The 72,089-nt window shown below is 43.7% G+C and overlaps 1 protein-coding gene across 1 annotated transcript; it reads right to left on the bottom strand.

Annotated features, from left to right (window-relative positions):
• Positions 1–36,813: 36,813 nt before the first annotated feature.
• Positions 36,814–54,429, bottom strand: RBM38 (RNA binding motif protein 38). The gene is made up of 4 exons (XM_075276880.1): positions 53,999–54,429; positions 51,035–51,158; positions 45,815–45,869; positions 36,814–38,194 (listed from the first exon to the last, which is right to left on the bottom strand). Exons 1-4 carry the CDS (start codon positions 54,164–54,166, stop codon positions 37,894–37,896), a joined length of 648 nt encoding a protein of 215 aa, XP_075132981.1. The 5' UTR covers positions 54,167–54,429; the 3' UTR covers positions 36,814–37,893.
• Between the last annotated feature and the right edge of the window lie 17,660 nt (positions 54,430–72,089).

Here is a 72,089-nt window from a genome sequence, read left to right as displayed (position 1 = left end):
CTTCGCACCGTTGGCTGGCGGAGGAAGACGAGGGGGTTGGAGTGGCATCTGATGTCCCTGTCCCACACGAGGCTAGAGGGTGCACTTCAGTGCATCCCATTGCTTCACCACAAATGGTGTGAAGGGGAGTGGAAAATGGAGGAAATGGAGAGTGACCCTTACAGTTGGGGCCAGCAAAGGCATGCCAAGTAACACACTGGCACACATGGCTGACTTCATCTTGGGTTGCTTTTCAACACATATTTCACATCATGAAGAACAAATAATACTGGATTTTTACAAGCCTCGAACCCCGGTCTAGGTCTAATGTCTGTTCCTTTCTTATATTAGGGGAGAGGGAAAAAAAATTACTTCAGTGATACGTTTAGCGTACATAGACTGACTATTAATGTGTATCCCACTTAGTGTTGTTAGGGTTACACACCGTCACAACCTGGCTAAAGCTTCTATAGCTGTTAATAAAGTCAACATAACTTTACAGTATCCAAAAAGACAGCTGGTACCGACAGAGAGCAAGACAAATGTCAACCAAAGCTGTGAGCTCTGAACACCCACAGTGACTTTGGCGTCATCATCATTATAAGGGAGCGGGTGGTAATAAATAACTTGGCAGTGCCTAAAACCCAAAAAGCTTATACAACTATATTTACATTAAGATACACAAATAACACTTTTCAGTAGCATGTCATGAGACAAGCTGATAAGCTCTTCCTTTGTGCAGTGCTATTTGAAAGTTAAACGCTGCCTTTATTTTAATTCTGGAGAAGGTGCAGACATTAGATTTAGAACATGTTGTCTTCATTGTCCAAATCCTCTATATAGGTAACGTGTTTTTCGGGCCGACCTGTCTGGGAACGAGCTGGTGCAGCACTGACAACCTGGGTGAATATGGCAAGAGCATGAGATGTAGGGTGAATGAATCCCCAAATTATTTGTGGAATTCCCAGTGAGACAATGGCACTATATACCAGTAGCAAAAATTGTGGGTGCACGTAACCCCCATATATTCTTTGAATTCCCAGTGAGACAATGGCACTATATACCAGTAGCAAAAATTGTGGGTGCACGTAACCCCCATATATTCTTTGAATTCCCAGTCAGAAACTGGCACTATATACCAGTAGCAAAAATTGTGGGTGCACATAACCCCAATATATTCTTTGAATTCCCAGTCAGAAACTGGCACTATATACCAGTAGCAAAAATTGTGGGTGCACGTAACCCCAATATATTCTTTGAATTCCCAGTGAGACAATGGCACTATATACCAGTAGCAAAAATTGTGGGTGCACGTAACCCCAATATATTCTTTGAATTCCCAGTCAGACAATGGCACTATATACCAGTAGCAAAAATTGTGGGTGCACGTAACCCCAATATATTCTTTGAATTCCCAGTCAGATAATGGCACTATATACCAGTAGCAAAAATTGTGGGTGCACGTATCCCCAATATATTCTTTGAATTCCCAGTGAGACAATGGCACTGTATAGCAGTAGCAAAAATTGTAGGTGCACGTAACCCCCATATATTCTTTGAATTCCCAGTGAGACAATGGCACTGTATAGCAGTAGCAAAAATTGTGGGTGCACGTAACCCCCATATATTCTTTGAATTCCCAGTCAGACAATGGCACTATATACCAGTAGCAAAAATTGTGGGTGCACGTAACCCCAATATATTCTTTGAATTCCCAGTCAGATAATGGCACTATATACCAGTAGCAAAAATTGTGGGTGCACGTATCCCCAATATATTCTTTGAATTCCCAGTGAGACAATGGCACTGTATAGCAGTAGCAAAAATTGTAGGTGCACGTAACCCCCATATATTCTTTGAATTCCCAGTGAGACAATGGCACTGTATAGCAGTAGCAAAAATTGTGGGTGCACGTAACCCCCATATATTCTTTGAATTCCCAGTCAGAAACTGGCACTATATACCAGTAGCAAAAATTGTGGGTGCACGTAACCCCAATATATTCTTTGAATTCCCAGTCAGACAATGGCACTATATACCAGTAGCAAAAATTGTGGGTGCACGTAACCCCAATATATTCTTTGAATTCCCAGTCAGACAATGGCACTATATACCAGTAGCAAAAATTGTGGGTGCACGTAACCCCAATATATTCTTTGAATTACCAGTCAGAAACTGGAACTATATACCAGTAGCAAAAATTGTGGGTGCACGTAACCCCCATATATTCTTTGAATTCCCAGTCAGACAATGGCACTATATACCAGTAGCAAAAATTGTGGGTGAACGTAACCCCAATATATTCTTTGAATTCCCAGTCAGACAATGGCACTATATACCAGTAGCAAAAATTGTGGGTGCACGTAACCCCAATATATTCTTTGAATTACCAGTCAGAAACTGGCACTATATGGCAGTAGCAAGAAATGAGGGTATTTGTAACCCCAATATATTCTTTGAATTCCCAGTCAGACAATGGCACTATATACCAGTAGCAAGAAATGAGGGTATTTATAACCCCAATATATTCTTTGAATTCCCAGTCAGACAATGGCACTATATACCAGTAGCAAAAATTGTGGGTGTATATAGCCCCAATTCTATTGCTAGGGGACTTGCAGGGTATTTCTGAGGTGAAGGTGGGGGGGCACACCGTTGGAACGGGGATTTGGGGTGTATATATGGGGTATACGGGAATACACTGTCAGTGTGTTCCATTCAGGATCCTGGGAAAGCTGGGTTGTGGCGATTGAGCCCGTCAGTGCCACGTTACACTGACAAGCTTCTCCCTGGAATTGAAGTTATATGTAAGCCCAATATATTCTTTGAATTCCCAGTGAGACAATGGCACTATATGGCAGTAGCAAAAATAGTGGGTGTATATAGCCCCAATTCTATTGCTAGGGGACTTGCAGGGTATTTCTGGGGTGAAGGTGGGGGGGCACACCGTTGGAACGGGTATCGGGGGTATATATCGGGTATACGGGAATACACTGTCAGTGTATTCCATTCAGGATCCTGGGAAAGCTGGGTTGCGGCGATTGAGCCCGTCAGTGCCACGTTACACTGACAAGCTTCTCCCTGGAATTTAGCTCTTATAAGAGCTGTTGGTTGTCTTCTCCTTCCTATCCTAGCCTGTCCCTGCCTACCCAGAATCTAAGCCCTAGCTAACTGGACGGAAACCTCCGTCCCCGGTGAATTGCAAGCTCAGAATGACGCGAACCTGGGCGTCGCTGTTCTTTTAAATTAGAGGTCACATGTTTTCGGCAGCCAATGGGTTTTGCCTACTTTTTTCAACATCACCGGTGTCGTAGTTCCTGTCCCACCTACCCTGCGCTGTTATTGGAGCAAAAAAGGCGCCAGGGAAGGTGGGAGGGGAATCGAGTAATGGCGCACTTTACCACGCGGTGTTCGATTCGATTCGAACATGCCGAACAGCCTAATATCCGATCGAACATGAGTTCGATAGAACACTGTTCGCTCATCTCTAATCATCAAGTGACAAGCCATAGTTCAGTACTGTGAACTGAGACCCTACAGACCTTACTAACCTGGTGGCCTTTTATCTTTGAGCTAAGGGCTGAATGGAGAAAATGCAAGCTGCTTAACCCTTCCATTGCTGTACAACTCAGCAACTGACACTATAGGGGGGTTACAGTCCGGAAGCCCGTGTTAAGAGGTGATCTGATGTGATCCTGTCTAGTACCTCTTTTGGTAGTGGATCCTCCTCTATGTAATAACTACAAGTCACCTCTTTCCCCTGAGGAACACTGGGCCTAAATTGGACCACAGGCTGCATACCCTCATGAAAGTCTATGCTTTCTAGCTTCCCCTCCCTCTTTACTGTACAAAAGAGAAGTATGGAGATAGCTGGAGTACCTCTACTAGGCCATTTCCTTGGAGAGCAGGCTGTATTCCCTCCAAGACAGCATTGGTTATGAACAACTCTGGGAACCCTGCTATGACATTGGTTCCGGTCTGCTCCCTTGACAGTGGTTCTGGTACCCTTTTCCTCCACAGTCTGAGTAGAGACACTCCTAAGGTTTACTCTCTGAGCCCTGCACACTGAGCCCCGTCTTTGCTTTGGGTCCTCTTAATGAGTACTGGCACCTCCCTATTCCCAACAATCAGAACCCTGGGGCCTTGAATTATAGGTTCAGAGACTCCATCCTGGCAGTCTCTCATGTTCTCTCCAGCACTAAACACTAGCTGGGAGATTTCCAGGCAATTTTTCACCTCTCCCTTAGCTTCCTTATTTTGAGATACCTCTGTTTCTGACACAGGGTTTACCGCACTCCTGTCACCCTGTCCTCCCTACCAGACACACTGTCTCCTTGGGCCTATGCCCATTATGTCATGTAATTGTGTGGGTGATGGTGATACATTGGGCACATACACAGGAATCATTTTCCCCAAATCATTTCCCAACAATACATCAAGAGGCAATGTATTGGAAACTCTGATTCCCCTTACCAGCATCCCAGTCCATAGGAACCTTGGCAACAGGTACTCCTGGATGGTATCCAGCCACCCCTGGCAAAGTTTTTGCACAAATAATGTTCTCAGAGTCTATCATCTCTGGCAGGACAAGAGAACAACTTACACCTGAGTCCCTTAATCCCTGAGTGACTTTATTGGCACCAGGGCCGCCATCGGGAATTTTGGGGCCCCATACAGCCTAAGTGTCTGCCCCCCCCCCCCCCCCGCCATTTTAAAACTACCTTATTTTGCATCATACCAATTATGTATTACATCTCCCTTTATTTAGCAGCATTACAAGGCTTAATCAGATTCTGTTTGCAGGTAAAATCTGCTACATGTGACAGCGCCTATAGAGAGCCAACACCATTTATAAGAGCCCTCCTAATAAATCCTCAGGGCTTTTTCACGTTGCGTTTTTGGCCTCCCTTGCCGGGATACGTTGGTAACCAGTCAGAATCAGCTGTCAACTTATCCCTGCACGAAGAACTGGCAGGGATAAGTGGGGAGCTGATTGTGACTGGTTACCAACGTATCCCGGTAAGGGAGGCCAAAAACGCAACGTGAATACTCCTTTAAAGTGAAAGTTCCACCCCCAAACAGGCTGCTATGCTAGTAGCATAGCCTACATCATTATTATTCTCCAGCTAAAAACTTATATATTATATATTATTGCCCCAGTTCCCTCTCCGCAGTGCCGCACACCCGATTTCCCAACAATCCTCCCCCCCCCGTCCACCCTCTAACATCTTTCCATTGACCCCTGTACCCATACCTCCCAACTATTGAAGAACCAAAAGAGGGACAAAATGTGCGGCCGTGGGAAATTTAGCCCCACCCACTGTTATGTTGACTCCGCCCACTCATTAATTTTTCATGTGCCCGCACACTGTGTAATCCTCCTACAGTTACCCGTAAATTATATGTCCCCCCTCCGTCTCTCCCCAGCTTCATATACACCCTTCATCTGCCCCCAGATTCATGTCCCCTCCATCTCTGCCCCCAGATTCATGTCCCTCCATCTCTGCCCACAGATTCATGTCCCCACATCTCTGCCCCCAGATTCATGTCCCTCCATCTCTGCCCCCAGATTCATGTCCCCCTATCTCTGCCCCCAGATTAATGTCCCCTCCATCTCTGCCCCCAGATTCATGTCCCCTCCATCTCTGCCCCCAGATTCATGTTCCCTCCATCTCTGCCCCCAGATCCATGTCCCCTCCATTTCTGCTCACAGATTCATGTCCCTCCATCTCTGCCCCCAGATTCATGTCCCCTCCATCTCTGCCCCCAGATTCATGTCCCTCCATCTCTGCCCCCAGATTCATGTCCTCTCCATCTCTGCCCCCAGATTCATGTCCCTCCATCTCTGCCCACAGATTCATGTCCCCACATCTCTGCCCCCAGATTCATGTCCCTCCATCTCTGCCCCCAGATTCATGTCCCCCTATCTCTGCCCCCAGATTAATGTCCCCTCCATCTCTGCCCCCAGATTCATGTCCCCTCCATCTCTGCCCCCAGATTCATGTTCCCTCCATCTCTGCCCCCAGATCCATGACCCCTCCATTTCTGCTCACAGATTCATGTCCCTCCATCTCTGCCCCCAGATTCATGTCCCCTCCATCTCTGCCCCCAGATTCATGTCCCTCCATCTCTGCCCCCAGATTCATGTCCTCTCCATCTCTGCCCCCAGATTCATGTCCCCTCCATCTCTGCCCCCAGATTCATGTCTCCACATCTCTGCCCCCCATCTCTGCCCCCAGATTCATGTCCCCTCCATCTCTGCCCCCAGATTCATGTCCCCTCCATCTCTGCCCCCAGATTCATGTCCCCTCCATCTCTGCCCCCAGATTCATGTCCCCTCCATCTCTGCCCCCAGATTCATGTCCCCTCCATCTCTGCCCCCAGATTCATGTCCCCTCCATCTCTGCCCCCAGATTCATGTCCCCTCCATCTCTGCCCCCAGATTCATGTCCCCTCCATCTGTGCCCCCAGATTCATGTCCCCTCCATCTCTGCCCCCAGATTCATGTCCCTCCATCTCTGCCCCAAGTGTCATGCCGTCCTCTCCATCTCTGCCCCCAGATTCATGTCCCTCCATCTCTGCCCCCAGTGTCATGCCGTCCTCTCCTTCATCTGCCCCCAGTTTCACGTTCCACATTACACTTACCTTCTCCTTCGTTCCCCCGCTGCTCTCTGCGCGCCTCTCTCTCTTACTGGCGCACAGTTGTAGACGCGATGTGACGTCATCACATCGCGTCTACACTGCCGGGTAGCCGGCGGCAGTGGCGAAGCGAGGAGCTGACATAGGTCAGCTCCTCGCTTCAGCCGCATATGTGTCAGCAAGAGAGGCCGCAGCAGCAAAGCGAGGAGCTGACACATATGCGGCTGAAGCGAGGAGCTGACCTGTGTCAGCTCCTCGCTTCGCCGCTGCGGCCGGCTACCCAGCAGTGTAGACGCGATGTCAGCGAGAGAGGCGGCAGCGGCGAAGCGAGGAGCTGACACAGGTCAGCTTCTCGCTTCAGCTGCATATGTGTCAGCGAGAGAGGCGCGCAGCATATGTGTCAGCTCCTTGCTTCAGCCGCGTATGTGTTCAACTCAGATCTGCGTCCTCTGGACGCAGATCTGAGTTGAAACAAACAGGACATACAATGACTGCTGCCGGCGCCAGGGGACCCGGGCCCCCCCATTTTTAAATTTGGCCGGGCCCCTGACGCCAGTAGCAGTAGTACTGGCCTATCAGCGGCCCTGATTGGCACCCTCACAGGATTCAGGAGGTGCTGCAAATTATTTCTTCTGTTAGAAAAGAACATCATTACTGGTGCCACTGTCACTCTCTATGGGCAAACAGACCTTACAGGCCCACCTTGTTACCCCCAAAGCATTTGCAAAAATACCCTTGAGATGGGGTTTCCCTCTACAGGATTGGTCTCACCTGGCTTGAAGACAGGAGGCTGTGGTGAATTCCTGCCTTACCTTATCTATTGTTTTAGGTTCCTGGTCACACACAAACTGACAGACATCCAGAGGACAAACATTGAGAAACTGGTATTTGATCATAAGATCTTCAAGGTAACCAAAAAGCTGCATAGCTGCTTGTGGGGTCCTGCTGTACATACTGAAACTTTTTGCAGTACACCTCTAGGGTGAGGTTGCACTTTTTAAATTGGGTTCTTCTTAATGGCACCAAGGTTCCCATCCAACTCAGGCAGCAGTTCAGCAAAAACTTCCGGGGCTTTTCCCTTTAATCCTGCAGTTAAATACTTTGCCTACTGCTCACAGGGAAAATGGTCTTTCTTGCAGGTTAAACACCGCAGTTTTTACACAATTTCTCCTGAATGCGTAAATACCCCATAGAAATAATTTGTAACAGAAAGTCAGTGGAATTTTCTGTTTAAAGCGCTGTGTAAGAACCGCGATGCATTCCCGCCGCGATTCTTCCTGCAGCGCTGTAGCACTGTGGATCGTTCCGTGGAGCCTTAGCCTAACACGGAAATGTTGGTCAAATGAAAAGTATGTCTAGTAAAGGCCCTCAATACTTGATTGGACTCTTTTTGCATGAATGACGGCATCAATGCAGCAATGTGGCATGGAGGCAATCAGCCTGTAGCACTGCAGAGGTGTTATGGAAACCCAGGTTGTATGATAGCAGCCTTCAGCTCGTCTGTATTGTTGGGTCTGGGGGCTCTCATCTTCCTCTTGACAGTATCCCAAGGTCAAGCGAATTTGCTGGCCAATCAAGCACAGTGGTACTGTGGTTATTAAACCAGGTCTTGGTACTTGTGGCAGTGTGGACAGGTGCCAAGTCTTGTTGGAAAATGAAAATTCCATGTCCAAAAAGCTTGTCGGCAGAGTGAAGCATTAAGTGCTCTAGAATTTCCTGGTAGACGGCTGCGCTGACTTTGGTCTTGATAAAACACAGTGGACCTACACCAGCAGATGACATGGCTCCCCAAACCATCACTGATTGTGGAAACATCACACTAGACCTCAAGCAGCTTGGATTGTGTATAGCAGCCTCTCCGCTCTTCCTCCAGACTCTAGGACCTTCCAGATGAAATACAAAATTTACTTTCATCTGAAAACACCTTTGACCACTGAGCGACAATCCAGAACTTTTTGATGATATTCTAAATTTTTGAGATGCACTAGTATATATGTAATTTTTAATTTTTTTTAAGCCGCTCACCATATGGAATGAATAACACTATTTTTGATAGTGGGGACTTATATATACATATACTGCAATGCGCAAAGTAATGTATTTTGATCACCGTGCTTTCACAAAAAATTTGAAATAAAAAGTGATCAAAAAGTGATAAAAAGTAAAAATTGGCCACAAATAAAGAGCCGTCACATATCTCAGCCATCAAAACAGTAAGAAAAAAAAAGTATAGGTATCAAAATATAACAATTCCAGGAAAATCATTCATTTTCTAAAAGTGATTTTTTATTTTGTGAAAGTGGTAAAACATAATAAAGCTAATTCTATCCTACTAATATTATAAATGTGAAAGTTTGTGTGTTTGGATGTTTGTTCCTCAATCATGCAAAAACAGCTGAACGGATTTGCATGAAATTTATTTGTCACATACATAGATAGGAACCCCGATTAAAACATAGGCTACTTTTTATGCCGGTAAATGACGTCAGTACACAACCGCAGTGAAGGAATTTAGGTTCAAACAACACTAAAGGACCTTGATGACATCACCACAGGTCCTTGAGCAATTCTAGGATAGGATCACGCTAGGCAGTGGGCGGAGCTACACACTATTTTGTGGGTGGACCTATATAGGATGAAGATGGACAGTGTGAAAGCTGAAGAAAATGGAGTCTCATGGAAGATCAAGAGACTACAGAACATGCAGGCTCTGTCTGGGAAAGAAGAGTATATCGGGTGTAGAGTTTCAGTGAGTAAGATGGGGAATGTGTTGTTCTGCCTCTGATGGGGGAGGGGGAGAACTGTGGCACATTTCAGCAACACCCGTTCAGCCCTTTGTAACACAGAAGCTGCTCAGACAGTCACATAAAAAAAAACCTGTAATCACAATTGCCAATGTAGCAGAGTTTAGGCAGCGCTGTAGCATACCTCTATAGGCTCTCCATATGCAAACATGTACATACAGCTGGTTATCCTATGCATATGCAGCAATGTATCAGAGCTGATACGTGAGAACAGGCTGATCGAACTGTGGCAAATTTCTGCAACATCCGTTTAGCTGTTTCCACCACAGAAGCTGCTCAGACACTGACATAAGAACACCCCTATAATCCAAATGGCCAGATGTAGCAGAGCTTAGGCAGCGCTGTAGCACAGCTCAGTACGCTCTCCATACACAGAGATGTACATACAACTGAGTATGCAGCCATGTAGCAGAGCCGAGACGCAGGAGCAGGCGGATCATCCACAACAACAATTGGCTAAATATAAGCAGCTCAGCGCCAACACCAACCCGCAGACGCGGGCAGATGCTAGTATAAATATAGTATAGCTGTAATTGTAATGATCCGGTGGACAAAGCTGCCATGTCATTTTTAATATAGAGTGAACACCATAAAAACAAAATGCAAAAAATTATGATAGAATTGTAATTTTTTTTTTCACATGGACCCCCAAAAAACATAAGATAATCCTTTAATAGTCCCACATTGGGGAAATTCATTAATAGTAAAATAATAATTATAATAGATAATCAAAACATTACATGTACCCAAAAATGAGGCCAAATGAAAGTACAACTTGTCACACAAAGAATAAGCCCTCACATAGATGTTGACAGAAAAATAAAAAGTTATGAATTTTTGAAGGCAAGGAGGGAAAATATGAGAAAAGTTGTCAAGCAATAATGTACCAATTACCTTGTGTCCTGTAATAGTAGAAGTACTGTGAGGGTGTGAACCTAGATGGCGCTGGAGAGAGACCTGGAAACAGGGTAGAAAAGGACCTTGACCACACCCATACCTTAGACCTGCAGAGAGCCGTGTGGTCCGTACACCAGTGGGAGACAGACAGGTGGTCTGAACCAAGAGGACTGGGTTCCAGGTTTAAACTTAGTGTGAGCCAGACTGCTAAGGAGAAACCTCAGCAAAGTATCTTGCCCTTAGTAGATTAGTCAGGGTACAAGAAGTGAGGTGTTGCCCTGTGTGTGGATTAAGCTGTTTGGGTTATATGTGTACAGGCACTTTATGTACCAGTCAAGTCACAAAAACGGGGGCTTGACTAGTACATTTCTTGCCTACATCACAAAAGGGGTTTCTCACACCCCAAAAGGTAGTAGCTTCAATCCCTTCCCATCATCGGCCGAATTAGTACCCCAGATACCGGGTCTGTCAAGCAGAGCAGATGCCATAGTTATCAGGTCTCCATTGTATTGCATACCCCTCTGAAGTCTAAAATTGCCCTGTACCTTTATCACTGCAAGACAACTCCCACGTGGCGAGTTCACAGGAGCTGTTCTGTTCTTATGACAGTCCTGGTCATTCATTAGCCTCCTGGCTGGAATATGGGAATGTAGCTGACAAAATCAAGTTGGCATGTATGCTTGACACTTCAGTGGCCATTTGTAGACTCCATTGATCAGCAATTGAGCAGGCTGGCTAGTGCCGCATGACATAGGCTGTACCCTTCACATCTTTCATAGCCTCCATTCTCTTCCTATGATTCTTGGTGGTGCTGAAAATCCTTCATCTCTGACTCTCTCTACTTCAAAATAGTCAATTTCTCTCTCCTTATGCCCCTGGCAAGGATCCTTCTTATGCTTGCTCCAATCTGGTGCAATGCAGTCCCGCATCCACATTGGACGCTTAGAATTTATGAGGTTCCCACAAAATAGGATGGGAGGGTCACATGGCAGCTTCCATACAGTATAATAGATTGGACTTTAAGGGTCTTCTCCAAGTGGTGGCTTTGTGGGGAGGTTTCAGTATATAGTGTTAGTACCCGCAGCCTTGAAGCTGTCATTTTGCATTATGTAAGCTCCTCAGACAAGTCTCTTCCTTCACTATTTTACAGAATTGTCTTAATCTCATACAAAACTCTACATGCAAAGCTTCCCCTATGTAAATGAGTGTGACAATAGTGCATCTGTTCCACTGTTGCAGCCTCGGCCTCATGTGTGGTCTTCATGGCAGGTGAGGGACAGCTGCTTATTTCTGCTGCACGTCTCCGTCTGCCCCACTGATCTCTGGGAGTTGTTCATACAGCCAGTACTTTGCATATCTATGCAAATAAGTAAGAGCTCTTCAGAGAATGTCTGGTCACATACTAATAGGGAAATATAGGACATCTTAATATTAAAGACAAAGGAAAATATACAGTCATGTATTATTGTATGTTAGGAGTCAGTCCAATATTTTATACAAATTACCATTAAAATTAATCATAGGCAGATATGAAATATTATACACGTAATAAAGAATCCACATCACATTCATCCTTAAAAAAAACTCAGTGTGAACATAACCTTACAGGAAAAGTAATAGTGGCGCCATCGATTGGACAGCCACAATGCCCCTATAATAGCCACAGTGACCACATAACAGTGACAACCACACAGCAGCCACAGTGCCCATAAAATACCAGTTATCATAACTTACCCACATAACAGTGCCAGAAGATATAAATTAGGAAATAGTTATTTATATGGTTTCCTAAATAGATGAACTGGAAAGTCCCAGCTTTTCCATCTGTGTCCCGACATTCATCCTGAGCCTCCTGGTTCATGGCTAGATCCATGAAGTCTATGTGACATTAAAATATGGCAGAACAGAACAAGCCTTATGTTTTGAGAGGGGACGGGGAGTAGCACTTCATGACAATTCAGACTGTATTGTATTTTGGTCATTCAGGGTCTACGAAAAGTTAGGTGACAATTTCTATCAGCTTTCAAAGGGCTTTCATTAGGAGAACAAAATTGCTACATTTCTATTTTTTTTCTCTGTTTTTATGTGCTTTGCTGCGTTTCTTAGTGCATTTTTTTTTTATTAATTCTTCTTGTTTGTGGCTGCTGCTGGGGGAAGATTATAACTTGTGACAACATGACCCTGGAGTTGCACCTATAGAATGCCTGGTGTCTTGAGATAAGAGACAGGACTGAGTCAGATAAAATGCCTCATCACCTTCCATGGTGCACACAGCTTCTCACTCAGCAACTTTCACTTTTTCCCTTCACTTGCACCAAACATGTTTATATTCCTTGACACACCCTTAGATGAACTGCTTAATATGGAGGACAAAATGACGGAGACCATTCTTATTAGCCATCACACAGGAGCAGACAAGCACAGGTTGGGGCTGAGAACATGTCAAGGGTTAAGTATATGGGCGGTGGACAATCACATGTTCAATCATGGGTGACAGTCATTGTTATCTGTGAATAACAGCTCATCTGCAAACTGTATGTCATCAGGCTATGAGTCCGGAGACTCCGTAATAACCAGGAGTAACAGATATGGATGCCCAGCAATTGGGGAACTACAATTACCAACACACACTAAAAGCTAGAAGTATATGGAGAGAAGAGGAACAGAGACAAGACACAGAGTATTTCAGGAGAGTGATAATATTGTGAAAGGAGTGGCACAGAGGATTTATTAAAACAATGTCCTCCAGAATCTTCAGAAGTTTACAGTTTAGATAATGTATTGTATGATTCAAATGATTTAGTAACAGGAGCAGCTTTTCACAGCAGAACAGAGTACTTCAGGGAAAAAAAGCATGGTGCTGTTAGGGGAAATTACTGACAGAGTAACGCTGGGTTCACACCTGCGTTTGGGGTCTCCGTTCTATGGTTTCCGTCTTCTGCATGCCAGAAGACGGAAACCATAGACCGGGTCCGGCCGTGCGCGGCGGTGAGCGTTTTAGGCTCTCCGCCGCGAAACCGGATTTTTTTATCCGGACACAGAGTACTGCATGTCCGACTCTGTGTCCGGATTATAAAACCCGGTTTCGCGGCGGAGAGCGCAAAACGCTCACTGCCGCGCACGGCTGGACAGCTTTCTCACCCATTCAAATGAATGGGTGAGAGAGACTCCTGCAGGTTTCCGTCTCCTGCCTGTGTTTTAGGCAGGAAACGGAAACCTAAGTACGGAGTGCCGGGCCGCAGATGTGAACGAGCCCTTAGATAGTGGAAGAAGAAGTGTCTCAGAGTAGCACAGAGTGGGCGACACTCAACTGTCTTCTTATGTTTTATGGGCTAAGGCTTTATGTATCCTTATGCAAAAATCACTAAATTTGCAAATCTAACTTGCCAATGTATTTTCTATCTCTGGGCATTAAAAACTGGTAAATTAAATATTCTGTTTGAGGTAAATGGCAAACGAAAAAGGAAGAACTGAGTCTAATAGTAATTCTTCTAAATAATGCTTGACATATGAAATAGACGGTGGATATTTCACTGGCTCCTTACAGAACACTATATAATAGACCCTGCGCTCTATTCCTGGTCAGTCATTCCTGCCTAGATTTATCTATCAGGCCTAAACCCAGAATCGATTGCCTATTAAGAAGATTATCTGTGCTCCATGCCTGAGCGCTTTTCATTTCAGAGAGAAAGAGAGAGAGTCTGTTATATTAACAAAAAGGAAAGCGGAGAATAGACTCTTGTGGAGCCAGTGTAGGGTGCGGGTCAGCCGGTGAAAACAGTGATCCCAACAATGGAGATATTGCTCAATCGCAGTTTGTATACACAAGTATCTTATCAGGTAGAAGCCTTTGTCAGGTTATATAAGTCACATACTGAAATAGCCCACAGCATGTCACTGAACTACCAGAAGACTCAGTGATGACATGGGGTCACCTCGGACGTCCTACGATGCCATCGTGAGTTCCAATGTTACGGTGGCATGCTATAGACTAGTCTATTTACTTGGTTTTATTTAGTTTTACAAACTATTTAAATAGTTAACAGTCCCTCTCACAGGAGGAGAATTAAATAAGGGGAATGAGTGATTTTTTTATTTTTTTTTTGGGGGGGGGGGGGTAGATGGGACACAGGACCGTCTATTCTGCATTCTACTTAATACTTTTAGGCGGAGGCCCACATTTCGGAAATGCCGCATTTTTTGTTGCAGAATGTGCTGCGGTTTTTTGAGCCAAAGTCAGGAGTGGCTTGAAAAGGAATGGAAAATATAAAGAAAGTACTTAAGACTTTTCCCTGTTAACCCCTTCCCGATATCCGCTGTACTAGTACGGCAGATGACTGGTGTTTAACTATGGCAGCCGCCCGGCCGCCATAGCCACTTGGTGTCTGCTCTTTCATACAGCAGACACCATGTGCTAATGCCCCCGGTCGATGCCCGCATCGATTGCGGGCATTAAACCTTCTGGCGCCTTGATCAAAGCTGACCAAGGCGCCATTTTTCTAGCAGCGTGTGGGTGCCGCCATTTTGCTGGCCCCTTGAGCAAGCTGCGTTGTGTTGTCCCGCAAACATTAAGACCTCATACAGCTCTGAGAGAGGAGGAATAAAAAAGTTGTGGGGTTTGGAAGGGGGGGGGGAGTCAAAAACGAAAAAAGAAATTCGAAAAATGTCATCGGTGGGAAGGGGTTAAATCAACTTCTGACTTTGCTTAAAAAACGGTTTCCATAGTGTGGGGCTTTAGCCTTAGTGTAGTGATGCTTCTGGTTCTTGTGTTTCCCATTTTTAATGCCAGCACTATTTAACCAGAGGTCCATGATATATGATGTTCATCGGCATCTACTGAGAATAACAAGAATAAGGAAATCCATAGTATACAACTGCTATCTTCTCTTGTATTCAGTCTACGCACAGTTGAAAACAAATTAAGGGAAAGTTAGAGAGAGGGGGATGAGGATGTGCAGACCAGTGGGGTCTTCAGACCCAGAGTATAATATACCTATTATATTCTGAAGTCAATGAATTATATGGAAATACATTGGTACCACTGGATTGCGCTATACAATACCATACAGTTGCAGACCACTAAAATAAGATAAATTAACTTTATTTTTTTTTCTCACACAGAGGCACAATGGTAACTGTCACTTTAAGTGATACAGACTGCTGAATGGTTGTTCACATGATTGGTGGGTAAAGTCTCTTGACCAGCTGAATGGTAGAACAATTGCAAAAATATGATCAGTCCCTTGCTGGTACCTAAAGGACTGCGTGCCACCCAACAAATCCTCTAGGAGGCTAGGTGGAAACCCAAAATGGCTGACTATTAATGCTCAGACCATCTGTGTCATTATGGGTTAAAGTGAGATGACCAGAAGCATATCTATGGGGGATGTAGTGGTAGCAGTGAAGTTGCACAACTTCACAATTTCAGAATGTAATTATCGTATTGGGGAAAGTTGAAAGTTGCATGCAGAAGACGGAAAGCTGTCAGACCGGGTCCGGCTGTGAGCTTTTTATGCTCTCCGCCGTGAAACCAGTCTTTTTTAAACTGGACAGAGTACTGCATGTCTGATTCTGTGTCCGGTTTAAAAAAAAACGGTTTCACGGCGGAGAGCATAAAACGCTTACCGCCGCTCACGGCCGGACACCTTTCAAACCCATTCAAATGAATGGGTTTGAAAGAGTCCTGCAGCTTTCCGTCTCCTGCCTCTGTTTTGTGCAGGAAACGGAAACTTGTATGAACGGAGATCGGGTGCAGATGTGAACGAGCCCTTAGACTGATATAAGCAACAACCATAGAACAGGGGACTCTTATTTTCTGTCTTTAATCCATCTCACTGCCCTATCTACCTATGGATTCTGACTGTAGCCTGACATATTTGCCTGAACATCCACTTAAATCTTGAGGAGTTGAAATTGTGACAGTCTTCCCATACATTCCATGGAGCTGACATCCCATCTGATTGATGTCTTGTGTAGGAGTCATTATCACTGCTCCATTGGTTCATGTTACTTTGATAAACTAGTCACAGTTTTAGAAGATGGCATGTCTGTGTCACTGTATATTAGAATATCATACAATAAAGAACATTTATTCAAAGTGCTAAAAGCAAATATTAGCTTTACACTGAGGGTATATTCCAAAATCTTGAGATGTACCCCCATAAAAATTCATCTCTATAAAATGCTTAGTCACTGTGTATATACACTACTGTACTTATCTTATACTGATCTCAAGTCACAATCTGTACCTCTGTTTATTATTAAAAAAGAAACATAATAAAACAACATAAACATATGTATATATAAATATGAGTGGTCAATCGACCAAGGCAGTCCTGTATAGTGCTTTTCCATTATATTTTTGATACTGATCCATTTATTTATTTTTAGTATTTATATCCTATAAGGGTTTTGGTATTATTTGATCTTTTTATGCTATCGATATTAAAGGTTATGATTTAGCCCAATTTAGGACTGTAGTTTGTTTTTGTGACTCCATTTTGATAGGTAGAACTGTCCCTCTGTGAGGAAAACTTTTATTTAAATATCAAAAAAAACAACAACTTTAAACTGTTTGTATTCTGTTCCATTGCCCCCCAAATATATTTAGATCACATGCTAAAAAAGTAAGTAATAATAAACCTTCACCCTAACAATCTTAATACCAGTAATGAAAAGTGATCCCCTTTATTGTACTTTCTAAACATCTTATTAGTCAAAACTATGTTCCGAAGTGACCACTCCTACATCCTAGTTACCAATAATATATGCAATACATACAACATGTATTTCACAATAGAAAACTTACTAAACAACAAAAACAATCTAAATTGACCAACCACAAGGCCTAGGATCAGTGCCAGCAAGCACTATGTTCTACACAATATGAAACAAAAGTTACCATCAGACCACTATCAAGTCAGGAGAAAAGAGTAGGCCATGGCATGCAAATGGATGACTTCCCTCCCCATACCCAACCTCTTGTACTCCAAATATCATATCTTCCCTAGGTCACCGAGTATGCTCCTAACAACTTCATCCACTGGGAGGAATTTTTGCTGTATGGATACTAAGTAGCGTGCATTCTGGATGGCAGTGCCAACCAGTTAGGTTTCTGAATGTTCCAAAAGCCCATTCCATAACCAATGGAAGCACTCTGTTATACACCACAGGGACAATGAAGCAGGAAGTGTTCCATTCTCCGCACCCCTCCCAGGGGACAACTGCTTTCCTCAGCTGCTTCTTTACTTTAGGTTCTTCCTCACATACAGTTTCTTATGAAAACAACAAAGCAGTCAAGAAAATTCTAGGGGATTCTGATGGAATGAAAAAATTTCAAGCCAACCACTAGATTATGACTTGAGCCATCCTGTCAAGGAGTTTTTGCCTAGTCAAAGAACAAAAAGTACTCCTTCCAGTGACCGATCCTACCCTGCGTCACTGCCTCCAAAACACAGAGCACAGCCCGGAACCACCAAATGGAGCTGGAGTGCAAATTTCACCAGTCAGGTAAACAGCACTTTTTCCAGAATCCTGTCCACATTAAGCAGCACTATATAAAGCCAGCTCTCAATATGGGCCAGATCTTGACCTTTTGGCAAGATGATCAGAGCCGACCTCCTCATTGACTTTGACATAGTATCCGAGGAAAAACTCATTAAATACCTCAGTCAAGAGGAGAACCAAGATGTCCTTAAAATTCAGGAGTTAAGCCATTTCTGGCAGATTCTTAAAAGCAAATCCTTCATTTGCCAGTTTGACTTCCTCTTCCCTGATCATCTCATGTCAAAACGCCAAGAGAGGGGTCATCTCCTGATTCAGGGCAAGTTCAGCCAGGAAGCTGACATCTAGATCAGTCTTCTCCAAGAGGTGAGGAGGATCCCTGATCTGGAACTTTCGGGGATCTCAAACTATCAATCAGCCATTCACTGATATCTTGCAGTTTCCATAAGGGTTGGGAGAGCAGAACTTCTCATAATTTCTCTCAAAAACCAAAGATGCGTATCATACTCCAAAACATTACTCACTATTCTGCTGGTGGAGTCACAGTATACATATATTACTTTACTTATGCTGTACTGATCTAAGATTACACCATGCATTATAGTACACAGGTCAATTCATTGTCGCTGATTATTATTAATTATTAATTATTATTAAATGTTGACATACAACTTTATTATTTGTGTAATGAAAGTAACCTTCATCATAAAAATGGCTGGTCCTCTGTATAAGCAATGCTATCTCCTGCTCGCCCCTGTTACCTCTTGTGTCACCCCCTCTGCCTCATAAATTGCAAGCATTGCCTCGCTCATATTGTGTGATTTGTGTTATTAATCTGTAATGTAATGTCGTTTTGTCTGTACTTAAACCCTACAATTTGTAAAGTGCTGCGGAATATGTTTGCACTGTATAAATAAAATGTATTATTATAGATTCCCATAATGCAACCAATAACAATCCAGCTTTCATTTTTCAGAAGCAGAAGGCAAAATGAAAGTTGCGCTGTGATTGGTTGCTAAGGGCAACTAAGGTAGTTTTGTTTTTGAATATTACAGGTGGGCCCAAAGCACTCTTATTGGACTGAGGTGCTTAGGGCCCACCAGTAAAATTCATTCTGGAGGTCCATAATAATAATAATACATTTTATTTATATAGCGCCAACATATTCCGCAGCGCTGTACAGTTTGTAGGGTTCAAGTACAGACAAAATGAGGCATTACAGAGAAATAGTCACCTCACACAATGGGACTGAGTGCCCTGCTCGTAAGAGCTTACAATCTATGACAGCTACATGTAAATATTACCTGACACTCGTGTATTTTCCAGTAGTAACTTGCCGCTTAGCCATTACCTCTCATTATTTCTGTCCTGAGCTCCTGTGAGAGCTGCTGACTGGGTTTTGCTTTGATTTAGGTCCCTCATATTATTATTGGTGACTGGGGGCCCCTTAGTGTGATTGAGCAGATGGGGCCCAGGAATGAAGGGCACTGGTTGGCCTAATTCTGCACATAGATCTCATCTCAGCCATCCAGTGTGTCTACAATATATAAAATAAACTGGGTAAAATTTTTGAATAATCTAACCAGTATATTATATTGCTGCATAACCTAGTGAAGATGCTATACGATCCGTGTCGATATGAAATAAAGCGAGTGCACTGTGCCATGTCAGGAGGAGCTGGAGGTCCATTGGGGCATTCACCTCTGGGCCAGTCTGAGCCTGGACCTTTTTATTAACACTGCCCCATTATTCTCCTGGTGGAGTCATTGTTCACATACATTACATTACTTATCCTGTACTGATCATGTGTTACAGCCTGTATTGTAGTGCAGAAAAGCAGTCACAGTTTTACTGGTTCATCCTGAAAACAATCCCTTACACTTTAGCTGAGATTCTATAATATAAGAAGGAAAAATGGAAGTTACCGTTTCCAACAGAGTTTGATGTTAGGCTACATGCACAGGTAAGTAGAGGAATGGCACAGATGGCATATGGATGATGTTTGTGTGCCGCTTCTGCCTCCATGGATTCATTGTTAAGATAGCAGATGCAGTTCAGAACCAAAGTGAGAACCAGTACTAGATAAACCGATTAAAATGGTTAACACAGCGCCGTGTGTCTAAACCCCTCTTCCCCCAGGCTGCACCAACTCCAACTCCACAATGGTGTTCACCAGAGTCCCAGATGGTGGGGATGGACTTGGCTGTACTGCTGGGCAGAGCGGTATTCGTCAGGAAATGCCAAACACACAGCGCACCACAAATCATGGCAAACCAGACACAGAGACTCTTACCAGCAGATGTTTCGGGTTGCAGTGTAGGTCCAGGGATCCAGAAGGCTGTGGCAGGTTGGTCAGCAGGTGGCGGCAGAGAGTAAATCACAGTCATACAGTCCAGGTCGTCAGCAAGAGGGCAATGCAGTACAGATGCAAATTCAAATGGAACGTCAGGCAGGCCGGGTCAGTAACAAGAGCGGTAGTGAAGTAGAAAGCAGAGTTCAGGGAGCTGAGGTCTAGAGGAAAGCTGAGGTTGTTAACAGGAACAGGCAGATTATAGAATCAAAAGCAGGGGCGGATCCAGGGCCGGGCGAGCCGGGCAACCGCCCAGGGCCCCGCGCTTAGCGGGGCCCCGCGGCGCGGCCGGGACCTAACAAAATGATCCCGGTCGGCATGTCCCGACTCCAACTGAGCTCAGCGTTAAAGCAGGAGCTGAGCTGACAGCTCCTGCTTTAAACACCTATGTATTCGGCTCAACGGCGGTAGGACGCCGATGAGCTGAATGCATAGGCGTTTAAAGCCGGAGCTGTCACAGCTCAGCTCCTGCTTTAACGCTGAGCTCCGGGCCTCCGGCATTTGTAGCCGCGATGTGATGATGTCATCACATCGCGGCTACAATATGTGTATGAGGGAGAGAGCTGCGAGGGAACGAGGAATGGTGAGTGTGTGTGTGAGTGTGTGTGAGTGAGAACGGCATGACACTGGGGCAGATGGAGGAGGGAGAACAGCATGGCACTGGGGCAGATGGAGGGGGGAGAACAGCATGACACTGGGGCAGATGAAGAGGGGGAGAACGGCATGACACTAGGGCAGATGGAGGGGGGAGAATGGCATGACACTGGGGCAGATGAAGGGGGGAAGAACAGCATGACACTAGGGAAGATGGAGGGGGGAGAATGGCATGGCACTGGGGCAGATGGAGGGGGGAGAATGGCATGGCACTGGGGCAGATGAAGGGGGGAGAACAGCATGACACTGGGGCAGATGGAGGGGGGAGAACGGCATGACACTGGGGCAGATGAAGGGGGGAAGAACGGCATGACACTGGGGCAGATGGAGGGGGGAGAATGGCATGACACTGGGGCAGATGGAGGGGGGAGAATGGCATGACACTGGGGCAGATGGAGGGGGGAGAATGGCATGACACTGGGGCAGATGGAGGGGGGAGAACGGCATGACACTGGGGCAGATGGAGGGGGGGAGAACAGCATGACACTGGGGCAGATGGAGGGGGGGAGAACAGCATGACACTGGGGCAGATGAAGGGGGGAGAACAGCATGACACTGGGGCAGATGGAGGGGGGAGAACTGCATGACACTGGGGCAGATGGAGGGGGGAGAACAGCATGACACTGGGGCAGATGGAGGGGGAGAACGGCATGACACTAGGGCAGATGGAGGGGGGAGAATGGCATGGCACTGGGGCAGATGAAGGGGGGAAGAACAGCATGACACTGGGGCAGATGGAGGGGGGAGAATGGCATGACACTGGGGCAGATGGAGGGGGGAGAATGGCATGACACTGCGGCAGATGGAGGGGGGAGAATGGCATGACACTGGGGCAGATAGAGGGGGAGAAAACAGCATGACACTGGGGCAGATGGAGGGGGGAGAACGGCATGACACTGGGGTAGATGGAGGGGGGAGAACGGCATGACACTGGGGCAGATGGAGGGGGGGAGAACAGCATGACACTGGGGCAGATGGAGGGGGGGAGAACAGCATGACACTGGGGCAGATGAAGGGGGGGAGAACAGCATGACACTGGGGCAGATGGAGGGGGAGAACGGCATGACACGGGCAGATGGAGGGGGGAGAACTGCATGACACTGGGGCAGATGGAGGGGGGGAGAACAGCATGACACTGGGGCAGATGGAGGGGGGGAGAACAGCATGACACTGGGGCAGATGGAGGGGGAGAACGGCATGACACTGGGGCAGATGAAGGGGGGGAATGGCATGACATTGGGGCAGATGAAGGGGGGAGAACGGTATGACACTGGGGCAGAGACGGGGGGGAAATGAAACTGTGGGCAGATAAAGGGGGAGAATGGCATGAAACTGGGGACAGAGATAGAGGGGGGGACATGAAACTAGGGGTAGATGAAGGGTGTATATGAAAATGGGGGGGAGATATAATTTACGGGTGACTGTAGGAGGATTATACTGTGTGGAATCACATGAAAATTGAATGAGAATGGGTGGAGTCAACATAAAAGTGGGCGGGGCCTAATTTGCTGCGGCGCACTGCGCGCACCGCACGTTTTATTCCCTCTTTCTAGTCTTCAACAATTGGGAAGTACAGGTTAGAAGTGCAAGACCCCAGTAAGTAGGGCCCCGCCAAAGTCAATTGCCCAGGGCCCCGCAAACCCTGGATCCACCACTGATCAAAAGGCAAGGTCAAAGGTCAAGGCAAAAGGGTGCAAAAACACAAGCAATCAGAACAGGGAATGCCTACTAACAGGATACGGAGATCAATTGAATAGCCAGCGGTGATCCAGAGCCAGAGCTCTCCTTAAATAAGCTCCAGCCCGCTGCTAGGCCAAAATCGGAAGTCCCCCATCCGGCTCAGGATGAAATCAGCAACGCTGAGGAGGTTCCGGCCTGCATCCCAAGACCCAGAAACAGGGACTTGGGAGTACAGCGGGGAAAGGGCCGGTAGCCTCAGCACAATGCTGCAGAGGCTCCGGTCCTCCTCATACCACTCATTTATTTAGTGAGCCCAGGCCGCATAACAAATAGGACCAATCATGAATTTTCCCTGGGTTCATGTCCCCATGATAATTCTTCATACACACCCGTACATTAACACAACGCTTCTCAGAATGCATGGATGTGGAGATACTGAACAAGCTTACAATCAAAGATTCAGAGAATCTTGAAGTCCATATGTACAGGGGACACAGTTCCCAGTCAATATTGAATGATTGTGATCTGCGGGCCATCACGCATCCCTGCATTAAAAACAGGAATAGGCTCAGGAATACTTCCAGAGATCATTGTCTGCAAACACATTTCGCAAGGCAATACACATATCAACACAATCCATAAGCAGCACCATGTTCTCGGGGTCAACATTCATTTCAAATGGAAAACTGTTCTATGGTTAAATTAATCAAAACGACAAATAATAAATTCTTTATGGAAACCACAGAGACGGAGGAACCACCATCAGCACACAGTTGAAAAGTCCACATCTCTAATGCTATGGGGTTGCATTAGTGCCTTTCATTATTAGTTACCTTTCACCCAAACATTTGGGACATAGTGAAATGAAAAATATTGTAAAGACGACCCAGGACCTTTGACCTCTTCCAAAATTCCAGTTGGTCTCCTCACTTCCCACACATTTGCTAAACGAAGGGGTGCTCCACAGTGTTAGACATGGACCTGTCCTAACTTTTGTGAGATGTGTTGCTGCCATCGTTTTCTAAAGAAGTTTGTTTTTTTTTTTCAAATGAAATGAAAAATGTTCCCACTAGCTTTTGGGTTTCTATTCTTCGGTCCGCTTGAAGACCCAAAAATGGAAACCCTATCCACTTAAAAAATGGTTACCTGTGGACCCTATAGACTATAATGTGGTCCGCTGGTTTTCCGACAATTCCATGCTGAAATCATCGAGGAAAAAAGGTCTGCTTGAAGGGCTTTGAGGGACGGAGTCCCGAAACACTAGTGTCAACCTAGCGTAGTGTGTGTTGTCTGTTCCATTGATAATAATATATGGTTATATACCCATGGAAAAAATAGCTGGTACCCCTCGTTTAATGAAAGAAAAACCCACAATGGTCATAGAAATAACCTGAATCTGACAAAAGTAATAATAAACAAACCACATGTTGACAAGCCACAAAGCTTCTGAGAGAATGTTCTATGGACAGATAAGACAAAAATTTAACTCTTTGGCAAGGCACATCAGTCCTAGCATATCTTGAAAAGAACACTGTCCCTACTGTGAAATGTGGCAGAGGCTCTGTTATGTTCTGGGGCTGCTTTGCTGCATCTGGCACAGGGCGTCTTGAATCTGTGCAGGGTACAATGAAATCTCAAGACTCAAGGGATTCTAGAGAGAAATGTGCTGCCCAGTGTCAGAAAGCTTGTTCTCAGTCACAGGTCATGGGTCTTGCAACAGGATAATGACCCAAAACACACAGCTAAAAACACCCAAGAATGGCTAAGAGGAAAACACTGGACTATTCTGGAGTGGCCTTCTATGAGACCTGACCTAAAGCCTATTGAGCATCTTCAGAAGGAGCTGAAATATGCAGTCTAGAAAAGGCAGCCTTCAAACCTGAGACAACTGGAGCAGTTTGCTCATGAGGAGTGGGCCAAAATACCTGCTGAGAGGTGCAGAAGTCTCATTGACAGTTACAGGAATTGTTGTATTGCAGTAATTGCTTCAAAAGGTTGTGTAACAAAATATTAAGGTAAGTGAACCATCATTTCTGTCCAGGCCTGATTAATGAGATTTATTTTTATAAAAATACTGTTGAAGTGAAAAAGCAATGTCTGACTTTCATTTGTTCATTTTCAGAGAATTTTTATTTATTATTACTTTTGTCAGATTCAGGTTATTTCTGTGACCATTGTGGGGTTTTTTTTCATTAAACAAGGTGTACCAACAATTTTGTCCATGTGTGTATAAGATTTCTAAATCATTACGTTCTTGTTTTCTTTACAGTTGATATAGCGTCCCAACTTTTTATACATTAGAACTGCATATAAAATAATGCAAAATGTCTGTTTTTCCTAAACCTCCCATGAACAGAATTCTGCAACTCAAAATGCTAGAAATAGCAGCCATCATTCAGGTAGCACTCACATAACCATATATATACATAGACTGGCTTTTTCTCATCCATTTCCAATCCTGGTTTGCAGGGAATATTTAGGATCACGGTTTGTCCATGATATATCTGTAAGGCCAGCTAATATGTGAGGTGGCTTATGCTGCTGACAGTTCTCTGACGACATGAGCTCCTGTTATTAGATTCTTATTGTAGACTTGTGCAGATGTTTCTCTTTCTGGAAACTTAACGCATTAGATGGTCTTATAGAGTCGCGCTCCTCATACATCACTGTTTATAAGCACTTTCTTCCTGGCTCAAATTCCAGCATCAAATCTTCCTATAACCCTCCTGATGTATAAGCTCTGCAGCCTAATTGTTCACTCTTTCCAAAAATGGCCTTAAACATAGCACCCAGAAAAGAAAATGCTTCTCAGTAAAGTACTAAGGCATGCAGAGGAGCAGTACACTGACTGGGGAATGAGCAAACATCTATTAAAAATAAGATTTATACTTGCCCGATTTAAGAATGGTCCAAACAGTGGCGTAACTACCGTGGTAGCAGCAGCCACAGGGCCCGGGACATTAGGAGCCCGGCGACAGCCACTACCCTTGCGTTGTTTTTTTTCCTTAATAGGCTCCTTAATATCCCCAAACCCTCAAGGGCCCCATACCTTCCCTACCATAAATAGAAGATCGGCAGTAGATGCAGGGCTGCAGATGCTTCTTGTAAAAGCTTCCGCACACAGCAGCTTCCTGTTCCACCCCTCCCCCTCCTCAGTATCGGAGTGTGAAGGGAGACATCCTGTGCGATGTATCTGCTCTCTTCACTGCTAAACAGAGCTGCACAGCCACATGTAAGTATATTTTTGGATAAAATATGTATAGATGTGTATATGTGTTTACATTATGTGTCTTATATACTTTGTGAGTCCTGTATGTGTGTAGATAGGTGTGTGTATATGTTGTATATGAATGTATGTGTGTAAGTATATACAGCATATCAATGTCTATCTATCTATCTGTATTTGCTTCTATACATGTCTACCATTATACATACTAGAATTGTATTTTATAATGTGATGTTTAGGCCCAGTTCACATCTGCGTTCAGGTTTCCGTTTGTAGAGTCTGCTTGGGACCACCCCAAACAGAAACCTATACGCATTAAAAAGCGGTTACTTTCAGGGTCTCCAATTATTATACTCTGGGGTCTGAAAAGACCCCAGAGTATAATAATTGTTTGTTGGTGATCATTATGGGGCATAATGGTGTGTGTAGGGGCCACTATGGGGCATAATAGAGCGCGCAGGAATGCGGCGGAGGTCGGTCGGTCGAGGTCTTTAGTGTCAGTCAGGGGGGGGGGGGGCCTATGTCAAAAGTTCACCATGGGGCCCCGCCATTCCTAGTTGCGCCACTGGGTCCACATTTGCATTGTTATAATTGCCTTTGCTATTTGGTATTTAATCGAAAAAAAGAGAAATATCTGCTACCAGATGTTAATTGTCAGCCCATTACTATTACGGCAATAGCATATTTATACTGGTTTTTATTTTACCGCTTTTACAAATAAAACATCACTTTTTCAAAATGAAGCATTTGCCTGGGGTCACCGTATTCCAATGCCTATAACTTGTTTACTGTTTTGTTGACAGAGCTATGTCAGGGCTCTTTATTTGCGCAGCAAGTCATACTTGTTATTGATATCATTGGTATGTATCACTTTCTGATCACATTTTATTGGTATATTTTGGAGAAAGCGAGGTGACCAAAATACATTAATTTGCGCATTGTGGTATATTTTCACCATACAGTATAAATAACACTATTTTTTGATAATGGGGACTTATATGGACATGGGTATACCTAACATTTGCTTACTTTTCATTTACCGTATTTTTCGGACTATAAGACGCACCTAGGTTTTAGAGGAGGAAAATAGGGAAAAAAAATTTTGAAGCAAAAACTGGTAAAATATTTAATATATGGGAGTTGTAGTTTTGCAACAGCTGCAAGGCCACATTGACAGGTGACCCTGCAGCTGTACGGGGATGCATAGAGTGTTTTTTTTTGCGGGGCCAGGTGTACTTTTTAGTTTACCATTTTGGGGAATATCTATTGCTTAGATCACTTTTTATTGAAAAAAAAACCCGGTGGTTTATGATATATGATTTTCTACTTTTATATATATATTCTAGGGACAGGAGGTGATTTAGAACTTTTATTTATTTCATATTTTTAAAGCTTTTTTTTTTTTTTTTTTTTTACTATTTTATTCCCCCCCGGGGCTTGAACATGCGGTCACTTGATTGCAAGTCCCATAGACGGCAATACAACTGTATTGCCGTCTATGGGACATTCTGTCTATTAGTATTACGGCTGGTCATAGAGACCAACCGCAATACTAATACAGCCGTGACAGGCCTGGGAGCCTCATTAGGCTCCCGGCTGTCACCCGAACAGGTCGGCTCCTGCGATATCGCCGCGCAGGAGCTGGCCTGCAACTTTAGAGGTATGGGGCCGGTGGGGACTGGCCCCGGTGGAGAAGGGGCTGCCAATACAGACTACAGACCCGGCATCCGCTGTACTAGAGAGGCGGATGCCGGGGAGGGATAGACACCATCACATGTGCCGGGGCCTGAGACATCGCTGCGCTCCACTGTCCTGCATGAAGCCAGCGGCGGGGGCACGGAGGAGCGGAATAGCATCGCCCCTGCCGCTGCTGGCTTCATGCAGGGCAGAGGAGCGCAGCGATGTCTCAGGCCCCGGCACCTGTAATGGCGTCTATCACTTGCCGGCTTCCGCCTCTCTATTACAGCGGATGCCAGGCGCCACATTCGGCCTATAAGACGCACCCTTCTTTTCCCCCAAAATTTGGGGGGAAAAAAGTGAGTCTTATAGTCCGAAAAATACGGTACTTCGTGTGTTTTTTCAATATAAAAGGTGGGTTGGTTTTTTTTTTTACTTTATATTATTTGTTTACTCTATATGTTGAACTTTTTTTTTTTTTTTTTTTACATTTTACTGTTCCAAAAGGGAACTTGAACATGAGATCTCTGATCCCCAGTGAACATAGGTTTCCCATATGTAACACGGAACGGCATTCAGGAGGTTGTTGCCTCCTGGCTGCCATGACAGCTTGTAGGACTCTGCAATCTTATCACTATTGATCATTGCATGGAGGAGGTTGATTGGTTAGCGCTGAGCGTTAACACTAAGCTCAGCACGACATAGTAGTAAGGCGTAGAGTGGGAAGGGGGGGGTTAAAGCAATTTCTGGATGCCTTTTTGTTGATGGAATTACCCTTTAAACCCTGCCATAGAAACATTAAACAATTCAGAAACAAGACCAGGATAAAGAATGAAGTTAAAGTGGCGATGATCATACTCGAGTGACTCATTCTGATGACACACAGACCATTTATAAGTGAGATACAAATGTGTAAATTTGAGATAGGTGAGAAATAAACCTTACCAACAATAGTGAATTCTATATTAAAAGATGTCCACATACAGTCCAAACACTGAGGCTCTGCTAATACTAATTTCACATTGATGCTGGCTCCCATTGTTCTGGCACACATTGGAGTCTCACATTTTGAACTCTGGTGCAACTGTGAACACACATAGCTTAACATATCATGTATAGATACCGTAAGATCTGCTGGAGTGGTGAACAAAAGCTGTAGAAGGGGATCTGCATATGTGGGTGGGGGCGGTGTGTGATGACAGATTTCAAAGGGTCCATCAGTTGAAAAGAAACAGTTTATTTTTGATGTAACAGCACAGTGACGTGGCTCAGTGGTTAGAGTTCTGGGTGTGAATCCTGCCAAGAACAACATCAGCAAGGAGTTTGTATGTTGTCCCCGTGTTTGTGTGGGTTTCCTCTGGGTACTCCGGTTTCCTCCCATACTCTAAGGACATATTGATACGGAATGTAGATTGTGAGGACAGTGACTGTCAATGTCTGTAAAGCGCTGCGGAATATAATGGGGCTATACAAGTAAACATAACAGCCAGTTGCAAAATCCACAGCAAAAGAACATAGAACAAAATACCTATGCATCTGGGCACTCACTTAGGTGCTTCACAATACATGGGGGGAGGGGGAAGACTTTGCACAGACACAGGGAATGGCATATCTGACAACCATCCTACATAACATTCCATAAAAATCTAGCCTGTACAATACTCTAAAGAAAACATGTCTTGACAACTATGCTTTGCTGAGACAGCTTTCTGAATCTTTTTTACGTCATTTAGCTGAGCATTCTGGATGGGCTATAAAACCCCTCCAGTACTTTATCATTCACTGTGTTACATACCACCCCCCCCCCCCCCCCTCCATACTGGAGATCTGGGCACTTTTTACTATTATACAATGTTCCACTTAAAACTTAACATTTTGTAAGAGCAAGAATGACCTAGTCACTCTGACATTTCTCACCTTAAAAAAAACCCAAAAAAACTTGATAGTCTTCAGTAGTCGATACCTTTTTAATGGTTAACTAATAATGATGACAGATTACAACGTTTCGGAACGTCTAGGCTCCTTTCTCAAGTAAATTTAAAACCATTTCTGAAGGATGCATATTTATATACAAAAAGGGCACATAGGGATAGAATTCCAGGAGGAGGGGGGGGGGGGGGGTAGAGGGTTATTTGTAATTGGTAGAAACAATGTAAACACTTACAGGTCCTTATCAGTTCACAGGTTTCTGTAAAGTGACATAAAACCATGTGACAAATTTAGCCCCCTCTCCAGTGTTTGAAGCAGGGTCATAAATTTACACTCATAAATGCGTCATTCTTTCTTTGATTTGAAATTCCCTCTTAAAACCAAAATTTTCATGTGATCGGTGATATTATGATCCTCATTGTAGAAATGTTTTGATACAGGAAGGTCAAGTCTTAGTTTTTTAATTGTATGGCAATGTGAATTCATACGCATTCTAAGCTGCTGTCCGGTCTCTCCAACATACAGATTTTCAGTGGAACATTTGGTGCACATTATCAAATACACTACATTAGGTGTGTTACAGGTGAACGTATCTGGGATTTTATATTCCCTGTTAGAGTTTGGTATCTCTATCCTGTCGGTGGTCAGTATGTGAGGGCATGGTTTTGTTTTTTTTTTATATTTCCTACCCACTGGCTAACACGGTACGAGAATAAACATTTTCCTTATTTCTCACCTTGTTATTCATCTTCAAGCATGCAGATTCTAACTTGATGGCTACTCTCTCCCTCTAAAACAGCATAGCTTTTCTCTGCTGGAATTAGCTTTCTGCTCAGGTATATTACTGGATGTTCTTCCCAGTTTATGACCTGTGACAGGAATGCTCCCAGCCTTGCATCAGAAGCATCTGTCTGAACCAGAAACCTAAAATCAGAGGGAATCAGCACTGGTTGTTGACTCAGAGCCGACTTTAGGCTTTGAAAAGCCTTCTCTGTCAGTCAATGACGTTGCATTAAGGTAAAATTTAGCACAAACCACCAGTAATAATCAGTGATACCAAAAAATGACCTTACTTTTTTATTGGTTTACAGTTCAGGACAGTTTTGTATTGCCTTGTACTGACTTTTCTAGTCCAAACTAAAAATGACCACGTCATCAAGTTAAGTGGCGGTGTAGCCATGAGGTAGCCTCAACATGAGATCCATCCATCCATCTCTCAAATGAAGCAGAGGCTACCCAAATGGCATCACTGACTTTGATATTGTGAAGGATGCTAGCTTGTGCTTGTTTCCATGATACATTCATTTCCAGAGAACACTAGTGAACAAACAGCATCATGAAGACCAAGAAACTCACCAGACAGGTCAGAGATAAAGTCGTGGAGAAGTTTAATGCAAGGTTAGGTTATAAAACCATTTTCAAGGTTTAGAGCATCCAAAAGTACACTGCTCAAACCATCATCTAAAAATGGAAAAGGTATTCTACAACTACAAACCTACTAAGACATGGCCATCCACCTAAACTAACAGATCGAGCAAAGAGAGCACTGGTCAGAGAAGCAGCCAAGAGGCCTATGGTCACTCTGAAGGAGGTGCAGAAATCCACAGCCGGGCTGGGAGAATCTGTCCACAGAACAACTATAAGTCGTGCACTCCGCAAATATGGAAGAAGAAAACCATTGCTGAAAGACAGACATAAGTGCTGTTTGCAGTTTTCCACAAGCCATATAGGAGACACAACAAACATGTGGAAGAAGGTGCTCTGGTCAGATGAGAACAAAGCTGAACTTTTTGGCCTAAAAGCAAAGTGCTGTGTGTGGTGCAAAAGGAATACTGCTCTTCACCCTGAACACACCATCCCTGTGAGCTAAATACAGGGCAATCCCGGAAGAAAACCTTTTGGAGGCTGCAAAAGACTTGACTGCAAGCAGTACTTTTCTTTCCGCATGATTCATGTGGATACCACACGGAAAACACAGATCCTATTATAGTCTATGGGTTCCATGTGGTTTCTTAGCTAACCGCTTTTTAATGCGTTCGGTATTCCATTCCAGGGGTGCCCAAGCGGACTCCTTAAACGGAATGGCGAACGCAGATGTGAACTGAGCCTGTGAGTCTATGAACTTTTCAGCTTCCTGCTCAGTCATAGGATTAAACTGTATCTAAGCAAAGCATGCCATTACAACTGTGCGGAGCTGCCTGGATTTTTCCAGATCCCAGGAGCCCCTTTAAGTACAGGGGCCCAGGACAGTTACAGAGTCTACAGATTCTGGGGGTGCCCCTTAACGGCAGCGCTACCATTAGTTATTTGCCAGAACTAGGTTACAACTTTATAGTCAATCATGTTAGACTAATTATACTAATCGCACCTTCTCTTCATCTTTACAATGTATAACCACACCTACAACGTATTTAAAAACTTACCTTTTTCTCTCTATTAAGCAGAACCCAACATAAATGCCATTTAACTGTGTTTGTTTTAGCCAGGTCATATGCCAATTGTACTCATGCATAAAGGATGCACCCTGGTCCTTGAGGATCTCTTTAGGTACTCCAGGGCAAGAGAACATGTAAAATACACACGTGGACAAAATTGTTGGTACCCCTCGTTTAATGAAAGAAAAACCCACAATAGTCACAGAAATAGCTTGAATCTGACAAAAGTAATAAACAAAAATTCTATGAAGATAAACAAATTAAAGTCAGACATTGCTTTTCACTTCAACCTAATTTAAAAAAAAAAACCAAAACCTCATGAAAAACAGGCCCTTACAGAAATGATAGCTCCTGTAACTTAATATTTTGTTGCACAACCTTTTGAGGCAATCACTGCAATCAAATGATTCCTATAAAACTGTTAGAGACTTCTGAACCTCTCAACGGGTATTTTGGCCCACTCCTCATGAGCAAACTGCTCCAGTTGTCTCATGCTTGAAGGGTGCCTTTTCCAGAAGGCACGTTACCATTGTTGTTTTTTCTTTCATTAAACGAGCGGTACCAAAAATTTTGTCCACATATGTAGCTCCCTTGCATGGTCCCATTCAACTAGGTTGACCAGCTGGTTGGCATTCTTTAGGTTTCCACGACTGATCCAACATTAAGGGTCAACAGGAGGAATGTCTCTTCCAGACTGGTGTGTGGAGGATGCCGATTATAACTACTTCCTTACAAGGTGGATGAAATCAAACATCTGGGATAAAGCAGGGTTTTCTAGGAAGACGTTACAATTTCAGATCCTCCGGGCCTGCATAGCAAGAGTCAGCCTGAGACAAGACAAAATCTTGCCTTTTAGCTTGGTGTAGTCCCATACATCCTGCTTGCCAAGATCATAGTAGGCCTTTTGGCGGTCTGAAGTCAAGAATGGAAAAGCTTTGTCATGCTGTCGCCCCTAGGAATATTCCCACATTATCCCACAATTGTCAGGATCTGTATACGCGAGTAGGGCCAATGATGACAAATTTTAGTGTTCAGCAGTTAAAACAGCCAAAAGAAACTTGAATGGCACCATACTGTTGGCCAGTCACTTGAAAAATCCACAGCAAAGAGAAAACCAAAACACTTGTTTGCCCACTAGCTAAACAGAAGTTACCTTACCTAGATGCTTTACAATACACAGTGGAATCAGATTTTGTACAAATATCAGTGTTGCACAGAGCAGGCAAAGTGGACAGGAGTCATGCGAATCCCATCCCCACTTTGCAGAACAGATAGCAGCGTGGACACGCTGCGATTTGCAAAGCTGTTGCAACTTTGCAAATCGCAGCATGTCAATTATATCTACGGAAACGCTGGTGGCTTTCCCATAGATGGTGTTAGAGAAAGTCCACAGAGGAAAACTCTGAACTTTCTCTTAAAAGCGCTGCGGAAACAACTGCAATGCGTTCGCGCAGCAGTTCTTCTCGCAGCGCTTTAGTGCTGCGGATACGGCTTGTGGGGCCTTAGCCTAAGGGTCAGTGCACACTGATTTTTGAGGCAGACTCGGTGCCAAAAAACTCTGTCTCAAAAAAAAAAAAAAAAAAAAAAAAAAACTCCCAATAGAACTCTATTCTGGTCTGGCATTTTTCTATTCACATGAATTCATTTGTCTGTAACAGTACAGCAGATGTCAGGTCTTTAAATTTGGAAGCCCTTCAGAAGCCATGGCTGCTGGCTCTTTTTAGGGCATTAAAGAGGTTGTCCAAGATAAATAGATCATTTACCCATATCACTGGACTAGTCATGTGACCGCAATTTTCTGATTTCCTGGTGACATTCTGTTTTCCAAAGCATAACCAACTCTTCCCCCCTTTCCCCTATCATACATACCTGTCTTCCATGTCCTGAACTTCTGGGCACAAATCATCACTTCCTTCACCTGCAGATGAATGTATCACGCAGGCACCGGCAAACGTGACAAGGAGAAGAAGTCAGCCTCCCATGCCTGGGCAATAGAGCCAAAGCACTTCAGCTCTATTGTGCAGAGAAAAAGAAGAGAAAAACCAGAAGCATGCACTTATTAACCCATTAATAGCTCCAACAGAGCTTTCTTTTTTTAATGTTTTTTGCCTGGAAAATCCCTTTAAGCCTTGATGATCTGCCAAAGCCAGTATGATTCCCATTCAGAGAGAGCACAGGAGATGTCTGGTATTTTGTTCAATGTTCAGTGAGAGGCAGAAAGTTCTCAGAAAGTAAGGAAAGAGTGGGGGGAAAAAAAAAATTATTAAAAAAAAATACAGTAATAAATATTGCAGGATTACACAGAAAGGATCTAAAATTTGATAGTTACAATGACACAAATACTGGCAGAAAATCAAAAGATGAGGACTCCTTTAAATCCTCCTAATACTACCATATACTGCTAAATACTGACTTTAGTTTATGTCTGAGAGCCCATCTTTGGGGTTAGCTAAATATGGGTGGCCTAGGTAAGTATTAGTCTTGAGCGAGCAGTATTCGATGGAATACCTTGCCAGCATAGGAATGCGTGTAATCGGCCGAACACCAAGGGGTTAAACGCTTTGCATATTTGATGCGTTTAACCCCTTGGTGTTCGGCCGATTACACACATTCCTATGTTGGCGAGATATTCGATCGAATACTGCTCGCTCAACACTAGTAAGTACTAAAACTGCCTCCTGCTAAAACCAAACACTAATATATATATATATGCCAATTATCAACATCATTAGGTAGCAATAGTATATGATACAGGTTTACAATATAAAAGTTACACATCACTAAGAGTTAGAGTTGTAATTTTGCTATGATTTAGAGAGAAAGAACAAAAAAAAAAAAAAAAAAAAAGTCCTGTTGGAAGAAATACAAGTAATTCAATTATTTTGATGGATATATTATTTGTAAGTGTTAAGATGGAACCTTTACCTTCAGTTATCCGACTGACTAAACCACCCCAAGGTATAGTATGATAAAGCAATGACAGTCACCCCCAAGAAATAAAAGGAAAAAAAAAAAAAAAAAAAGTGTATAAACACCACATTTCAAAATTAAAATTAACTTTATTTATTTACCTAAAAAAAAAAATATTCAAGTCATAGTTAAGGACAAATTGACTTACAGGAATTATAAAACAAGTTATTTCAATTTAGCATCTTTAAATATGCATTGTAGAATACCAGCCTGACTGTAGACAATGCAATAATGGGGTGGGGTCACACAGCCCATGAAAATACAGTGGTGGTACATGGGTACATGTGGAAAATGCACATATATCAGATTGCTGTGACCTCCAGGACATTATACATCACACAATAGGTCTGTCAAAATTGGGGCATCCAATGAAGTCCACCGAGATCTATACTAAACTTATCTGTCCAAGCTTTGCCATGCAAAAGGTCTATGTTGATCTCACTTGAAGGAGCTCTATACTTTTCCTAATCTTCTCAATAATTCGAGGTTTAATTTTTCCAAATGACCTAATAAGATCAGCATCTTGGTCAGCAATATTACAAAACATCTCAGGACAATCTACAAAATTGTTTGAAGTTATTGTAGGATCTTCATGAAAATATCTTCTTAGAATCAAGGGAGAAGAGGTTAGGGCAATAATTTTTTGACCAACATTTCAACTAGTACAATACATTGGCACAGAGGTCCTTTTCATTGGCTACATATACTGCACCACATCCACTACTGATCACATGACCAAAACAAGCAATTAGATCTCCCTTAGGTACACCCTATTCAAGTGGATGTGCTAGAATATTTTTTAGGATGGATCAAATGAAGCCTAGAGGGATTACTCTGACAAATTTTAAAAGCAGAGAATCCAGTTTTTAGAAGATTTTTACAATTTCTATGCAACTGTTCTAAGACCCCTTCATAAAATCAACCCAATTACAGGACTTTTGTGAAGGCAGCCATTTTGGTTAAAGAACTCCCGTTTTGCTCATTAATTTAACAAATACAACTAAAATTGTGGCAGAACAGACCTGTAAATCTGCTTTGTACCTGGACCGTGGGTCCCAATTTCTAATATATAGATCTAAACTAGCTGTTTTCAGTAAAGGCTCAAACCTTCAAAATGTAGAGTTTCAAAACCATCAAAAATTGTGACATTTTCATTGGATAAATTAGGTTTTGCAGAATATGATAAATGTATTATCCCATAACTACCCTAATTTAAAAAAAAAAAAAAAAAAAAAACATTTTTTTAAGTTCTTGAACCCCCTCAAAAATGAGGAAAAGATATCCTTGCAAATGCAAAGTAAAATTTAAACAAAGACTGGCAAAGATGCAATTGCATAGTTTCAGAACACTGGATAAAGAAAATTGGGAAACAAAAATGCTCACATGGATCCAGTCCTCAAAGGCTTGTGCTATTAGGGTTTACAAATCACAGAATAAAGCCATATTTTGAAAAGCTTTGTGGGTAGACACCAAAACCGCTGTCTTAGAAGAGGGGTTTATGAAAGCCAACCTTAAAGTTATACAAATACCAAAAATAGATTCAGATCATAGTCAGGACAGTGATCCTAACCAATGTCATAAACCCCTGGTCCATAAGGTTTTTTTATATCCATCAATTACCCTGCCCAATACTTCTTAGATTTAAAAAAAAAAAAAAAAAAAAAAAGTATACATCTAAACGTATGAAATAAGTAGTGCTTAGAATATTTCACTGTCTTTTATACCAAGTATTCTCAGTTTGGGGTTTGAATAGGTAATATATCTTTATGGAGACCCCCCCCCCCCCCCTCCCCTCCCATTTTCTCTATAAGCATCCTTGTACATGTTTCATAGTGTAGCTGAAACTTGTTGCTTATCAAATATCAGTTTCCCCAAGATGAAATGCACGTGTACAGTCAACTCAAGAGAATTTTTTTCCTCTCTTTTTTTCCCCCCCAAAAATAAAAAAAAAAAAAAAAAAAAAAAAAAAAAAAAAAAAAGGAAATATAAGTCAATTTGTTTTCGTTGCTTGTTTTGTCAAAAGGGTCACAGACGCTTAAGAGATGGAAGAAAAAAAAAAAAAAAAAAAAAAATCCGGTAATTGTTAAGTCATATTTAAGGAGAGAAAAAAAAAAAATGAAATAAAAATCCACTGCAGCATATCTGTTTTTTCCAGAAAGCAGGCACCAGATAGATGCAGCCAACGTTCTGCATGTATAAAATAGATATTTTTTGCATTTATAAGCACATCCTAGTAAAATCACTTTTGGTGTTGCAATTCCTTAGTCTCATCTATACATAAAATACTGCATTTGCCTCTGTTGCAGCATGACAAGACCTCAGCAGTTATACAATGTACTTTTGTTTGTTTTTTTGTTTTGTTTTTTGCTTTTCTGTTTAATATACCTATTTAAACTGAATTAACAGTTATTAACAATAAAATATTACAGTGCCATGACTACGGAGGTCCCCGCTTTTACAACTCCCACATCGATGCCGTAGCGGGAGTTTAAAGTCCAGTCTCCGTCAATTGCATATTGAAATAATTGAAATAGTCAGCAATCTAAGAAAAAAAAAAAAAAGTTTACAATAATTTAAAAAAAAAAAAAAAATCTTAACAAGGTGGATAAATACTCCTGCCCCTTCACTTACCGATTCACAGCCAATGTGAACATAAAGAAAAAAAAAATTACAATAAATATTGAAAAATAGTTATTTCTATAAGGCATCACTGAGCATTTTAGTTTTTTGTACAGACTATTGACAATGAAAAAGGGTTTGTTTGTGTTTTTTTGCACTTTTTTTTTTTTAAAAAACAGTACCTTCAGGAGACTTCTTCCTGGCCATTTCTAGGTTGTTGTTTTTTTTCTTTTTATTTTAACTTGCAGAAAAAGGCATGAGAGGGCAACAATCTATTGTCAGATTTGTTCCCCTCCCTCAGTATAGCACTCCCACTTTTCTCAGGATGCAAAAAAAAAAAAAAAAATTATATTAAAAAAAAAAAAAAAAAATTTAACATAAAGAACCTCCAACATTGTCTGTAATACAACTGAAATATTAAGGGCACAGCGTAGAAGTCTTTTGCGTTCTGTATGTTAATACATTTTTGTTTTGCAGCTGCATCCTCTCATGGTCAATAAAAAGGAACCATAGGAAGAATTTGCTCTTCTCTCACTGCATCCGATCCGGCTGGAGTTGTGCAGGCTGGTATTGAATATACGCAGTGGGTGGTGCTCCTGTGGTGGTGCCAGTGATTGGCTGCTGAACAGCACTGGTATAGCCGTAGCCCATGTAGCCAGTAGCCGGTGAAGCTGCATAGGGATACTGTTCATAGGCAGCTGTGGTGTAATGGGTGTAGGCCTGTGTAGCAGCATTATAATCAATATATGGAGATGGTAAAGTCTGGATTGGCGTTGGAATGACCACACTTGGTTGGATGAGGGTGGGTGGGTAGATGTATTGTGGTGTCAATCTGTAAGACAAAATACATAAATGCAACATTATAATAAGTGGAAAAAAAAAAATTTACAAAGAAAAAAGTTCAGCCCTACATGGATAACTCTTACCTACCGTAATAAAACTATCGTTAAAAGTCTTTAAGGCTAAGGCCCCTTGTTGCAGAATGCAGCTAAAATGCGTTTTTTTTTTTTCATTGCATTTTTGCAGAGTTTTCTTCTGCAGATTTTCAGCCCTTTTTAAACATAGGGAAAATGTGGGCATTTCTGCAGGTATAATTGACATGCTGTGTTTTTCAAAAACATTTTCCGGAGCTTTTTTGTTCCCTATAATTTGTGAATGAGATTAGCCAGAATTTCAGTCACTTTGCTGGTCCTGAAAAACTCTTTGCGCTGCCCAAATTTGCTGTGTTTCTGTAACATGGGGCGTAGCCTAAAATACATTTCTGGGACTCTTCATTTACTGGACCAGTTAAGGATTGGTCATTAATTTAAGATCTGTGGTGGTCTGACACCCCAGGGCCCCAAGGATCAGCCGATTGAAGCAGCAGCTCAAGTGAATGGACCAAGCTGCATGTACAGCACTGTGCTTGGCACGTTCTGAAGAGGCTGTAACGCTCACCCTATGGCTGAACTCCGCTTTTTTTGTTGCAAATTTTTTGTGTTTTTTTTTTTAGCAAACGGGAAGAATGGCTACAAAAGGAATGAGAAATATATAGCAATCTGATACTTCTACCTTTTGCTCAATCCACTCCTGGCTTTGGCCAAAAAAAAAAAAAATAAAAAATAAAAAAAAGCGTTTCCGCAACATTGGGCATTAGCCCAACACTACAGCCGCTTCAAACATTGACCAGGGGCCCCAAGTGTCAGACCCCTGACTATCTTGCATTGATGACCTACCCTAACTAAGCATATGATAGGTTACCTCACCTAGAACAACAGAAATCCAAAAGCCAGTAGAATCATTGAGGACACGACTCCAAAAATATGACCTCTCTGTCAGCTCTCCAGCCAAGCTCTGCCCCCAGTCTGCTGCTGGAGCAACTTCTTAAGCCTCCTTGACGAGGAAGCTCTCTGCAGCTGAGTCACTGCCGGAAAATCCCCAAAGTGTGTACTGGAGGGGGGTGGAATGACAGGTCCCACTACCAACCATTCCTAAAAAATTCAGCCCAGTACTGAGCATTTACCAAAATGCTCAGAAGAGGAAAGTTGTCTGCTGAGAACAAACATTCCTTCTCCAGTTTTCTCATCTCACCCATCTGAGTAGTCTGGGTGAGATGTACACCCCCTCCATTACCTGACCAGCCATCGGCTTACAAACCACAAGCAACAAACTAAATTATCTCTAACATATTCCACAGCAATTTACAAATCATGTACAGACAAAATGAGACATTACAGTAATATTTTGATTCACACAATAGAAGTGAGGGCCCTGCTTGCAAGAGCTTAAAATATATGTGGTAACATAAGGTGGTAGAGGTTCTTGTAAAAAAAAAAAAAAAAATAAAAATGGCCGAACCACTGTACAAGATAAGGTTACACAAACCTGCATGAACAGAAGCCAGCCAGTGTCCTTTTATGAACAACTCTAAAGTGTTTTTTTTTTTTTTTTTTTTTTACAGAGTTACATTTAGATAAAGGCGACATAATCTGAGGGATAATATGGGACACAACCGAGTACACATGTAGGGTGGTAGACAGATGGAGGCAATGAGGGTTAGAGATAGCAAAGAAACATTCACTGGTGTTTTGTAGTAGTGCTCAGTGGCAGAATTACCACCATAGCAGCTGCTATGGGTCACGGTGCGCCCCCTGTTTATTTTATTTTTACAAGGATTACTCTCGCAGGTGTTGGCCGCTGCAGGAGTTACAGATTTCCGCTCATGGCGGTCTCCAATTCTCCTTCAGCCTCCTGGAGCTCCTGTGTGCCATGCTAAACAGCATCATTGACGTGATGTGTGACACATGGGGTCCATCAGATGGCTGAAGCAGAAATGGGCAGGAACAAGAATTGGTAAGTAAATAGCAGCAGTTACCTGATGGAGTAAGCCAGCAGAAAGTGGCCTAACATGACTATGAGGGGGCACCATACTGTATGGAAGCCAATAAGAAGTCAGTATACAGTGTGGAGTGTAAGTAAGGGGTGATTTATACCCTGCGGGGCCAGTAAAAGTTTATGCCACTTCTATTTTAGCAATCAACAAATCTCACAGAAGGACTAGACCTGCACCTTGCTTACCCTACACAATCTGCATAACTGGTTCATATCCAACTGACTTAAAGAAAATGAGTTAGGTAAAAGAGAATAAGACACTCAGATGCAGTTTAAGACACTGGGAAGAGAGCAGTCCGGGATGGCAATGACAAGATATTGGAATAGGGAAGCAGCTTTGCTCCTATTCAAGAGAATGGAAGGAAGACTGCAGTTTCCTGGCACCACCACTATAGTGTACAGAGTTCTGTACACTTGTATACATCTTCTGGTCCATATATTGCAACAGTAGCGCCTGGAACTGCAACCCTGCACCTAAATAGCAGCAGGATTTCTTCCAGCCATATACTTTATATGCAGCTTCCGGCGGCAGCATCAGCCGATTGATGCAAGGTCCAGGTGTCTGACTCCAAGTCAGCAGATACTGACTACCTTCCCTGTGGATAGGTCAAGAGTATCAATTATTGTCAGATCCTTTAGATCCCCTTTAATGAATTAGAGGAGCTTTACAGCTTCTGACCATCCTTGGCAATATGCCATTTGTGAAGGAGTCTAGGTCAGTGCAGGAATCAGTCAGTCTGTAGAAAACTAGGAGTTTACATCCTTGAACACAACTATTGTAATGATGTCCCCTATAATGTAATAGAACATAACTACTATAATACTGTGACTATGTGTAAGATAACTAAGTATTAGAATACGGATTCCTATAAATAACGTGGATCCTGGGGTATATGGGAATACTCAGAGTGGCATAGTTGTTAGTAACAATGTGAGCATATTTGTTCCTTTTCTCCTGGCATATACACTAGAAGAATGAACTGGTTGAAGATGAAGAGATTCCAGTTAGGCCCCATCCCTCCTCTCTGCTGTCTCCCACAGCTCTGAAATCTCCTCCTCCCTCTACTTGTATTACAAAGGGTCAAGGCACTGAGCAATGCCCAAGATCTAGATCCATCTATTTAAAGCCACAGTTAATTTAATAAGATGAATTTTCCCATGCAACTTACAGAAAAGAAATGAACGTGAAGGATTAGCATTGCCACATTAGGAAGAGAGCTCTGCTGATCCGGGCAATGGTGCAACATACAACAGAAAATACAACAGATATTGTCAGACTATTGCCAGCAATAGAAAGTTGATAGGTGGGAACCTAGCTTCAACTGTTTCCATTCAGGGGGTCCCCAAGCAGGAAACAATCTGCTTAATAAAAAAAGTCACCCACGGACCCCATAGACCAGGGGTTGGCAACCTTCAGCACTCCATCTGCTGTGAGACTACAACTCTCAACATGCTCCATTCACATCCATGGGAGGTCCAAGAACAGCAGAGCATGTATGCATACTGGGAGTTGTAGTTTAACAACAGCTCTAGTGCCGAAGGCTGCCTAGCCCTGCCATAGACTATAATGTGGTTTACAGAGATTCCACCTGAAAAAGGCAAAAAAATACGGAGAGAAAAGCGTTGGGAATCCCCCAGAGGAGACCGGGTGCAGGTGTGAACCTAGCCTGATCCTGTCCTCTTGATATTGGGAGATCTCCCTCACTCCATCACCTTGTCCAAAAATACATATAGGCCACTTTTTTTAATCCCCGAATCTTCCATACCTGCATCCATGGCTAATAAGATGATGTAATGTATTAGCAGTGATGCCACTAGTACTCAACATCTGACTGCTGAAGCCAGTGATAGTTTGAAGTGGCCCCAGAGTTGCTTCATTTCTGGCCCAGCCAGTGCCAGGATATAATGGAACAGGAGACCAGAGGTAGCTGAGTTTTTTTGGGTTTTTTAAAGTGCACTACAAACCCCTTTGTGTTTTCTAGTTTGCCTGAGAAACCCCATGTAAAAACCTTTACCGAGCTATTCATGCTCTGACAAAAAGGAGTTTGTTACATTGTATCAGTCCAGGCTGGAAACGGTTGTATCAATACATGCAAAAGCATGCACTTTACTTAAAATTGGAAAACTCCCCATGAAGAGAGGCCAAGTGTAGGGTAGTCCCAGGTTCTCAAGATAACGCCTCTGGTAATGACATCATTATGAAGGCAGTGCTATTTACCTCCAGGTTTCCTGTACGCACACAAACATAACCTGCACTGCCAAGTTCTCTACATAAACTACAGTATTTCTGCCAACTTCCTTTTAACTCCTTGTGACCATATAGAATCTTTGATGCCCCCTCCCCCAATATCATCAGGCCCCCTTACACAGACTTGTGATCTTAGAGGAAGTTGGTGAGGTTGGGGGTGGGGTGCACCTGAAGGTGCAAAACCTCACACACTAACATGAGGCAGATTAAAGGCAGCGAGGCAGTATTATCCAATTCACAGCTGTCTGATACTGGCACCAAGATCACACAGACCCATGCTCCTCGCCCCTCTGGAGAAGAGCCTTGGCATCTTCATTTACACATCACAGGGCAGAGCTCTGCCATGCAGGAAGCCGACTCACAGTATACAATGCAGGGTGTGGAGCCAGAGCACTACTAACTTCTACTGCGAAACACAATGCAAGCAGGGGTGAGGCCATGTCATGGGAGGACTCCAGCAACAACCACACAGTGCTACAACCCTCTTTATGAAGTTACGAAATTAATAAACCCAAGTCTATCCTGTGTCATACCATCTAAACACCACAACAGTAACTAACCTACAAAAACTCAGTATATTCAGGGTCACTGTATCTAATCTCTTCCATAGTGTTTAATATAGTCTTGAGTTAATGTATCCAAGCATACATGTGATATCTGCTGTGCCTCCTGCATAATACTGTCTGCTTAGCTGTGTATCTCCGTCAGTCTCTTTGCCTTCCTCTCCTTTCTTGGTCTTCAATGTAAACTAAAGTCAGTGCGATAGTAAATTAGAAATTCCAGTTATAAAAGCTTAATATCTATTTCAGGGTGATAAAACACACAGCATTGGAGAAGGATTTGGGTTGCGCAATTCTCGGTTAATAGTCGGGATATATGATCTGTTTAGAACAATAAAGTTGCTGAGTGGATCGCACTGTAGATCACGATTATTATCTATGCAGCTGGAGTGTAAAGAGTAGTCACTTAACCCACCGCCCCCATCGCTACAAGACTGTAGCATAACTGCCAGACGGGAATCTCTTAAACCAGCACTGATGTGACAAAGTGAAGCTTGTGGCCACATCCTACTAATGGCAGAGGCAGAAAGAAAAATAAAAAAAAACAAAAACCAAAACAGACCTTAGGGTTTTTACTGAAGGTCTATAGTAGAGATTTAGGCAGTGGTGAAGCTTTGCTCTATCACACTTGTGTCTCTTGTGACTTCTCATTAAACTTTTCTAAGTTTAATGAAGACAAACAGGTAGTTACAGATCCTGCTAGCAGGTCAACCAGGATTCCCAGGTTCCTAAATGGCTATATTGGTTAGTTATGACACACTTGCCAATCTTCATATGTGAAATCACGTAAAGCTGGGTCACAGCCAGTAAGCCACGACTATAAGGTTCACATGGATCCTACACCACGTAATGGCACAATTGACTAGTTAAACAGATGTGGATCTTGAGTGAGAACATCATTCCAGAAGTAAGGAAAGGTTAGCCAACAACTCCCGAAACATCAAGGTCTATTGATCTATTGCTAGTTACTCAGGTTTTTTTAATTTTTTTATTTTTCTTCTTTTGGGGGGACGGACGGCGGGACTTCTGAAGGTTGATATAGCAATATGAAGACAGGGGTGATTTATTATGGTTGCACAGGCTGATAAGTATGAACAAGTAGATACTGTTTCTATTCAGATGCTTAGTAAACTGGATGGCAGTTCTGATCAATGTCATATTGGTTGTCATTCAGCTCTACCAGAAATAAACAATTAAGGGGGGACTATTCACCACCTTCACCAACTTATACCTTGCATCATCCCATAGGCGGTGCAGTCCTAGCTTTTCTTCCAGCCCCCACCATTCCTGAGCTTTCTGTGGCATTAGATTCAGCACTAGTTAGGCCAACTAGGCTCTCTACTGTCTGATGGGAAGTCCCTGACTGTCTACTCCAAACCTACAGGAGAACCCCTAGTCAGCATTTCAGATGATGAAACTAATGCCAGTGGCTGCTCGGAAATTACAGGGTCTAGAGAAAAAAAAAAATCCTAGCCGTGTGGAAATTGGTGGAGCAGTGACTGTTAATGGCTGCAAAGAACTGGAGTTGGTGGAAGTGGTGAACGTTCCCCTTGAAGCAAAATATTTACTTGGGGGAAACCTTAACTTAAGCTTCTGTCCACACATGACGTGCATTTCTCATATGGCCACTTACAGTAGCAGTGAAGTACGCGAGTTAAACAATTCTCATCCACACCCGATATCAAGTGTCTGCTCTGTGTCCACTTCTGCTGGAGATTTTCACCATGGAAAATGTAAAATCTGCACCAAATTCCAAGACACATCTACCTGTAACGTACTGGAAACTCTGCTGCATCATGTCCCATGTGGACATACCCTTCATCACAGTCTAGTACAAGCTTGTTTCATTGGGCCATGTGGCAAAATACAACTTGATAAATATAACAGGGCCCTTTATAAGCGATTCCCACAACAACACACTTCACTTCAGTGACCTCCATCATGGCTGTGTGCTCTGCATTGTGTCTTAAGTGTGTGCATTGTCCCTATTGTAAGGAGCAATGCGTGCGCACCAGGCCCTCTACAAATAAGAATAGAATAATATGTATAGACCAGAATAGCTGGGATCAGGCCCCGCCAGGAGAATTAACCCTAGCAGCCAAATTTAGAAGGTAAACAAATGCTGGACCAAGCTGATGAAGGGTTAAGCAAGAGCTTTGTTTTGGGTCTATTGTTTTCGGGGATCACTAGTGCCTTCTAGAACAGCTGCCGTGTCCAATTAGAGGACTTTTCTAGTTTGAGAGAGAGGGGAGGAGGGGGAGGGGGAAAGCTATTGAAAAAGGCCACCAGACAATAGAGCACTATGAGAGGCAGTCACAGACCCCGCAGAACATCTGTCTGCTATCAGTTCTAACGACTCAGTCCTGTGGGGAGGGAGAGGTTCCTCTAAAAATAAGATTGCCCACTGTGAGCACAAACCCCCCACCCCAGGGACACTGAAAGTAGATAGATACCTCAGCAGGGTGGAGGGCACATTAGAAGATTATGGGAATTGTGTTAAGTCATTGACTTGGCCTGGATTGCTACCTACGTGAAGGTAGCCATGACAGATCAAATAGGAGTTGTCACCCAGCTTTCTAGAGAGCCTGGATGCACAGTGTTATGCAGATTTACCTAAATATGAAAGTGTCAGTCTGTACTGCAGCTCTAACATTCCATTCATGAACCAGACCAAACATATGTGCAAAAACTTCAAATATGGTTTTAACATGTACATTTGGAGGTAAAATTTCAGAAGGTATGTAACATTATATATATGTACAGGAAATCTTACCCTATAGGTCTCTGGATAAAGGCAGGGTGTAACTGCTGCACTCCAATAGTTAAACCTGTGGAAAGTGACAAATAAGAACATATGAGAAAACCAACCAGCATGGACCCTATGACTGCAGCCTGTACGGTCTCATTATATACCATTCCGCCCTGGGACTGTCTCAGAGAAGATTGTCTATATGCTTAGTTTCCCTTTACATTTCTAACATTTGATCTATTGCCTGCGGTTATCAGCCAGTTCAGGATGGGAGAGTCTCTGTAATGTTTCAGCCTCTTTACATTTCTATTTGTGTAGCTTTATGGGGACTTGTTTTAAATAGTAAAGATTTTTCAATGGGATCTTTGCAACATATTTACCGTATATACTCGAGTATAAGCCGACCCGAATATAAGCCGACCCCCCTAATTTTACCACAAAAAACTGGGAAAACTTATTGACTCGAGTATAAGCCTAGGGGGAAAATGCAGCAGCTGCTGGAAAATTTTAAAAATTAAAATGGCCGAGTTCTTGGGCGCAGTAGATGCTGGGGAAGGGGAGGAGGTGCTTTGGTTGTCTGTCTGCCCCTTCCCTGAGCTTGAGGACTGGGTTTTTTACCCCCAGTTGGAATTCAGCCTGGCTGAATATAGGGTATCTGCAGTGCTCCTATTAACCCCTTCCCGACGGAATAGGAGCACTGCAGACCCCCTATATTCAGTAGACCGGGCACTTTCAGACACAGGGATATCTAATGTGTATGTGTGTCAGTCATTTTCTACTTTGAGGGCAGGTTCACACTAGCGCCCAATCTCCGTTATGCATAACGGTTTCACCATGGGCAGCAGAATACACTCACCAACAGACACTGAATGTCGGTTTCTGTCCTCTCCCGACAGAAAACGGAAACCTGCATAACTGAGATCAGGTGCTGGTGTGAACCCGCCTTTATATGAATTATAGGGAAAGGAGTGATTTAGAACTTTTATTTATATAATTTTTTATTATATATATTTTTTTTAAACTTTTTTTTTTTTTTAACAATTTTTTTAGCCCCCCCCTGGGGGATTTGAACCTGCAGTCATTTGATTGCAAGTCCCATAGACGGCAATACAAGTGTATTGCCGTCTATGGGAGATTCTCTACATTACTATTACGGCTGATCATAGACCAGCCGTAATAGTAATAAAGCGATGACAGGCCTGGGAGCCTTCATTAGGCTCCCGGCTGTCGTCGGAACAGGTCGGCTACTGCGAGCTCGCTGCGCAGGAGCCGGCCTGCATCTTTAAAGGTATGGGGCAGGCCTAAGGGGGGAGGACATCTCCGGAGGGCACCTCCGCTGTAACGCTTACAGCGGAGATGCCAAAGCTTATGCCTACAATCAGAGATCGCAGGCATAAGCTTCAGCATCTCTGTTGTAAGCATTACAGCGGAGGTACCGGTTTGTATGGCGACCGCTCTGCAGAGCGGCGCCATTACACTTACATACCCGGCATCCAGACGGGGCGGGTGCCGGGGCCCAAAGCATCGCCGCGCTCCTGCTAGGAGCGCGGCGATGCTGTACATTAAGAGCTGCAGAAGTACTTACGGTACTTCTGCTAGCAGGCCAGGAAGCAGCCACACGCCGGGTGCGGGCCTGAGCTTACGTGGCCACGTCACCCGGCGTGTGATGGAGCGGTGGGGGGGCGGGGTCTGCTATCCTGGCCTGCTAGCAGAAAATTACCGTAATGACCCGAATATAAGCCGAGGAGCACTTTTTCAGCACAAAAACTGTGCTGAAAAACTCGGCTTATACTCGAGTATATACGGTAATTTGAATAATTACGTTTTATTACAGACTGGGGGGGGGGGGGGTCATCTGACAAAAAAAACAAAAACATTTTACCCAGCACTGAAGGCCTTGGTTTGAATCCTGCCAAGGGCAAAAAAATAAAAATAAAAATAAAGCATTTTACCCTCTGTGCTGTACTAATAAGTCATGCAGAGCATACAATTAATGGGTCTCTATCAGCAAAATTATGCTGTATGAGCCCCACATGTGTGAAGGCTATTCAGGCACCGCTAATCTTATTTTAAAAGCTTCCCCCGTTTTTAAATAATATCCTAAAAAAGATTATTAAAATCATACTTAACCGTGCATAGTGGGCGGTTCATGCACTGGTGGACGTCATCTTGCTGGCACACCTTCCTCCGTGTCTTCTTCCAGAGACGTGCTCCTGGACTCTTCTTTCCCACCTCCATCTTCTTTTCTTCCAGAATGAAGAAGTTCGTAAGCGTAATTCTAAGGAGAACTTAGAACTATGACAAAAATGGCGCTGGAGTGCACGCAGTATGCTCGCGAACTTATTCATTCCGGAAGAAAAGATGATGGAGGTGGGGGAAGAAGAGCCCAGGTGGACGTCGCTGGAAGAAGAAACAGAGGAAGGCGTGCCAGCAAGATGACGTCCACCAGTGCACGGGTAAGTATGATTTTAATAATCGTTTTTAGGATATTATTTAAAAACTGGGGGAGATTTTAAAATAAGATTAGCGGTGCCTGAATAGCCTTTTTAAAGGCTATTCAGGCATATGTGGGGCTCGTACGGCATAATTTTGCTGATAGAGCCCCTTTAATGCTCAGCACCTTCTGGATGCCTTTCCCTATCACACAAAGGGATTCTATGCGAAATGTACTCCAATACAGAAGTAGTGGGGAACAGGAGATCCCAGGGTCAAGTAACCTTTTGCGAGAGCAAGAAGATTAAGAAAACAAAACAAATCAATATAAACAAACCATACTAGGTACCTGTGTGCATAGACGTCTGCATCATTCAGAAATAATGTTATTATCCCAGATAGTGAACATAGTATAGTCAACAAAACTGTTAAAAAGTCAGACATGTCAGAATGCAGTGACCCCCCCACCCCCCTCCAGTTTATTTTTTTAGGAAAAAAATAATGTATTGCAAATTTATTATACAACAGCATTAACACAAAACAAAAAAAAACAAAATTTTTTTATATATATATATATATATATATATATATATATATATATATATATATATATATATATATATATATATATTATGGCATTGCCATAATTGTAATGGCCAGTCAGGCAAAGTTGCCAAGTAGTTTTACATACAAAGTGTAAAAACAAAACGCAAATCCAAAAGTGGTAATAAAAGTGGACATTATATGTACCCCAAAATGGTGCTAAGTGAAAGTACGACTCCTCGTCCTAAGAATAAGCCCTCACATGGTAAAATTATAGGTAATGAATACTGGAATGCGGAGATGGAAAATATGAAATGTATCGTTGAGCATTAACTCCCAAACTACCTTGTGCCCTCAAAGGGTTAAGACATTATATTTTTATATAAAGGGAGTCTGTCAGCAGAAACATCTTTGTCTGCTTCTATACTTTCCAAAGAGGTAGTCTTATACACTGGAGCTCCATTTTTATGAAAATCAGAGTGTTATTCTCATGCAAATTAGCATTCACTCTCTGCTCTAGATAATCGCCCATAACTGCAGACAGTGTGCGATAAAGGGGGAACTATCACTCAAGGTGGAGGGAGGGAACTTGCAGAGTAGTTTGGGGCGATTATCTAAACCAAAAGAGTCAAGCCACAGAAGGAAAAGAAACACCCTTAAAGAGGACCTTTCATGTCCTCGGGCACATGCGGTTTTGTATAACCACTAGAAAGCCGAAAGTGCTTGCCCTGGGGAAAGAGATATCGGTGCAGTTACCGATATCTCTTCACTGTCAGAAGGGCACTCCTGATAGTCTAGCTGGGCTGTGAGGAACACCCCTCCTAACAGGACTGTTCGTAACTCTATACTGTCAGAGGGGGCGTTCCTTACCACCCAGCGATGATGCTGAGCTGTGAGGAACACCCCCCAGTACTAGTCTATAGAGGAGTAGTCAGGAGTGCCGTTCCTCACAGCTTAGCATCATGGCTTGGCAGTAAGGAACATCCTCTCTGACAGTACAGAGCTATGGACGAGTACTGTCAGGAACGGCGTTCCTCACAGCCCAACTAGACTGTCAGGAACGCCCTTCTGTAAGTGAAGAGATATCGGTAACGGCACTGACTTCTCCAGCCCCGGGGCACATAACAGGAACGCCAACAGTGCGCTGAATTCATGACACTTGAGCTATGATGCAAAATAATAAAGGCATCTTTGGAAAGTGTAGAAGAAGTTCAACAAGGTACTACCATTAGTTTGATACCAATTTACCTGCTGACACTTCCTTTAAGTTATGTTCAATCTAACTTGCCTCTTATAGTATCTACATTTCTGAGCGAGACGTTTTGTTGGTGCTGCTGACTGTGCTTGATGACAACTTCTTACAACAATCCTTTCGACACCAAGGGGAAATTCAGTGTGTTACAGCAGCATGAATAATACATTACAAGAAAGATACTAGGAGTCACAGCAACTAAAAAGAAAATCAGGATCATTTAGTTCTCTGTGCAGAGTGATCTTCGCTTAGCATGAAGTGGATTATACACCCTGTTGGTTGGGAGGATGGGGCATCCCTGTTGCACCCCAACCAAAAGTCTGAGGTTGATGGCCTACCCCAAGGCTAGGCCTTACATATTTTATCTTGGACAACCCCTTTAAAATATATAGAAGATGTAGCCTCAGGGTAGGTGAGCCGAATGGAAGCTGAGCAGCAGTGGCAAGGTTCAACCACTCAAACACCTCATAGATAAAGCATGACATACATGCATGTTAAGGGATTAGTGGAATAAGTCATAGGAAGTATAGAAGCCTTCCTTCCTCCATAATCCCTACTTCACGTCACACATGTCCACGGCAGAGAACCTTCAGCTGCCCCTCTAATAACACTCCTGCAATATAACTGGGTGAATTTCTTACTAACCAACCGTTTAATAGACAGTGAAGATGTCAAAGGCAAAATGTAGCTTGCTCCTCTCAGGTTTTTAGCTGACAAAGTTGAATTTTACAAATTTTGTACATTTGAATATCACTCCAGCGCTGCCATTTTACCAGTGTCGATTAGGACTGCATGGTTTATAGATAATCCATGGTTACAGATAATCCGAGAGGACACTTTAAGTAGCAATATCTTATTTGGTGAACATGTTAGTCACAATATTATTAGATTAATTGGCAGGTTTTCCATTCAGGACCCCCCGCTAAACTAGGTGGCCTGTCTGAAATGACAATTACCTCTTCCTTATTAGAGATTGTAAAGGGTGTATATTTAAGGGTAACCTGGACGCTACTTACCAGTTTGAAGGTTCCTTGGCTTGGCTCCAATATAAGCAAGGTTCACATTTGCTTTCCGACCATCTATAATAGGATTGGGATCTTTGCAGGCTCGTTCAGCGGCCGCCCGGTCCGCCATTGTGACCTGCAATTAAAAACCATTAACATTTAAAGAATGACTACTACTGTGCCATTGGGGATCTTACTACAGCACCATACAGGCTCTGAGACGTAAAGAGCTAATGGTGGGTACCCCTACTATAACTCCAATTTCATAGAGATGTTTTGCCCCAGTCACGCTGTGGTGTCTCACACAGGTTTGGGTCATGGGTGCCAACGTGCTTAAGCAAAATAGAGGAAAATATTTTTACATTCTTGCAGGAGAATCCTGGACCTTCTACTTAGGAAAGGCCAGAATAAGACCAGAGTACAGAAGATTTCATGACACTTGTGATGTTACAAACACATAGGTGACTGAATTCCTCTGTGGATCAGACCACACAGAGAACCTCAGTTTACAACAATGTTGTCTACCTGGATGTCTGCACAGCAATCTCTAAACCTCCTCCAAGACCAGGTTCACTGCAGTACTAATGGGTGTCCTGGGAGATCACTGCATACAGCGCTATAAAAGGAGTGTGTACAGTGAGATTTTTATTGTTCATCATGAATCCAATAAAACAGCACCATTGCACTGAATAATCATAGCCCCATTCAACATAAAGCCAATTTCTAGTCTATACACACCCTTGGTATGACGTAAACAGGTTGAGTCCAGGCTGCCATCACAATGCCATCTGAGAACAGGATGTGCCCCAAAGTTTGGCACACTCTGCCATTATCCCAGTGCCCAGAAAGCCCTTTTATTCCTCAGCCTAGAATATAGAGAGTGATCTAACTGCACTGGTGCCAGCTTGGAATTCATTCAGCTACAAGAGTTCAAGGCGTTACATGGCTCCAGTGAAGCCTCATGTTTTCTGTTATTAGGATAGGCATTGCTGTCCTGTAGAATATTAAGTGACACTGAGCAGACGACAGAATTAGGGACCAAAAGCCTAAAGCCTAGAAGTTGGAACCACAAAGTTTCAACATACACAGCATTAACCCCCTCTCTTCCAACCCCCCAAAAATAAATAAATACACTTAAAAAAAAAAAATTATTTATATGCAGCCTACCAAATGACAAATTTATCTAGAAATCCAGTGACATCACCCAAATGTGTGATTAGGGTAGATCTCAGGAGAATGCTGAGAGACAACCTATGTAATGGCAGCCATATTAGCCCTCACTTATTGCAACATCTACGTCCACTTTTTAAAAAGACAACTACAACTAAAATGCCCAATGATGGCGACCACACATATGTGAAGGATAACATTGCTATTCAGTTTTTAATGCTTATTTATTTGCAGGAGACGTCATCTCATATAATCTGTAATAGACAGAACAGAGTGGCCAGAGACACCTTAAACTGTACGGATTCCCTTAACTCTATTGTGAGAGTACAGAAATTCTGATAGACCACAACTGCCAAATAATCTGAGATCTCACAAAATCAAAAGAGCGCCACCTGACAGTAGTAGAACATATATGTAACATACATTGTTAGTTTTCATTGGTACATAATGGATTTTATTGGCGTGTACAAAACCAGAGTGTCTGATAATCTGAAACCTACCAGGGCCTGTAAGTGCTGAGCTTTTCTAATATCTGCTCTCAAGTCTCTAAGGAAATAGCATACAGATCAGTTTCCTATCTCCTAGCAGGTGAATCTGGGACTATTGCTACAATTTTTTTCATATAGATTACTTTGTGGAAACCACTGACTCATCTCATTAACCTTGGCCACTAGGGGCGCTCATTTTTCTAAAGGATTGTCAACTGACTGACCAAAATGGCAGCTCCCCATGATAAGAAGAAAAAGTGAAGTGGGGAATAGCTAAAAACATGTTATACACGATGATTCATAGACTGTCAGCTAGAATTTTCTGAATGGACTTTATTCACACATTAAGGTTTTTGATGCAGTTTTCTCTGAAAGTGTTATAAAAAGCAAAGACAACTTGCGGTATAACTGGGACTTGTAAATGGACGCTTTCTATACGTAGCATTAATCCCGTCTCTTATTTTCAACAAATTTTCAGAATTAATAAGTTACAATAAGAAAGTAACAAAGACAATGAAAACCCTCAAGTGTTAGAACCATAAATGTCTGTTATGAACAGTGCCCATCAGCGCTGCCAGGCAATGGTGGGCGAGGTGACATTTTTTGTAGCTCTGGCGTATTATCATAGAGTTTCTACAACTGCTAAAGGGGAAATTAGAACAATAAGTGAAATTCTAACAACTGTAGGTGGGATTCTCTCCAGCTACATACAAGAGAAAAATTACAATCTAACCACATAGGTGAGCAGTGACACATAACACAGTGGAAGTCAATATTACACAATCCTCAACAAAATTCTTCAAGTCGCCACTGATATTATCAGTCTAAACATGTTTCTTTGTAAAACTACCTGTTGTATCGACCAGCAACAAAACCTGTGTTTTTGCCACAATGACAAAAATAAGCCAAGTGCAGAGTGGTAAAGAATGACATGATGGGTCAGGGGTGCGGTGGGGAAGACACTACTGACCTTGGACAAACTAAAAGATCCAGAGTGGGCCCCCAGCTGAAAACAAGGACAGACAATGACCAGTCTTCTGCTCTGTATAGTACAGTAACAATGTCATTCACCAGACACAAAAAGCATTGTATAGAACAAAAACAAAAAACCCAAAGTCGTAATTAAAAATCCCGCTGACTGCCAGAAGAAGCGTCTGGTGACAGCCCTGGACCACCTGCTGCACCTGAACCTGCCGCTCGGCCTCACGCTCACAGCTACATCCCAGCTTTCCAAACATTTCTAGACAACAATGAGACATCAAAAAAATAGAAAAGGTGAAAAAGGACAAAGATGTTGGTGCTTAATACAGATACTTACAAAGCCGTACCCCCGGGATTTGCTGGTCTGTCTGTCCGTAATCACCACAGCTTCATCAATATCCCCAAAAACCTCAAAGTATTTCCTGAGGGACGAGTCAGTCGTGTGATACGGGAGCCCCCCTACAAAGATCTTTGTGAACGTGGTGTCCTTTTGCACTGTGTGCATCTTGGGTCGCTTTCAGGAACACAAATCCAACATCCAAAATTATTCCCAGGAGGCAGAATCTTCCTAAAGCTTTATCCTTACTGCATAGAAAATAGACGTAAAACAATCATGAGTCCAAAATTATGGAAAAATGTATAGTACTTAAAGGGCCAGTAGCGACGGCCGATGAGGTAGCTCTATAGACTTTGTGCCAGACAGCAGGGATCAAGCAGCAGACAGGGAATTTGTCATACAGCAGCTGTGCAACCCTGCGCCCTCACTGATCTGTCTGCTATGATACCAGCTCACACACTGCACAAGGTTTTTGTACTCAGACATAGCCCCGCCTACCAACAACACAACCCCCCACCCCCACTGCTCTTGGAAGAAAAAAAGGAATCTGAACAGAACTGTTGCATCATGGGGGTTGTAGTTTTTGTTTTTTACATCATCTTCAGCAATAAAGAAGCAACAATGTGTGATTATAGTATTGTATTATTGTTGTTACTTTAAGGTTAATATTTCAGCAAAGACACAATGTAGTTACATTACATAGGGATACTAATAATATATAAAAATTACACGTCCCAAATAATAGAATCATATGTCAATAGCATATATTATGGAACTCAATGTAATAACTTGTATTTAAGAAATAATAATTGCAAATTACAAAATAAAATAATAAACATGGGAAAAAATAAGGCTGATAAAAATAAATAATATGTCACATCTGTGGGAAAATGGTTGTAAGGGGTCTCTGCTTTGTCAATAGCCATCTATGGAGGATCTAGTGGGCAAACATGGCAGGTTCTATATATTATACCATACACTACAGAGTGCAGGATGATATTGGAGGGGTCAACATGATTATATACTATGGAGCCAGGAATAACAATAAGAAACTAAGAGAGATCTTCTTCTGGTTTCCTGCACATTGCTCCTTAGCAATCCTCTCCAGCAACTCCTACCTGTGCACAAGACGCTCCACAAACTTATAAGTGACTGCGAAATACCAGGCTCCTCCCACTTAAAGGGGTAAGACAATGGATTCTGGGATTTGTAGTCTTCACTTTCAATCAGCCTCGCCTCAAGCAAAGAGGAAGTGACTACGTTTCCCAGAAGACACTGCACAAAGACTGTGTGAGGCAAGTGGTTGTATAATAAGACATAACCAGACCGCCCCAGCAGCACAGAGGATTTCTTGAGAGCTGTCACAGGCATTGAGGAATGTATTGGAAATAAAGCATGGCCATATGTGCACATAGTATTTAAGAGGAGGAGTGTGCTGATCCTGTGGGTAGAATAGAGAATGGAAGGATACCACAGCATCACAGAGTATTTCAGACAAGGTTGTGTTCCTCTTGAAGATGTAGAATGAATAAATATTGTTTATTGCATTGTTTAGTTTTTCTATCACTTTCTTGTACTTTGTCACCTTGTGCTTGGGTATGGAGAGTAAGGATGAGCTGGTACATTGTACTTCATAGACTGCTCCTTTATCTTATTACTATGGGGTTAGGCTCTTAGGTAAACCATGTTAACTGCAACCTGCAAGTCTCACAATGTCATGATGTGAGGCTGCTCATTACACCTAGTGAAGTAAGAAGGCCCCCTCCCCTATCCCTGGTGCAGTCCCAGCCCGCTTTCCTTTTGTTGTACACTCATCCTGTCTGCCCCAGAGATTTCTGTAATTCATGGACAACCCTTTTAATTTTTTCTCCAGCCACCACTATTCTCCAGCAATGTGCGCTCTTAGTAATGATTCCTGATATGCTAATTAGGCTCTCTACAGTCAAGAGGGTGGTCCTGGCCACATTAGACAAAGGGTGTGATTCGGAGTTCTGATTGAACCATGCCCCCTTAGGGAGCGTTCACACTACCGTCGGTGTCCGACATGCAGTGCCCGCTCCTAGTGTCCGCTCAAAATCTGGCACGGACATTAGGAGCGGACACTAGCTGTGTCCGTGACACTTGTCATTTATTTCAATGGGCATCGGGTGCGTTCTTTTGCACTCCGTGCCCGTCCTTTCCTGTCCGCAAGAGAAGATGTCCGACTTCTTAAGCGGACAGAAGAACCCTGCATGCAGGGTTTTTCTGTCCGCTTGAGAAGTCGGACATCTTCACTTGCGGACAGGAAAGGACGGGCACGGAGTGCAAAAGAACGCACCCGATGCCCATTCAAGTGAATGACAGGTGTAACGACACAGCTAGTGTCCGCTCCTAATGTCCGTGACAGATTTTGAGCGGACACTACATGTCGGACACCGACAGTAGTGTGAACGCCCCCTTACTCTTTATTGGGCAGCGCATCATATATCTATCACTATTTTGATGACATTGGGGCATACATATATAAATAACTAGCCTCAGCCTGCGACTTCGTCTGCGAGTTGTTGGCGTTGATGATCCGCCTATATTCAGCAAATTGCTGCCATCTATGGTTTGCCTGCTCCAGTGTTTCAGCAGCTCTGAAACTGTCCTGCTGCTGAACTTGCTCCTCACGCTGTGCCTGTGATTATTCCGACATCTCAGGAGCTCGATGGGAAGCCATATAATGAGTGTGTTGTTGGCATTGATGATCTGCCGGCTTCTGCGTTTTGGCAGCTCTCAAGCTGGCCTGCCTCTGAACTCGTTCTTCGCGCTGTGCCCGTGATTGTTCTGGCATCTCAGCAGCTCACTGGGAAGCCATATAATGAGCGTGTTGTTGATGAACTGTTGACTTCTGGCTACCTTCATATTTCTTGTTGTTTTTAGATTTTTGCGACAAATTACATTGTCTTTTTTCCGGCATCTTTAAAATTGACAAACTGCCGATTTGGATTAAAAGTGTTTTCCCATCCAGTGTGTCAGCACTGCCTGGAGCAGATCAGATAATATGCAAATGCATGCATACAATGGACTGAGGGTTAGCTGTGTGTCCACACAGAGCGATAACAGACCTGGCTTTATCAGTATGCTGCCAAGAGCAGTTTAATATAGTATGTGAACATAAATTCATAACAGTCGTGAAGCCATGTCATTTTCCAGGATAAAAAGTAGCCTATGTTTTAATCGAGGTTACAAACTATCTATGTGCCAAATTTCATCCAAATCCATTTAGATGCTATATATATATATATATATATATATATATATATATATGTGTGTGTATGTAGGATAGGATGCTCCTAGCCCTTTGTGGATTATATATTATGCAGTAGAAATAAAAGGAGACCCCAGCAGCACAGAGTATTTCAGGGAATTTATGTATGGTAAATAATGTATATATTACAAAATTCTGTCATCTCCAAAATATCCATTTCACTTTTACTTCACAACTACAAATCCCATGAAGCCTTGCAAGCCTGTGTGCTAATGTAAAGGCCCTTGTGTGATCTTGGGCTGGGCTGTGTTATTGGGAGGGGGGAGGTGTTACACAATTTGACTAGGAAATGTACTTTTGTTAAACAAATATGAGCCAACAACCCGCCAAGAAAAGCCGCTGAAAATGCTTAAAAAGACACAGCAAACATGATGCCCTGATATGAGACTGATTTATGAGGCAGGTGCGACCGCTCCTTGTATCCAGGCAAACAGATGAGAAGAATAAGAACAGATCCCGAGGCTTGAACTTCATACAACATCGCTGAGTTATAGGAACAGAGCTCAGTAAATATATGAGGTTTCTCACCGGGCTATCGGGTGAAATACAGAAGTCTTTCTCGAGTACAGGTAGCCTAATGAGTAATAATAGGAGGGGATTTCTGTCCCACAAAATACAAGCTATTATCTTAACTATGGGGGCTATTAGTGTCCATTGTTCGCATCAGTCAGAAAATGTTAACAACAGACACTATCAGATTCGTCACAAATCTGTTAAAAATCCTTTTGGTTTCAATGAGATTTGATCTGTTGTCTGTTTTCATCAAATCCTTCACATGTCCATTATTATGGTGGAGATAACACAGGGTGCAGAACTTTTGGTTGTGTTCAAAATAACAGACTTAAAGGGGTATTCCCACGTCGCATACTCACCAGTCTTCGTTGCTGTAAAATCTTCTGTCTTCCTGCTTTGTTGCGTCATTGGTGGGCGGGGTTACATATGCAAAGCCAGCGGCGAGATGCCGCTGGCCCTGCGTGCACGCTCATAGACCAGTCTAGCCTTCACAATGCGAATACAGACCCGGCATCCGCCTCTCTCTATTACAGCGGATGCCGGGTCTGTATTGGCATTGTGAAGGCTAGAGTGGTCTCACCATCTATGAGCGTGCACGCAGGGCCAGCGGCATCTCCCCGCTGGCTTTGCATATGTGAATACAGACCCGGCATCCACTGTAATAGAGAGGCGGATGCCAGGGACGGTTAGACGCCGGCACAGATGCCTGCAATATCGCTATGCTCCTGCCCTGCATGAAGCCAGCAGCGGCAGGAGCGATGCTGTTATTCCGCTCCTCCGCCCCCCCCACCCCATAGCATAGCGATGTTGCAGGCATCTGTACCGGCGTCTAACCATCCCCGGCATCCGCCTCTCTATTACAGTGGATGCCGGGTCTGTATTGGCAGCCCTTTCCCCCCCAAAGGGTAAACTACCCCCCCCCCTCCAGGCTCGCTCCCGTGCACTTAGCCCCTCCCCCCTCAGGGCAGCAGATACATCACTTGACTTATGACCAGATAAGTCAAGGGATGTGTAAAAAAAATTGAATAAAGTAAGATAGTGGCCAAACAAAGCAGTTTTGCTGAAGCAATGTATTTAGGAAAAGTCTTACATTCACATTAACAAGCAGTATAGATAGGATCCTTGTGATGGGACAACCCCTTTAAGACGGATGTGAACTGTCTTATATTTATTTATTTATAAGCAATAACTCCTTCACGCTGGTGGCATTTTTGGATTTTCATTCTTAACTCCCCCTCACCCCCTTCCAAACCTCATAACTTTTTTATTTTTCCGCTCTCAGAGCCATATGAGGACTTAGGCCAGGGCCCCATGGCCTTTTACAGTATCTGCAAAGTGGATGGGATTCATGCAAATCCCATGCCCATTTTGTGTTTCAAACCGCAGCGCAGACATGCTGCCGGTTTAGGAAATTGCAGCATGTCAATTATATCTACGGAAACGCTGGTGGCTTTCCCGTAGATATAATGGTAACAGAAAGTCTGTGGAAGAAAAACTCGCTGAACTTTTGTTTAAAGGGCTGCAGGAAGAACCGCAATGTGTTCCCGCCGTGTTTTTTTTCCCCCAGCGCTTTAGCACTGTGAAACATCCCATGGGGCCTAATGTTTGCAGGACAAATTGTTCTTCATGATGCTACCATTAATTATTCCTTACAATATACTGGGGAGCTGGAAAAAAATTCAGAATGGGGTGAATTTGAAGAAAAAGTGCATTTGTGCGACTTTCTTACAGGTTTCATTTTTACGGCGTTCACTGTGCAGCCAAAATGACGTCTCCTATATTCTCTGTTTTGGTACAATTCTGAGGATATCAAATTTATATGGTTTTATTTACACATGGCGGAAAATGAAGAAGAAACTTTTTTATTCTGTGTACGGGGATGAATAGGGCGTCTTTTTTTGCGGGACCAGGTGTACTTTTTAGTTATGAATTAGTTCCAAAGTGAAATCCAGCAGGCTGCAGCTTCTTTAAAATCCACAAAATTTATTTGAAAATTTCAATTAAAAATACACAATGAAATTCGTGTGGCACATACTCCTAGGTACAGAGGAAGTATAGCTGACGCGTTTCGGATATTTAATCCTTATTCGTAGCTCGTCTACTTTTTAGTTAGACCATTTTGGGGAATGTCTTATGCTTTGATCACTGTTTATTAAAATTTTTTTATCAGAGATATAACTGTGAAAAAACAGTGGTTTGGCACTTTTTCTCGCTACGGCGTTTACTGTACGGGAAAAAACATTTTTTTATAGATATGTAGACCTGACGTTTTTTGGACACAGGCATACCTAATATATATATATGTGTTTCCCAGTATTTAAGTACTTTTATATGTGTTCTAGGGAAAAGCGGGGTGTTTTGAACTTTTAATTTTGTTTTATATATTATTATTATATATACAGTATATTTTTTACCTTTAAAAGAAAAAAAAATGTATGTATTTATTAGACCCCCTAGGGGATCTTGAACCTCAGGGGGTCTGATCACTAATGCAATGCATTATAATGCTAATGCATTGTAATACATTGCAAAAAAATCATCATTTCTATTTCAGGCTACATACAGTAGCCTACAATAGAAAATCACTGCAGACAGGCTGGGGAGCCTTCAGGAGGCTTCCAGCTGTCATGGAAATGGGACGCCATCCCTGGAGCTTGTTCTGGGTGCCAGTGATCCCCAGCAAAATGGTAGTACCCACGTGCCGCCAGTAAAATGACGCCTCGGTCATCTTTATATGCTATGTAGTGGGCACCGATTGTGAACATTAGCAGTGTGTCTGCTGTATAAAACAGCAGGCACATGGCGGCCGCCATCATTAAATACTATTAATACTGGTATGGCAGATGTCGGGAAAGGGTTCATGTCTATGGCTAACAAACATATGACGTTATTTCTGGGGGGTATGCTGAGAAAGCAGAACAAAAAAAAAAACGAGCAGTATGATAACTTACACTAACTGATGTTAATGTGCCGTTTTTTTTGTTTTTTAAACGGACTCTATCATAACGGACTTCCAACAGTAGTGCGAGTGCCCCATAAGTGCAGTTGGGGCAGGTTTACTCCTGTCTAATATTTAGACAGTGCAAACTTAGACCAAGCAGTCTAAAGGTTAAAGGGCATGGCTAGACAGTGGCTAACTGCATGCGGCTGAACCCCCATCTATACCCAAAGACTGGGCAATTCTGTAGGAAAGACTGAGGTAAGAGTAGTGTAAATCTCTACAGCAAGAGATTATGGCTTCTATATCATCAATCACATCTTTTATGGTAGCGGGAATACCATGTGTATAAACGGTGCATTTTAGTATATTGCCAGACACAGGATCTGATAGGAAATCGAAATTAAAAGAACATAATTCACACAGAAGAAGACTTATTGCTCGAAAATTAAGAACTCGCTAAAGTAGTCACTTGGTGGCTTTTGGGGTAGTCTTTCTCCCTAAAAACCAGCCCTGCAGCAGAAGCAGAGACCAAGCCTTTGGTTTCTCACACAGGTTTGCTAACATCATTGGCCAAGCAGGTCAGCATACTAAAAAAAAAAATAACCTGTCACTGTCTGCTATCATAAACAGTGAGAGGTAGAATAGGGTAGACATTTGTGGATCTTTTTGAGCCGCAAGACTCCCTCAATATCCTATCCAAAACTCACCATGTGAACATACCATAGTCTGCACAAAATTTTACATAGCGGCTTATGCAGTATGATACATTTGGTGCATCTTTAATTATTTTGTCATGCCACGTATTAGTTGGCTGACTTTGTGCAAAAATTTGGAGTAAAAATTCCCATTGATTTCTGTGGACTCTTAAAAGAAGCATCCTTCTGTGATCTGAACTCCAAGGAAGCAGCGTATGGCGATACATCTGTGCAGACCTGCAGCAGAAACATTAGGCCTCATGCACATAATTGAGTGTGACGGTGGAGTTGGTGGCAATTTTTAATTTTTTTAAGAAAGGTACTCTGATCACATTTGGGTGACATTCATATACTACACTCATTTCTGTGGATGGGTTCTGTTCTAACTATAAGTATCGAAACGGAGCCTGTGATGGCACACTCGGTTGTGTGCATAAAATACAGGTCAGATCTTTTTGACTTGTATTTTTTGCCATGTGAACGTATTCTTTTACTACCCCATGTACACAAATATACCTACTATAAATACTGCCCCATATGCACATGCTCATATCAATAATACTGCTCCTGAGCGCAAAAAATAGAATTATGAGGCTAAGGACACGCAGGGCAAAAAAGCTGAGGGAAAAAACACTGTGAAAAAAACAAAGTGGAAAACACAGGCTAAAAAGCACAACAAAAGGTAAGAAAACAGAATGAAGTCTATGAACTTGTAAGAAGGGTCAAGAAAATTGCAAAAGAACAGCAGCTAAAAACATGGCAAAGTGCATTCTCTGGAGCATTTATTTATTTATTTTTATTTCCTTCAAAGTGCATATGAGATTAAATGAAACTCACTTTAATAGGACTGTAAAACACAGTGCATATAACTACAATAACACTGAACCTATGCACAATTTATGTTGTATAAACGGCTTATTTTCACACTTCGCGTTTCCCCCTGATACCCCCCCTCTTAAGTCAGACACAACTTTCCCTTGCACTATGGCCCACATTTATGAATACTGATGCTCAGTGGCGTAACTAGGAATGGCGGGGCCCCATGGCGAACTTTTGTCATTCCCCCCCCCCCCACACACATTCCTGCACGTTCCATTTTGCCCCATAGTGGCCCTTGCACATACTATTATGCCCCATTGTGAACACCCATGAACAATTATTATAGTCTGGGGTCTTTTCAGACCCTAGATTATAATAATCAGAGACCGAGAGAGAATACCAACATAAAAAACACTGTTACTTACCAATCCCTGGGTCCGCCGCACTCCTCGGTGGTATTGGCCATCTACAATGACGTCTGAGATGTCACATGACCCAGGCACCAATAAGTGAATTCAGGGACGTCACAGAAATAGGCCCGAAGCCTGTCTGGAGCGTGAAGAGGTAAGTAACAGTGTTTTTTATGTTCCCTTACCTCTCCTGGGCCTCCAATCTTTATATACGGGGGGAGTGGGGGGTCTGAAAAGACCCCCGAGTATAATAATAGTGATTGTGGGGCCCCCAGCATCGCTTACCGATCCCTGCCCCTGCCAGGATTGGTAAATAAATAGGGCCCGGTAACGGCTTATTAAGAAAATAAAAACAAAAACGCTGCGGTAGCGGCTGTCGCCAGGCCCCTAATATCCCGGGCCCTGCGGCAGCTGCTAACCTGGTAGTTACGTCCCTGCTGATGCTTCTTATGACTGTGTAGTCTGACTTGCTAGATGATAAGACTCTTTATTCTATTTTATGTCAATTCTTAGTTGACTTACAATAAACCACTGTTTAATGCTCTGTAGTAATAAATCTGCTATATATTAGATATGACAAAACCACGTTCCTTTGTCTAGACAATTTTGAGAAGTATCGATCAGATACAAACCTCTTTTCTTTTTTAAAGCAAATCAATAATAAATTTGTCTAAATTAATTTGCGCTGAAAATAGGGTGCAAGTTCCGCCAGAATCCGCTGTTACACCTCAGAGTCAGCAGATTACAATGAAGACGAACGACCCAGTGTTCTATCTGCCAGCCAGATCCATTTCCGCATTCAGCAGTGATCTCGCAGAGTGCACAGCGCTATTCATTCATATACCATCAAGGCTCAGTGCAGAGAAGTCTGCAGCTGGGAGATTTTCTCAGGACTGTGGCCTTCCTCTGGATTTTATGTGCGCTCCTGTGTCGAGCTGGTCTCTGTACCACTTCCTTTTTTGGTATCTGACAGTGCATTGTATGTAAACAAAATAAAATTAAGAAAGACTCCTTCCAGTCATCCATCAGGGAACTGTCACACTCCTGGCCATGTGTGTAACTTATGGAGAGGTGCACACTGCTGGTTGACCTCCTCATATACAGAGCATCTATTAACCCCTTTAGTCAGCCGGACCAGCATCCACACAACTAAAATAGACACGTGCCTACTTTCTACTTAGAAATGACACTAATGTAAGACATTTAGCCCCCATGGCCTTAACAGTGTGCTCGGTTAGTGTGCGATAGCACACTGACCTGCTATTTTCTTATGGTCTTCTACACAACTGTGTAACATCACAGATCTGTATAGGGGGCCATAAACCCTTGGCCAAAACTCAGGAAAGATCCTATTCCTGTTCATTTTGTAGCTTTCGCTCATTAATGAAATGCATAGGACCCTGAAGGTCACATTTTCTCACTGACCTGCACATATTTGTGAGCATGCGGTGTTAAGACTGAAACTACATATTGTTTGTTGTAGCCAGTCAGGAGCTGCTTGAAAAGGAAAATATAAAGGCAGTACCTAGATCAGGGGTGCCCAATACGTCGATCGCAATCTACTGGTAGATCGCAAAGGACGTATGGGTCGATCGCGGGATGCAGGGATCCCCGGTGTCTCCTTGTTCACAGTGCAGGCTGAGAGTCATCTCCGGACACTGGCAGGTGGGGCTTCCGCAGCCCCAGCCTGCCAGTGTCCAGAGATAACTCTCAGCCTGCACTGTGAACAAGCAGACATCGGGGATCCCTGGGCGGCCACAGAACGCCGCTGTCTCCTGCTCTCACAACCCGCCCGGCCCTGCCCACAGACACGCCCGCCCCGGCCCTAGTAGACCTTTTGCCTTGGTCAGCTAATAAAGTAGCTCACACGCTCAAAAAGTATGAGCACCCCTAACCTAGATGTTTCCCTTCAGTTAAATCCACTCCAAACTTTCCCTCAAAGAACTGCAGCAAAATCCGCAACAAAAGAACGCTGCATTTCCACAACGTGGGGCCTTAGGCCAGGACTCCATGTTTTGTAAATGGGAAAATGGAGCGATTTACATTACCTGCAAACCTGAAAACACTTGTGTACTTGTATATTGCAGCATGTCAATTCTACCTATGGAAACAATGGAGTTTTCTTTAAAGGTAGAATACAGGCAGAAAGTCTGCAGAGGAAAACTCTGGTTTTCCTGTGAAAAACGCTGCAGAAAAAAAACCTCTTTGGGTTTCCACAGCATTTTTTTTGTTTTCTCTTCGACTGTGGCTCACTATGTGGGGCGTTAGGCTGGGGCTCCATGTGGCGAAAATGCCACAGAAATAAATGCGGTTTTACAATCACAGCAAGGTGGACATGGGATTTTAGCAAATCCCATCTCCATTTTGTGGCAAAATAAATGCAGCAGCTGATTTCTAAAACATGCTTTGGGAAATCGCAGCATGTCAATTATACCTACGGAAATGCTGGCGGTTTTCCTATAGATATAATTGAAGCAGACAGTCCACAGAGGAAACCTCTGTTAACTTTCTGTGCAAACTTTTCCCGCAACGCATTTCGCTGCTTGACACCACTATCACTAGAATACTCTGTTTAACTAAATACACGTAAGAATAGCCTTAAGAAAGGCTAATCTTCTCTTACCTTTATTATTCTGATCTGCACCACTGTACCTGAGAAATATCTTCTTTCTTCCTTATGTAAATGAGTTTTTCCAAAATGGCCAATGGACATGCGCAGTGAGAGCTTTTGGATGAAGACCCGACAGGAGCGTGAGAGAAGAGACGATCCAGATCAGGGGTGCTCACACTTTGTCAGCATGTAAGTTACTTTATTACATGACCAAGTCGAAAGGTCTACTACCCACTTCTTGTGGGCGGGGCGGGCATGTCTGTGGGCAGGGCCTGTCGGAGCGTGAGAGCAGGAGACAGCGGCGTTCTGTGGCCGCACAGGGATCCCCGCTGTCTGCTTGTTCACAGCGCAGGCTGAGAGTTATCTCTGGACACTGGCAGGCTGGGGCTGCGGAAGCCCCGCCTGCCAGTGTCCGTAGATGACTCTCAGCCTGCGCTGTGAACAAGCAGCACCCCGGCCCCCTCCATCCCTAAGAGCGGCCTGCAAGTGTCCGGAGTGCTTGTTCACAGTGCAGGCTGAGAGTCGACTCTCAGCCTGCACTGTGAACAACCAGACACCGGGGATCCCTGGCTGCATCCCGCAATCGACCGGTAGATCGCGATCGACGTATTGGGCACCCCTGGTTCAGAGAAGAAGACAGAGGCGTTGCTGGAGAGTTTTCAGACAGCACAGGATAAATCCCCAGTGCTCTCTGAAAACTCATTTACATAAGGAAGAAAGAATATATTTCTCAGGAACGGTGGCGTGGATCAGAATAATAAAGGTAAGGGAAGAATAGCCTTTCTTAAGGTTATTTCTAAGTTTATTAGTCAAAAAGGGTATTCTAATGATAGAATTTGTTTAAAGAAGTTTTCCAGGATTTTAATACTGATGTCTATCCAGTCTGCTGATAAGAAGTTGGGGTTCTCTAACAGCAGGAATATTGTGCAGTGGTGGTTAATGGTACTGCAGCTCAGTCTAGTTTACTTAAAAATCTGACATTTCCTTTATTTAACCCTTTCTAACCGCAGCCATTGTTAATTTTTAGATTTTTATTCCCCACCTATCAAAAGCCATATGGAGCTTACTTTTTTGCAGGACAGATTGTACCTTATAATGGTACCATTTAATATTCAGTAAAATGTACTGGGAAACTGGAAAAAAAAAATAAAACATTAGAATGGGATAGAATAGAAAAAAAACAAACTGCAATTGTGCAGTTGCCTTTTTTTTTTTTATCTTACAAAGAATTAAAAACCCTTGTTAAAAAAAACAAAACAATAAATTATTGGTGTTAACCGAGTATCTTTAACAATCTAAATGTGTCTTATATTTCTGTATATGGGACTGTGGAAGGAGTCTCAATGTGTCATTTTATTCCCTGTTTTGGGGAACGTCTACTCTTTTGAACACTCTTTATTCAACTATTTTATTTATTTTTCCCCACTACAGCATTCACTGTATAGGAAAAATATTTTATATGGTTGTAGTTCAAGAATTTTCAGATACAGGGATACCCAATTCCCCCCTACGCCCAACAGCAGCACAAGTGGGGTATTCCTGTCCCTATGAGCTGTTAAGACAGGTGGAATTTTTAATTACCTAACAGCTTTGACCGCTATAAGAGGTCGGAAGACCAACTCCCCATTGTGTTTTTTTCTTTCCTGTGGGACAGGACAGGTGGCAGAGGGAGAGGTGTTCTGGCCTCTTACTGGGGTCAGGGCTTTCCCTCCCCCCTGGTCTCTTACCTCGGCTTGGCTCCTGGCCACGCTCCGGTCTGTCGGCTCCCCCTCCGCTTCTTGCTGGCGCCGGCTTGTATCTCGCGCCGGAGGGGGGGAACTTTTTGTTTCTGATGGCCGGGTTGAACTTTGTTTTGAGGCCGGGTTCCCGGCGGCCGCTCTATGCGGGCGGCCACTTCCTGGACTAGGCCGCGACCTAGGTGCAGGGGCAATATTTTTTCACTTTCTTAGTCCTAGTGGACTTCCAGACATAGCCGATCCCCCCCTCCTCCCTAGAGCTGCTGTAAGAGGAGGTAGTGACCGTGATTTGGCCTGTCAAGACAGGTTGTGCTAGGGGGCGGGGCCAGGATCCGTTTGGAGACAGTTAAGAAAAACCCTCTCCACCACTCAGTCTTTACTTGTCGCTCTGGTTACAAGCACCTACTCAAGCACCCTGTGTCAGAGTAGTATCCGCTTTGCTGTTTGCTTTGTGGAAGCAGAGTTACGCTGCGTGAGGTCTGGTGGAGGGTGTGGGTGGCTACCCGCTGTTTTTTAAGCATATTGATTGTTTTGTATCTTCTCTTCTAGAATGTCATCTTCATCCTCTTCCGCCCTTCCTCCCAGGAGAAAGAGTGCGTCCAAGAGGAAGCATCTGGCCTGCGCCAAATGCAGGATCCCGCTGCCAGACTCCTGTGAATACAGATTTTGCCAGGGGTGCAGAGCTCCTCCCTCTGAAGCCACCCCCATCCGCGAGGTGGTGTCGTGGGTTAAGGACTGTGTGTCCCACTCCATGAGGAAGGTGGAGGACAAAGTCTCCCACCTGGCAAAGAGGCCCCGCCTGGAGTCACCACCCCCGGCGCACGGTACTCCCCGCAGAGGACGGCTCGGGTCAACGTGATCCCATGGACCGGTGGGCAGAAGGATCCCTTATGCAGCCTCTTCCGCTCAGGCCTCTGTGGCCATCGCGGCTAATGAGGTCGTCTCGGGCCTCCAGACGGAGTTACGCTCCCTCAGTAGGGATATAGATGCAGGAGTCAACAGGGATGATCTCCTCTCTGCAGTTAAGGATATTGACCTCCTGGTGGATCACCTTTCGGAGGCTACGCGATTCCAGGTAAGACTGGCAGCTAGGGTGATGGCTCTCTCCACGGTGGCCAGACGTCCCTTATGGCTGAAACCGTGGCGCATGGACAACTCGTCAAAGTTCAGCCTCTGCTCGCTCCCCTTCGAACCAGGGAAGCTCTTCGACAGAGAGCTGGACCGTATAATGGAGAGCCTCGCTGACTCCAAGGGGATGAATCTCCCCCAACCTACTGAGAGGCAAAGATCCTTTCAAGGACGTGGATCTTCTCAGAGAGGCTCCAGAGGTCAGAGGCGCGCTGGACCCCAGTCCAGAGGTAGAGGACGTGGTACCTCCCATGAGCGCAGGAGGACCCTCTGACGGTGTCACCTCCCGCCCCCCAGTTCCCTCCGTAGTAGGCGACCGTCTCTTCTACCATGCGGCTGCCTGACCCCTGCACACCCAGGATCCATGGGTCATCCAAACAGTGCAGGAGGGCTCCAGGATAGTCTTCACATCTCGTCCTGTAGACAGATTTGTAACAATTCGCCCTTTTCAGGGTCCCAAACAACTTCATTTGGAGAAAGCCGTTCAAGAATACGTGGACAAAGCAGTGCTGGAACCGGTACCCTTAGCGGAACAGGGCCAAGGTGTTTACTCTCCAGATTTCCTGGTACCCAAGACCTCGGGTGGATGGCGAATGATTATCGATTTCAGGTACCTGAATCAGTTCATCCGCAAACTACGGTTCCGTAGTTCTGAGATCACTTCGTCACCCTGGACCTAAGGGATGCTTATCTCCACGTACCTATCTTTCCTGCACACAGGAAATTCCTAAGAGTTGCAATTTACATGGATGGAAGACTCAGATCACCGCCCTCCCATTCAGCATATCATCAGCCCCCACACCTTCACAAAGGTGATAGCTCCGGTCGCTGCTGCCCTGCGCCTCCAAGGGATCTTCATAGTCCCATATCTGGATGACTGGCTTCTCAAGGCTCAGTCAAAGGAAGTCCTCACCACGCAGGTACAGACCGTCGTAGCTTTGCTAAGCCAGCTGGGCTGGCTAATAAACTGGCAGAAGTCAGTAGTGATTCCATCAACCCGAATCCAGTTCCTGGGTTTCATCTTAGACTCTCTCAACATGACGATCTCTCTGCCTTCTCCTCGCAAGGAAAAGATTGCTCGAGCGGTTCATCATCTTTCCGTCACCAGGAAGGTCACGATCAGGACGGCCATGAAGGTCCTAGGCTTGATGTCCACCTCTAGAAGCAGTCCCCTGGGCCGTGTGGTACATGCACCTTCTGCAGAACGAGATCCTGAGAGTCTGGAATCACAGTCCTTCGGGACTACAGAAGCTTATCCAGTTAACCATCAGCACCAGACGCTCACTAGCCTGGTGGTCCCATCTACGAAATGAGCAGTCCTCGGTCAGGTTCACCTCGACCCTGTTGACAACAGATGCCTCCCTCACAGGATGGGGAGCTCATCTGGGGGAGACCCCGGCACAAGGTACATGGAACCATCTGGAGAGAATGCGCTCATCCAATTGGCGCGAGTTTATGGCAGTTCACCGAGCACTTCTGACGTTTGCACTGTTCTGCGGGGGAAAGCAGTCAAGATTTGGACTGACAACTTGACGGCAGTCCATTACATCAACAAGCAGGGGGAAACCAGGTCCCCCTCTCTTCTGCAGGTCACCAACTTAATCTTCGCCTGGGCAGAACAGAATCTTCTCCAGTTATCAGCGGTGCACATCCGAGGTTGTCTGAACATCCTGGCGGATCAGCTCAGCAGAGGCTTGACAACCTCAGGAGAATGGTCTCTAAACCAGGACATCTTTCACCAGCTCACCAGGAGGTGGGGTCTCCCCGAGGTGGATCTGATGGCCACCCAACACAATGCCAAAGTAGAAAGGTTCTACTCCCTGTACTGGGAAGACAACCCTTTCGCAGTGGATGCCCTGTCAATACCTTGGAGGTTCAAACTGGCATATGTTTTACCTACCATTCCAATGATTCCGAAGGTATTAGCGAAACTCAGGCAGGACCAGTCCTCGGCAATAGTGATCATGCTGTTCTGGCCAAAAAGGGCATGGTTTACCGACCACATCCTTATAAGTCGGGGGAACTACTGGAGGCTTCCAACAGACCGAAACCTGGTAACTCTAAACAATCGGCCGTGCCAGGGCCTGGACAAGTTCAACCTCACTGCCTGGAGGTTAACAATGCCGTATGCGGAGAAGGACGATTGTCCCAGGGAGTGCTAAGGACCTTAGCACATTCAAGAGCAGAATCAACTAACTAGAGCTATCAGAGGATCGCCTGGATATTCCGGAATTGGTGTACAGGTAAACAGCGCAACCCTGACAGAAATTCAGTCTTGGAGTTCCTACAAGACGGCCTAGAAAGAGGGCTAGCTCCCGCTACCCTGAAAGTCCAAGTTTCAGCTCTGTCTGCTCTCCTGGAGACCAGATTATCACAAGATCCTCTTATCAAACAATTCCTAAGAGGGGCTGCTAGGCTCCGCCCAAAGGTGCAGCCTCCTGTCCCTACTTGCGGTTCTACAGGGGCTCTGTGCTCCTCCCTTTGAACCCTTATCTGAAGTGGATTGGAAGTACCTGTCATACAAAGTGACTTTCCTGTTGGCAATAACCTTCACCAAGAGGGTTGGCGAACTACAGGCCATAGCGGCCTCCGAACCCTTTCTAACCTTCTTTCCAGAGTACAGCTGAGGTTCGTCCCAGGATTCTTGCCAAAGGTACCCACTCTTCAGAATATCAACCAGGTAATTGTCTTACCAGCCTTTTTTCCCTCTCCCACCTCTGAGTGGGAGGAGAAGATGCACAAGTTGGACTTGGTGAGAGCATTACAGATCTACCTGGAGCACACTGCGCCCTTCCGAAGGTCAGAGAATTTGCTACTCAACGTGTTTGGCCATAATAGAGGTGCCAAAGCATCCAAACCAACGCTGTCAAGATGGATTAAGGAAGCCATTACCTGCTCCCTTCGTGCTCAAGATCTCCTGGTACCAGAATTTGTCCGTGCCCATGCCACCCGAGCAGTGGCAACATCTTGGGCCGAAAGGCGTTCCCTTTCCTTGGAACAAATATGTGCCGCAGCTTCCTGGAGTTCGCATCTAACATTCGCCAAGCATTATAGACTGGATTGGCGGACAACAGAGGCTACAGCGTTTGGACACTCTGTGTTGGCATCAGCCTGCCAGGATCACCCACCCTAGGGTAAAAGCTATTCTTGCTAAATCCCCAGTTGTGCTGCTGTTGGGCGTAGGGGGAATGAAAGATTATGAATGATAATCTGTTTTCCCTTAGCCCACACAGTAGCACAAGGCTCCCTCCCTATGCTGTATTTTTTTGTACTATTTTGTATTATTTCTGTGAAATATACACTGTACTTTATACTTGCTACTAACACAATGGGGAGTTGGTCTTCCGACCTCTTACAGGGGTCAAAGCTGTTAGGTAATTAAAAATTCCACCTGTCCTAACCGCTCATAGGGGCAGGAATACCCTAGTTGTGCTGCTGTTTGGGCTAAGGGAAAACAGATTATCATTCAAAGACTGAAATTTACTTCTATGGGGCTGAAATAAAGATAAACACAGTCAGCTCGCCAGCAATGTAGCACTTTATGCCATACCCTGTGGATATAGAGGTTACGTGTTTGTAATGACACAACCCCTGCAGGCTGCAGGTGCAAAGCAGGAGGTTGGCAAGAACAGAATCCAGGGCCTACAATGCAATGATCTCCAACCTGTAGCTCTAAACCAATTATAAAGTTGCAACTCCCAGCACCCACTGACAGTCTACTGGGAGCTGTTGTCTCGCAAAGGCTAGAAAGCCATATCATTGCTCCATGAAAAGAGGGTTCAGATTACAACTCTAGACAGTCAGAGCAACAGCAAAATTATTGCATTTAACTCATTGTATACAGGTATAAGAACTCTCTGGTAATGTTTGAGGCAAGTTCTTTTGAGCTTGATAGACATTTAGCAGAAATTCTATGGTTATAGGATGCAGCTCACAATATAGCAGC

This window comes from Leptodactylus fuscus, chromosome 6, assembly GCF_031893055.1.
Source record: "Leptodactylus fuscus isolate aLepFus1 chromosome 6, aLepFus1.hap2, whole genome shotgun sequence".
In the NCBI taxonomy this organism is placed as follows: Eukaryota; Metazoa; Chordata; class Amphibia; order Anura; family Leptodactylidae; genus Leptodactylus; species Leptodactylus fuscus.
Note: the sequence above shows the minus strand (reverse complement) of the source record. Positions and strands in the feature narration are given on the sequence as shown.

Bases quoted from the DNA above. Each gene is read 5' to 3' on its own strand.
- RBM38 (XM_075276880.1), bottom strand. From the start codon at position 54,166: ATGCACACAGTGCAAAAGGACACCACGTTCACAAAGATCTTTGTAGGG. The intron at 51,159-53,998 runs GTAAGTATCTGT...TTTTAATTGCAG, and splicing joins AATCCCGGGGGTACGGCTTT to GTCACAATGGCGGACCGGGC. The intron at 38,195-45,814 runs GTAAGATTTCCT...TTTGTCTTACAG, and splicing joins TTTATCCAGAGACCTATAGG to ATTGACACCACAATACATCT.